Raw genomic sequence first — 72,089 nt, 5'->3', positions numbered from 1 at the left:
TGCATGTGCAGGCCCCTATTGTAAGTAATATTCTCTTATTGGCCAGTAAGTGAATATTGTGGGTCTCAAATCCCACCGAGGTTTTTCCCACACCGGGTTTCCTCGTTAAACATCTTGTGTTATGGTGTTCTTTTCATGTGGATGTTTTTGATTCTGTTATTTGTATTAATTCTTGCATACCGGTATACTGTTACTTTATGTTCTGCCTATTCAATTTTAAGAAAATATCATTACCGATTAGATACTGATTTACCCCCCCCTCTCAGTATCTATGGGAACCCTAACAATTGGTATCAGAGCCTGGTCCTCTATTTTCAGAAGCCTAACAGCTTGAGGAAGATCTTGACACCGGTAAAGATGGAAAATCTGATGAAGCAACTTGAAGGAGCTCTTACTGACTATGATGCAGAGAAGTTATAAAATATGAAATTAGAAAATGATTTAAAAGCAGCTCAGGACATTATTCAGGCACTTCAAGAAAATCTTACCATTACAAGAAACAAGAGAAGAGAACTTTGTGAAAAATTGCAAAATGAGAATGATGAAAAGGAATCACTAAATGATATGATAAGCAAATTGAAACAAGAGATCATGACAACAAAAAATGAAATGCAGGATATGACTATGAGATTTTGCAAAGAGATTGAGGACAGAAAGAAGAATGAAGAAGAACTGACTAGAAGATTAAGTGATGCAACAAATGAGAACACAAGACTTAGCTATGAAAATGACATGTTGAAGACATATCTGATGCATACTCAGAATGACTCAAATGAACTAATGAGACAAAAAGAGATCTTGGAAAGGGAATTGGAAACTGCAAATCAACACAAAGAAAAATTCAAGAAAATCTCAGAAGAACTTGGTACCTTATTGAAGAATCAAAAACCCAAAGGTGACACTTCTGGAATTGGATTTGAAGTTGGAGAAAGCTCCGGTACTGCAAATAACCAGGATCACAACAAACTGGTAAGACCTAATACTTACAAATTAAATGGAAAATGCTTTAACTGTAATAAATATGGTCATAGGGCAAATGAATGTAGATCTAGGAATTATCAGAACATCAATCCTCCCATCGGTCAATGCACCAAATGCAACAAAATTGGTCATAACTATGAAAATTGCAGAATGAATGTAAGATGTTATGTTTGTGGAAGATTTGGTCATTTATCAAATAAATGCAGAACACAAACCGACATAGGTTATGGGAAATCTATTCAAAAAAATAATGTAACTTGTTATGCATGTAACAAGATTGGTCATATTGCTAAATTTTGTAGAAGTAAAGGTACACTGGTAGATAACAAAAGTACTAGCTTGAAAGGTAAGGAAAAGGTTGAAGAGGTTAAGCAAGAATTTTCAAAACAATGGATTAGAAAAGGTGATCTAAATATTGGGGTTACTCCTCCACTGGTAGAACCAACAAATGCTTCACCGACAGGACAATATGATGCTCCACCAGTAGGACATAGCAACGCTCCACCGACAGGATGTTTTTAATCAAATTGAAGAAAATTATCTTGAGGGTTTGGCAATCAAATGACACATGTGCTATTATTCCCTCGGTTAGAGAAAAGAAGTTGAAAATCCTTCATTACTGGAAAATAAAGTTGAGCTAATACATTACCGACAAGAAATTAATGTGGTAGGTAGAAGAAAAGAATTTATAAAATAAAGTTTTTGGTTCCATTTCATTTCACCATGAATTCAAACTTTCAGAGAGTGCGAAGATTTCTGAGCTAAGGCATTCCGAGCAAAGAGGTAAAGCACTTCAGCAATCAATCCATCCAAAGGCAGAAAAAGGTATTTATCATCATGGCATCCTCCTCTACACCTGAATTCATAGCAAACCCTATAGTAGTCGAGGTTATAAAATGACCTAGGCTCGTGTTTCAGCTAGTTCCTGAGGTAGCTAAGAAGGATGACAACACAGGTGCTTTTTCCCAAATTTCAAAGGGTGTTGTTTATGGAGAAGATCCTAGAATGTATATTCATTGCAACATAGAGGAATTAGGTGATGAGGAAATTAAAAACATGTATAGGTCTGTTATATGTGACAATGCCGAAAATGTGAAACCTGAACATAAAATTGTTGAAACCCTAGGATTCACTGAAATCCTCTGCATTCTTGAATTTCCCAAGGAAGTGGTTAGGATAGTTCTAAGCAGGGTACATGGCTCATTCTTTTGGCTTGACTCAGTGCATAAAATTACAAAGGTAGCTGTGAAAGCAGTAACAGGGTTACCTTCCACCAATAGCAGACCCGACAAAACCAAGAAGGTCTCCAATGACTTGGTAACAAACTTAACTGGTGCAACATCCGACAAGAGATCATTGAGGGTTAATGATGTGACCGATACAAATGTTAGATTTGTTAGCATGATTCTAGGTTACAAAGCAACTCATGCTAATAGGCTTAACTTAGTTTCTAGTTTATGCGTAAAGAGTGCTTATGACATGGTTAAGGACAATGTAAAAATTGATATCTGCGAATGGTTAAAGGATGAGTTAATTGACAATTTAGAAAAAATCAAGAAGGATAAGAAAGAAACCCTTAGATTTGGAAATTTACTTGTATGCTTAATGCTACATATAACCAAACAGGCTCCCAGTATAGGGTACAAGGATTTTGGATTCGACATACTGGTAGGAAAACAATTGTCTGACTTATTCAACAACATGGGTGAAAACAGAGAAAAGAATATCAATGAGTATTTTCAAGCACTAAAGGTCAGAATGAATAAAAGAATCAGAATATTACAAGAAATTGTCAACAAATACAAGGATGATATATGCTTTGTGATAAAAAAGGATGAGATTTGGATGGAAGCAGTCATCCCAAGAACAATCTGGGTTACAGAGATGGGGTATGAAACAGATGACCACATAGTGGAAACTTATGCCAAAGCACTTCTGGAAGCCCCCAATGAACCAAAGGAAGAAGTATTTGGTAGTGCTGAGACCATCGAAAGTCAAATTCAATCTAAAAAAAGAGTAAAGAAAGTTGAGGCATTTGTGAGGAAAGGAACCAAGCAAGAAAAAGCCATAAAGGAAGATGTACGAAAGAAAACTGGCATAATAGAAGATGAGTTGGCAGCCCAACAACCTGAAACTCATCTATCACCGGTAGATACTTCCTCAGAAGGAGATATGCCAGCAACTTTTAAAAGAGTTGTTAAGAAAAGAGACCCCTCACCGGTAACCACTCCTTCACCTAGAAGGACAAGACAAAAGCAACAAGCTGTGAGGTCTCCAGTCAAGAATGCCACACCTAAGAAAAAGCTGACCCCCATAAAGAAGAAGAAGACAAACACTGACTTGGCCCCTTTTGACATATTACTGAATGAGATCACAGAGGAAGGTAAATTGAAAAACATAGGGAAAATCTATGACACCCTATCAGATGATGAGAAAGGACAAGTCGAGGAGAGTGTTATATTACACATGGACATGTATGATGCAAGTTTTAAATGAAATTCCTGATGAATTATATAAAAGACTTGAGGCCAGAAGGCAAGGAATAGTTGAGTTGGATAAGAAAATTAAAATAGAAAAATTACTTGTAGTATACCCAGTCAACTCACCTAAGGAAATTGATGATCTGATAGCTCAGGCCAACTGGATAGTTTTTTCCACTGCACACCGGCAAATATCACTAATAGCAGGTAGAGTTACTGAAGTTTCAAAGGAAACAGAAGATGGTTGGGATACATTCTTGGTTGAAAAAGAAAAACAAGAAGAATATAGGAATCCCAAGCCCATTTTGGTATATCAAAAGGACAAAGGGAAAGGTAAAGTTGGTGGACCACCAAGTATCAAGATTAGAGACAACTTACCCCCACCTCCTTTAAATACTCCACCGGTAAAAACAACAACTGTAGAAGATCAACCGACAGCTAAGAGCATGGACACAGAGGATAATAATCCTAATCTGAAGTCCTATTGTAGCTAGGAAATCGGAAATCATCAAAGCAAATATCAATAATAGCTCAATCACAAAAGCAGATTGCAATGATCAATCCTAACACACTCAATAAAGACATGAAAATGAAACATTCAAAACTAAAGACTATGCAAACCAAATGTAGATCTAAATGCTTCCTTCATGCGGCTCCATTATCCTTCTTTCTTATCCAAATAGCCTTTGTTTGTGGATCTCACCTTCAAGTGCACACACATGAGATGAAAGCAAGTAGACAAGATATTGGCGCAAGAGTACTCGAAGTGTGATTGATTTGACAAAGTGATTAGAAATTCGATAATCTGATTATTAGATTGATAATGTGATTCGACAAAGTGATTATTTGAAAATGCGATCAATTGGGGGTCTTTGATTGAAGAAATTCATCCAATTTATAGACAAATTGGAGAAATGACCAAATTAGCATGATTCAATTCAAATGGAAATTGTAAATCAAAAATGTCAATTATGACAAATTATGACAAATTATGACAAATTATGCACTTTCTATGCAAAATTGATTGATTGATAATTTATGACAAAATTATGACAAATTTCTATGTCAAAATTGATTGATTGTCAATTATGACAAATTGAAATGTCATTCCCATGAAATTAGGAGAAAAATAGGAGAAAATTGAATTAGAAATTAGAAAATTAGAAAATTAGAAAAGAGGAAAATTAGGAATTAAGAAATTAGGTGAATTAATTAATAATTTGTCATTTATTAATTAATTCACAAAAAGAGGAATAATTAGCCAATTAAATGATCATTTAATTGTGATGAGAAGACTTAGGATAAATAAATAATTTATTAATCCTAAAGGGAAAAATGACAAACAAGGTTAAATGATTAAATCATGAAACCCTAGAAGATGAATTAGCAATGCAAAGATGACAATTAGGTCTTGATGAAAGATAATTGATATCGATTTGATTCTGATTAACAAAGGACCAATGTGATAAATGATTTAATTGATAAATGCACCAATTGATGAGGAACAATGACAAATTGATCCAAATTGACATAATTGAGATAGACAACGGTCGATGGCAAATTAATCGCAAAATGACAAAATTGACAAGAGAACAAGAATCGATGACAAAATAGATTGCAAGATGACAAGATTGAAAATGACCACGATCGATGACAAATCAATTGCCAGATGACAAGATTGATAAGAGGAAACAACCCTAATTAGGATTGACGATGTCCAAAATGATGACAAACGAGCACGCACATTGATACGACAGGATAAGATCGATCAAAATCATGACTGGAGAGTGTTGTCGACAAGACCAAATTTGAGGGCGAGACGAATGAAGAATGCAGAAGAAAGACTCGATGCTCGCAAATGATAAAAACCAAGTGTGTGACATAGGAGAAATGTTAATGCGACACAAAAACCCTAAAATAAGGCAATGCGCAAATGTTAAAGTATGACTTCGCAAGCGTTGACCATTTTTAGGTGTCTACATTTTGCCCCTCTTTGAGACAATGCGATTTTAAGCGTTGTTTCAAAGAAAAGTAATGAAAATGCCCCAGACAACAACAATGACATATGCATGCCCCCTCAAGGAATTGGCCGGAAACATCCAGAAAAGAGGCCAATTGATCGATAAGAATGATAGAAAATGATAGGATCAAACGAACTGCCAAGACTGATGGAAGAAATGTTAGTAAGCAAAAATTAGACAGAGGATAGGTAGAGATGAAGAAAAACTTGCTTTCACAAATGCACATAAGTAGGTGAGAACCTTTATTTATTTTAGCAAAGCGGATGCAAAGCATCATGGCATTGAAGGCCAGAGCTGAAATGCAACCCTTTTTTGCAAAAGACAGACACATCGCAAACAAACAGTAATCACAACCAAAAAAGAAAAGGACCATGAACCATCCCGGTCACTCTAAATCACTCAATGACATCATCGAGAAACATAGGAACATGATCAAAGCCAAAGATAAATCAGTAAAAAGATAAGATGCACAAATTCCAACAAGTCAAACAAACATCTTGATCTTCATTGTCAAAAGTTGAAAGTGCTGATAGGGCGATCATGCTGTCTGGTTTCAGGACATGCGGTACCCCATCTAAGATAGGACACAGTTTGGTTTCGAGTATGCCACACCCTGTATAAGACTCATGATAGTGTGCCAAGGACAAATAAATTTGTGGTTGATTGATATGACAAGTGCGATCAGTTTGAATATCTGGTTTGATTGAAAAGTTCATCTGTTTAAGCGTGATTTCATTAAAGCATAGTGTATGATTGCGTGTCATTGGAGGGATGCTCAACGATCTGTCTATGCACAAAGGGATCATTTATGTTTTTCTTTTTGAGATTTTACAATTTTTGTTTGTTTGTTTTGTGTTCATCTTTTCAGGACTTTATTTGACTTTGTAGGGAGTTTTTCAGGACATTTTTCAATTTTGTTGAATTATTTTAGGACATTTTTCAATTTTTGTTTTGAATTATTTTAGGACATTTTTCAATTTTTTGAATTATTTCAGGACATTTTTCAATTTTTTAGAGATTTGTTCAGGACATTATTTGATGTTTTTATGATTTTGCCCTCAATGTCTAGCAAGGCAAGGAATATGACAGATGAATAAATAGGCTTTCTAAAATGATGGTGGATAGAGAGAAGACAAAGGCCTTTTATTATGGAGACAATACGGATGCAATTTTCAAGGGCTATGGCATGATGGGACAAGAGACTAGATATGATAATGTAAAGCAGGAACATGGCATGAGGGACATGTCAAGAGGTTTTGAAACCATGTTTAAATTTTGCATCCTTATTACAGAACAAGATCAAGGAATGAAAAAGAGTGTATGGATAGTGATAAGATATGGATAAGATAAGCAAGACCAAGAATGGATAAGGGACATGGACTGAAGGTCAGGATTGGCTAAGGGATAGTGGCAGAAAGTTGCAATAAGCTATGGAATATGGATGAAAGGTTATAATAAGCAAATGGATAAAGACCAAAAGTTATGATGGACTAAAAGCTAAAAACAAGATGAATGATGCTCATGAAGATCCTCAGCCTTGTCAAGATCAAAGGTGGAAAGGGAAACTGGACATGAGGGATGATAGGATATGAAGGGTAATGATAGGGGTTTGGAAGGACAATGAAGGGCAATAGGCTATGAAGGAGGAAACCTGCCCCCAAGTGTGGTGTGCAAGAAGTTCATAGATTATGCATGATGCCTGTTTGCCAGGTTTTCATCACGGTACTTGCCCAAGGCACCTGTTTGCCAGGTTTTCACCAGTGGACGAATTATTTTTTCTTTATTTTTTTTCTTTTTTTTTTTTGGTTTGTATTTTGACTTTTTCAATAGAAGACAGACACATGATAGAGGATTGAAGAAGGACTCAAGTGTCTTTTTGTTTGGATAGAAGCCTTGAAAAACAATGGACCATGACCTTTAAAAGCATGATCAAAGACGTTGGTAGGATAAGGACATGGAAAATGAGATGAAACTAAGGCAAGGATTTATGCAAAGGATTGGACCAAAGGGATTGAAGGATGGAAAATATGAATTGGATAATGGATAGGGTATTGGAAGAATTGTGCTTGAGTGGATGGAAATGTTGGCAAGATCGACATTGGCACACACCTTGAGGGGTGATGGACTGATGGAGGAAGAGTGGGTTTTGGATATGGAGATTTTGATGAAAGAATAGCTATGGATTTTGGGGCATAAGGGCCCAAAATGGATGAAGAAGGTGATGGAGGAACAAATTTGAGAGGGTTGGATGGAGGAATAGCAACTTTGGATGCCAAGTTGGATGTTTCTTTAGGCTTTTGTGCTTCAAGGAGACGCTTAGGGATCCACATGGTTTTTGATTTTTCATCTTTTGTGGTTCCTTGGAGTGCATTGCTTGCACAAGGGATTTAGGAACCCATATATATTTTGACTTTGCTTTATTTTTCTCAGTGGGCGTTTGTGGCCTTTTGGATATTTCTTTTTCTTTATAGATCAATTTGTTCTTTGTTTTGACATGTTGATTAAATTGGACATGTTGATCCTTGAATACATGTGGATTGCTAGACTTATGACGTTTATACTTGGCATCCAAATTGCTTGGAGGGGGAAAGGAATGCATGGATGGATATGAATGAAATGGAGTTATTTTGGATGGATGAAATTTACTCAAGGATGTGTGCCTTTGCTAACCTTGCATAGAGGATGCAGGGATATAAGGACCTAAGATGGATGGAAGGTATGATGGGGAAGGTGTATGTTTTGATTTTGATGGAGGGATACCAACGTCTTGAGGAATTTCACTGAGGCCATGACCCTTAATATTTTCTTTAACATGAAGGGATGCTTGCTTATGGAGATCTACTCCTTTGCCTTTATGAATATCTTGACTTGTAGGATACTCTTTTCTTTGGGAAGAAGACGCGAGTCCATTATGAGGTGGATATGAGATGAGAGAAATAATGAGATCTTGAAGTGGATCGGATTGCACCAAAGTGGAAGAACCAATTGTGCATGTCGAGGGTTCATGAACATCTTGCACTGACATGTTAGAATCATGAGGGGGATTAGGATTGTGAGGGGGGCTAGGATTGTGTAGTGGACATGGTTCAATGACAGGCTCTTCAAGAGATGGAATGGGAGAAATAATGGGATCATCAAAAGAAATACGATCTTGGAGTGTATATGGAGCATTAAGACAAGGAGATGGAGGAACAAAAGGATCTTGTGGAGGATTTAAAGGAATAATTTGATCTTGACAAGGAGGAAGATCATTGGAATCCTCTTTAAAGGTGTTTTTCTCTTGACTTTCAATGGGATCATCAGAAAGGATGGAAAGGATATCTTGATCTTTCTCAGGAAGTGGAATGTCAATGGGATTTGAAAGGACATTGTGTTCATGAAATGGAAGGGGATCGTTTGGGATTGGATGGACTGGGATATCTTGATCTTTCCCGGGGAATGGAGTGTCAATAGGACTTTGGATAGGATGGACAAGAATAGGGGAATCATCATGAGTGTCTGGGAAGATGAGATCCTGGTCAACAATTGGATGGGATGATAAGGTTTCAAGATCTTGATCTTGATCTGTTTCAAGACATGTTTTTGCATGCTCTAAATTATCCTCTTGACATGGGGTTGGACTTTGGATATGCATGGAGGATTCTGACAAGGGATCAATGTTTTGGCATGAAGGAAATGCACTTTGAACATTTGTGATGGATTCTAGCAAGGAATCAATGCTTGAACATGAGGAAGGACTTTGAATGGGGTCCTCTAAAATAGGTAATGGCAATAAAGTGCATGGTGGCATTGGGTCTTGTATTTCTGAAATATGACAAGCATGTGCATCATGAATTGGATTATCTTGGCAATCAATTATGGATAGCCCTTGGATAATTGCATCCTTGGGTGTATTGTTTGATGAGGACAATATGGAAGGTTCTTGTGAAACTTCTAGAGGTGTAGGGATAGATGCCACTGGAGAGTCAATTTGCTTGTGGGCGGATGAGGCATTGCTAGACATAAGTGTATTATCTTGATCTTCTTCAAAGAACTCACTTGGTAGGTTCCTTAAGATCCTTGCAATAAAGCCACCTTTCTTTCTAGGTCTTGACATAGTTGTATTTGTATTTTGAACTTGTTTTTGGTTTGATGTCATGTTTTGATATTGGACTTGGTTCAATTGTTCCGACATGTTTAAAACTTGGCTTGGTGTGTGTTGCAACCTTTGTTTTTGAATGTTTGGTTGTTGTTGTTCACATTGATATGTTGATTGAACTTGTTGATATTCCTGTTGTTCACCAAAAGTGATAACCCAAGACACCTGCAAATCTATCTATGAGATAGCCAATCTCAATCAATGAAACACTTCAGGGCTGGGACAACATAACATAGGATCCTAATGATCCTCCTGCACTTCAGGTTCTGCTAGACCTAGGGGGGACACCCTTTTGATGCATTGAATTCAACAATCACAAACATAAGACTACATCAACAATGAGCAAACAAACCATTCCACAAGCTCACCAAATTAGGTAACATGTACAGATGGGCTGGATCTTATACAAATAATAGGTGAAATAGAGCTTTGGAAGGATAGAACATTAACCCCTAAACATAAAGGGAAATAGATTTATCTTTTAAATTGTTTGATCTGAAAGACATCCCCAAACTTGTAAGATCAGTACCTTATCCAAGGGCAACAAAGTCACACATCAAACTATAAATGAAACCTTATACTGCAAATCCATCTTCATTATTAAATATTTATGCATTTAATGCCTTACATAAATGCATTACTCAGCTCACTCACAGAAAATATCAAATCCAGACACTATATTCCATTATTCATGATTTATTACAGAATTTAAATTCTTCCTTGAAGAATCCCTGCAAACAATCACAATTACCTCCTTGAGATAACAAATATCATCCTCCTTAAGGATCTGATCTGAATATAATGAAAATACAAATCCAGAGACAACTTCTGTGTGAATTTGTACATGCCTTACATACACAAGAACCTACAGCTAAGAACACCTATAGCAAAGAATCGAACTCCATTACTGAAAGGATAACCCTTCTCTGTACAATCTGGAAGAATACTCAGAATTGGAAGCCATGAAAAAATGGAGCCATTCTCCAAATTTCTGGAACCCCTACAACTGAGAAGAATGGGGAATAAAAAGATGAGGGAAGAAAAACAAATCTGCAACTGAATTGCCAAGTGTCCCTTCTCTAACTGAATTTCGTTTCCATGAAAATTGCATCCAAAATATCCCACATTTGCCAAAATTAACCTCATAGTCGGATTCCTCACTCCAAGAGCTTTCTGAAAACATATAACACTTTATACTTTGGCCCAAAATTGAGCCTTGGGCGAATTAATCCTCAACATGGACCCATCATTTAAATTTTTCGAATTTCTCTATAGTTTAAACTATATCATTTATTCATTTAAAATTTGATTTTTGCCTCCATATGTGCTCTGACGCCTTGCCACGTGGTGGGGTCTGATTGGCTGATGGGGTCTACTGGGTGCCACCTGGGATGACACCTCATCTTTTGCCACTTGTCAGCCACGTCATCGCCACTGGGCTGCTTGCTTGTATGCCACGTCATCGCCACTGGGTGCCACCTCACCGGGACCCGCCTGCTAGACCGCTGACTGTACCCACCACTTGTGTGCCACATGGATGGCTCTCGTTCACTTTCGCTATTTCGCAGGGTTTAAACTACGTGCATCTCCCTTCACGAAATAGCACGAGCCGTTGATCTCTCTCGAACTTGCTCGCTCGTTAACCCGACCTTCATCTGCAAAATTTTGCCTGTTTTCCTCGGGAAGCATGCCTGCGTGGGGTCCACTTGGTCTTCATCTAGTCAACTCCTCCATCACCTCGGGAAGTGTGCTCATGCGTGGGCCCGCCTTGGGCGCCCATGGGCACCTTGTGTCAAAAGCCTTTATGGCTTAGACATATTACTATTGTGCAGATTTGGTTATAAACATTTAAAAAAAACACTTCCCAGTCAATGTGGGATAATGCGATTAAGCCTGGGACTGCATTTTTTGAAGGTTTTCAGCTGAGTGCATCCGCCTGGAAGTTTGAAACACCTTCCAAACACCATGCAAAGGAGGAAACGGGCAAAGGTTGTGGATTTCATGCTTTACATCATTGCATAACACATCGCCAATCTTCATTTGGTTTATGGTTTCAATCTCCCCCCTTTGCATATCACATGAAATGCTGGGAATGTGACTGGCATTTTGCATTTGCCATTGAATTTGATTGTGTGTTGTTTGCTACTGCTGGAGGTTTATTTGTTGAAGTTTAAACTTTCCTTTCTTCCACCATATGTTTTAATGCCTCTTTCCAACAATCACGTGGGAATGGAGTTGCTACTTTATTTATGCTGAAGGAGAGAAGACACCATGCCAGCACTGGAGCACTTTTCTTACATCCCCCTGTAGCTCCTTCTCCATTCACATTGCATGGAAGACAACATTAATCTAGGCAAATATGCCAATGGAAATTGCATTGGTATTTGTTGTGAATAAACCATCGCTGGGAGGGGTCTCTTTGTTTGATTTGAACTTTGAATTTTATTTCAAACTGTTGTCTTCACATGCCACACACATGGAGAACAGTAAATGTTTGCAATGGTTGTTATTTATTGAAATCCAACCCAGCATTTGCCATTAACATTTCATATTGCTGAAACTTGTTTTAAACTTCTTTTGCCAGCTAACACATGAGAAAAAAGGGGAGTGTGAACTGTTTGTACTTAATTGAATGTCTCCTTGAAAGTCGCTGGTCTGCTGGTATTAATTCGATCTGCCTTAGATCACAATCAACTTTGAAATCTAAATGGTTGAATTGATCTCCTTGGGTCTCTTTTATATGTTGGTGAATCAATTTGTGTCCTTTCAAATGATGACTCTTGACATCATTCCCTCCTAGCCGACTTATAGATCAAACATCAAAGGGTGCAATTTGAATCTTTGTAATTTATTTGAATGTTTGAAGTATGAGAGCAAAAATTTGCACCTCATAGGGACAAACTTGTCCTTTCTTTTTGTTATTCCTTATTTGACTTCACATCAAATTTGCCTGACAAGCTGCTATCTTGCATTTATCAAAATCTTCTACACCTTGCAATTGAATTTGCTTTAGAACTCCATTTTAATTATCCTCCACCAGCTGAATTACATTTGCTTGGATTTCATTTGCTCTTTTAAACGCTACACCAATCGCCAAAACACATTTGGCTAAATGTTTCAAAAAACCTTCTCAAAACACATCCCATTTACTTTGTACTCACATGCCAATTGCATCACAATCCACATTTAAATATTCTAAAATTCCTCAATAAACAAAGTTGCCAATAAAATAATACGGCACAGGCATGATCCAGGTCGGGCCCCAAAGTGGGTCCGACTAAAAAAAAATTCGTTTCCAAGCAACTGGCCTCTGGAATGCTTCACGGACCTCAAACATACCTCCAGAAATGATCGGCATCGTTTTCGGATCATAAAATTGCATTTTGCATCCTTCAGGCAATTACGCCACAATTTTCACATTTAATCGCGAAGACGTAATTTTCAAACCTATCAAAACACCTTTCTGGAGCTCGCCATCTGACAGGCGTGTACTCTGATATACAAGGATGACATCTACCAAACGGTTTCTCAAGACGAGTCCCGAGCGAAGAGATATTAATTTCCGAAAATGGCCAACTGGCTTTGTCGACACTACAGACCTAATGAAGTCAATGTTCTGGCAACACATGATGCCTTTCTCAAAAATATCAAACAACCTCCGTAGGCTCTCAAATTCGGAACATAGGTACCTTTAAGTACATATTAAATCTTTGAATTCTCTGTTCAATCACCCGACTGACAGGATGAGAATGGCACGCACACAAAAATGGCTACATTAACTGATATAACACTGGAAGTGCGGATAACTGAAATTGATGGCAAAATGAGCTCTTTTGAAAACCGATCAAACGGATTGGTAGAGGCTTGAAATTTGAAACGTAGCTCACCATTTATACCAACATTATCCCAGAACAAACATTTTGACATGACGCTTACTGAGGTAACTTTTACACTTATGCGAAATAGGGCTTCAACTAGCTATCGAAACAGGGACTTGCCAAACCACACAAATTGCAAACAAATTTGGCTTTAAAAACTGAGCAAATGGATTTGTTAGGACTTGAAATTTTGTAGACTGACTCATGTTTATGCGAAGAATTGAATCCACTTTGAATTTATCCATGATAATCAACAGGGCAAAATATGTAATCGCTCAAAGTAGGCTACTCAATAAAATTTGCATTTGTGCCTAAAATGCACTTCTAGCTCACCCTTCAAACTGGGTACCTCATAAACTTATCCAAAATGAATTCTGAAAGTTGCACATCACTGAATAGGCCAAATGAAATGTGTAGGACATGAATCCCGAGCCTTACCCTCTGAAAATCAACTGCTCCCATTTTACCCTCTCGCAAACTAGGCCCTTCAAACTGACTCGTTTAGATACGCAGAGCAAATTTTTGGATTGGCCCTCTAAACTTGACTCAATTTTAATCAGTCCCAACAATTCCACCATTGGTTGAATTATTTGTTGACATTGTATAGTTGGTTGGACATATTGTTGAAATTGGACCATTGGTTGTGTTGGTTGTAAATGTTGGACCATTGGTTGTGTCTGTTGGAAATGTTTGAGCTGTTGAACAATTGGTTGTGATGGTTGAAAATCTGATTGATAGTAAACACCTTCTTGTTCTTGATGTGAAGGCACATAATGTTGTTGTCTCTTTTCTTGAAATTGTTTCATCATCTCTATTTGTGAGAGGAGAGCTGGTATGTCTGATCGTTCGATAAGAGATCTTACATCAATTGGCTCAATATTTGGATTTCGACCTGGAAATTTTTGAAACATTTTGGACATTTGTGATCTATTCTTCGCAATATTTTTCACTCTTTGTTCCAATATCTCATTTTCTTGAGCTAGCCTCTCCTCTAGTTTTTGTATTTGGAGATTTGTTTCATCATAAAAAGTTTGATCAATGTTGCTTTGTTGTTGGGTTGGATAGAATTGTGATTGCATTGTCGGTTGATATGTCGAACTTTGTTGCATCATTGGTGCTTGGAACCTTGTTTCAATAGACATGTCACTATGCAAATGCAATATTTTTGGAATTTTTCAAGGATAATGTATGATATGCAACTAAATGCAAACTAGATAGACGAGCATGCAATCTATGTTTTTGGTTGTTTTTCAAGATTTTGACAAACTTTTGAAATGCAAATCTAAAAAGAGACCCTTAGGAAATTGAAATGATGTCTAGACCTCAAAGGACAAAAGGACCAAGTGACAAAATGACAAAATGACAATGTCTCCCCTATATGCTTGGATACTAAGCTAGGTTTGACCAAATGAAAATAATGACAAAAATAGAAAAGGTTTGATAAGGTCTAGACCTCCTAACAATGACTTAGGGTTTATCAAAGATTTGGATTACTCAAGTATGACAAAACCTAGTTTTGGCACTATATGCAAATGGACAATTACTATGCAAGTGACCCTAATATGATATGATAATGACCTAAACTTAATGAAGAGACCTAGGGTATGCAATGTATGACAATGGTATTACTCTAATGCAAGAGGACACATGCAAATGGATGACCCTTATTGATATGCAAAGGAGTATGACTTAGGTGAAACCTAACCTTGGTACTTGACAATGAACTTTGCAAAATGCAACCTAGGATGAACCTAAATGTAAGTGACATGAATGTTGAGACAAGATTTTGAACAATATTTGATAACCATGTTTGAAGGTGTATTTGAATTTTGTTGGATGAAATACGCTTGTTGTGTTTAACCTTGTTTTGAATCAATTTATCTTGTTTTTGAAATGAGATGCAATTCAACTTTTGACAAGTAAAGAAGACAAGATATTTTAACATAGACTCAAGACAATCATGCTCATTCACACATTTCTTATGGTAGGCAAGGACAATATGTACTTGAGAGGTAGACTTGTTATGGGATTCAAGGAGAATACATAGATGCTTGACCCCACGGGCTCCCCTCCATGACACTCACTTCTCAGGGCAACCAAGCATCAGTCCCCATGGAAATCTCCCCATGGCGAACTTAGTATCTCTTCCAAGTATCCGAACTTGTCCTTCTCAAGCAACTAGAAGGATTTTTGACTTCTAAATACAAGGTGTTTAGTCAGGATTCTGTTAAGCGTTACTCCTTGATTTCACGCAAGCGTGATTGAGACATTAAGCCTATCAAGATACCAAACAAATGTAGTCATGCAAGCATGATTTAGACCGTGAGGTCCTACTTAGATGTTGATATGAGAAAGAGTTCAAGGGTCATCACTTCCCAAGTAACTGCAATTCCCACGTAACCTTTCCTTCAAAGCTTTCGCTCATCAGGTATTTTTTTATAGTGAGTTAGAATGCCAAGGTATTCTAGCCATACTCACTTTGGGTCATTCCCTTCTCATGATTATCACTTGCTTGCAAAAGAAAATGGTCGGGAAGGCAGGCCCTCTAAAGGTGACACACAATCAAAGACATGAGCATGGTATTGAAGATCTGGATTTCTGATCACCCTAAGAAGGATGAGAGCATACTCTCCTACTCCAATGTCAAACTCAACAATCAAATCAAGCATAGATTCATTCCATCCTATTTAGAAATCATACTAGGTGCCTAAACATTAATTGCAAACATAAAGTTTAGTTGTAGTCCAAGGCAACCTGCAAAACCCAAGTTAGAAGTTTGAAATGTTTAGTGTTTGACTATCGAACCTACACAAAAATGTGTTAGTAGTTTCATTTGTTTGTCTTTGCCATGCGTATGCTAAGGTTATACATAGAGAATTAGTACCAACAAAACCAAAAAAGCAGAAACAGAATGCAAAAGAAAACAACTTGAAAGTGAAAAACACTGTCTTTTACCTCTATTTCTGGACTTTACACAGGCGCAGAAGTCTTGACACAGGTGCAGAAGTCATGACACAGGTGCAGATTGTCTTTGACACAGGCGCAGAATGCATAACATAGGCGCAAAATGCTTGACACAGGCGCAAAAGTTCCCAGAAAGTCTTGCACTACCCTGTTTCTTGGGTTTTTGACTTGCAAATCAACTCAAAAGCACTCAAAAACACAGTTAAGGAGTTAGATGGTTAGTGTTCACGTCGGGTTCACCAATTAATGTAGCTAGGAAATCGGAAATCATCAAAGCAAATATCAATAATAGCTCAATCACAAAAGCAGATTGCAATGATCAATCCTAACACACTCAATAAAGACATGAAAATGAAACATTCAAAACTAAAGACTATGCAAACCAAATGTAGATCTAAATGCTTCCTTCATGCGGCTCCATTGTCCTTCTTTCTTCTCCAAATAGCCTTTGTTTGTGGATCTCACCTTCAAGTGCACACACATGAGATGAAAGCAAGTAGACAAGATATTGGCGCAAGAGTACTCGAAGTGTGATTGATTTGACAAAGTGATTAGAAATTCGATAATCTGATTATTAGATTGATAATGTGATTCGACAAAGTGATTATTTGAAAATGCGATCAATTGGGGGTCTTTGATTGAAGAAATTCACCCAATTTATAGACAAATTGGAGAAATGACCAAATTAGCATGATTCAATTCAAATGGAAATTGTAAATCAAAAATGTCAATTATGACAAATTATGACAAATTATGCACTTTCTATGCAAAATTGATTGATTGATAATTTATGACAAAATTATGACAAATTTCTATGTCAAAATTGATTGATTGTCAATTATGACAAATTATGACAAATTGAAATGTCATTCCCATGAAATTAGGAGAAAAATAGGAGAAAATTGAATTAGAAATTAGAAAATTAGAAAATTAGAAAAAGAGGAAAATTAGGAATTAAGAAATTAGGTGAATTAATTAATAATTTGTCATTTATTAATTAATTCACAAAAAGAGGAATAATTAGCCAATTAAATGATCATTTAATTGTGATGAGAAGACTTAGGATAAATAAATAATTTATTAATCCTAAAGGGAAAAATGACAAACAAGGTTAAATGATTAAATCATGAAACCCTAGAAGATGAATTAGCAATGCAAAGATGACAATTAGGTCTTGATGAAAGATAATTGATATCGATTTGATTTTGATTAACAAAGGACCAATGTGATAAATGATTTAATTGATAAATGCACCAATTGATGAGGAACAATGACAAATTGATCCAAATTGACATAATTGAGACAGACAACCGTCGATGGCAAATTAATCACAAAATGACAAAATTGACAAGAGAACAAGAATCAATGACAAAATAGATTGCAAGATGACAAGATTGAAAATGACCATGATCGATGACAAATCAATCGCCAGATGACAAGATTGATAAGAGGACACAACCCTAATTAGGATTGACGATGTCCAAAATGATGACAAACAAGCACGCACATTGATACGACAGGATAAGATCGATCAAAATCATGACTAGAGAGTGTTGTCGACAAGACCAAATTTGAGAGCGAGATGAATGAAGAATGCAGAAGAAAGACTCGATGCTCGCAAATGATAAAAACCAAGTGCGTGACACAGAAGAAATGTTAATGTGACACAAAAACCCTAAAATTAGGCAATGCGCAAATGTTAAAGTATGACTTCGCAAGTGTTGACCATTTTTAGGTGTCTACACCTATATACTGTGAATATTGATACTCAGAAAATCAACATAGTGGTAGATAAGGATACAACAAATAAATCAGAAAACAAAGAGCAACTGGCAATAGAAAACAAAGAGCAACTTGCAGCAGATTCAGAGAAAAAGATGGAATCTGGAACACAAATAGAGCAACCAATAGAGTTAAAGGCTCCAGAATAGATGCCACCGGTAAGAAATGATGCAGGAAAACCAGAGCTTAAAGAGATGGAGACAGAAATAGACCTACCAGAGGTCAATACTAGCATGGTCACTTCCACCGGCACTCAGTTTGTTGGGTCACCATCAAATGTAACAGAGGTATTTCTCGAATCTATCAAGAAAATAACTGATTATAGCTCACAAACCTATAAAGCGATAGATGATTCAATTCCAGTTTTGAACTAAATAGCTCCCAATTGTAATATAGCCAACAAAGATTCTTTAGGCCAGTTGGATACACTTTGTAAATATATTTCTGGAAATTTTGAGCAAACAAAGGTAGAAACTATAAAAGAAAATGTAGAAAAAGAGAAACATAAATTCTTTGAGGAAGGAATAAATAAGTGTAATTGGGAATTTGACACACTTCTACTGAAAGTGTGCAATTTATTGAAAGAGTACAAAACTCTGTACAAAGACACCTATAAGATAAACTTTTTGACCATGGATGTAGACAAAAAGATGAGCAAGGTGCAGGAAGAGATCAATAAACTTGCTGATAATTTTGTTAACTCACCCAATACATTATCAGTTTTTGAGGAAAAGATAGCAAATTTTGAGGAAGAATTGCTCAAATTAGAAAGAGAGAAAGAGAAAATAATAAACAAGGCAAAATTCTTAAGATCTAAACTAAGTCCAAGATTGGAATATTTAGCATCTCTGTAGAAGGAAATCTCAGAGGCACTAACATAGGGTAGCAAAACACCAACAGAGCACTTGCAACATCTCACTGGTACAGTATATAGAACAGAGATAGCAATAAAGGAGAGCAAGAAGTTTATGGATGACATAAACTTAATTTTGGGAGATATTCTTCAGATAATAACTACCCAACTACAAGGTTGAGGTTATGAATTGGTACAACTACAAAATCTACTAACCTTTGTCATTGATGCCAAAGGGGGAGTAGTAGATGAGAAAATTCAAAGCACAGGGATCACATGCTCAGGGGGAGCTCTCACATTTTTGGATATCTTTTTCAAATTTCTCATGAGTGTTGCCATCAATGCCAAAGGGGGAGATTGATGGCATATGGACACTCCAATGAGACATTGTGTGTGATTGAAGGTTTTGTCATTGATGGAAACCTTACAATCCTATGGCACCAGCAAGACATTATACCGACAAAACATTACTCAGGCAACCTTGCAATCCTATGACATCGACAAGACATTATACCGGCAAAGCATTACTCAGGCAACCTTGCAATCCTATGGCACCGGCAAAACATTACTCAAGCAACCTTGTAATCTTATGGCACCGACAAGACATTATATCGGCAAAGCATTACTCAGGCAACCTTGCAATCCTATGGCACCGACAAAGACATTATACTAGCAAAGCATTACTCAAGCAAGACAGTGCACCGGCATCAACAAGATCAATCTACACTAGCACCGGCACAGAAGATATACACCGACACAGAAGGAAATATGTATACCGGCACAAAGGCCGACAGGATTTTTGATATGTAATATTTTGTTTATTATTGTAAGCTGACTTGGCAAATTGTAAAATGACTCTTGTATATGAAAGAGATCATTGTAGTCATTTGTAGGATATGGATGTGAAGCATAAATAAATTATAAGGCAGATCTAATGTGCGAATTGTAGGTCAAGGGTATATGTAAAGAACAAAGCAAGAACCGATACTGAATCTGGCATTGAAGATGCTATTGTAAAGCAGTATAGAATATTGGATTTGTGTAAATCCTCATTGTAAGTCAGTGTGACTTCTTATTGAGCAGTGAGCTCTAGGCAGTTGGCCTTCCTGCATGTGCAGGCCCCTATTGTAAGTAATATTCTCTTATTGGCCAGTAAGTGAATATTGTGGGTCTCAAATCCCACTGAGGTTTTTCGCACACCAGGTTTCCTCGTTAAACATCTTGTGTTATGGTGTTCTTTTCATGTGGATGTTTTTGATTCTGTTATTTGCATTAATTCTTGCATACCAGTATACTGTTACTTTATGTTCTGCATATTCAGTTTTAAGAAAATATCATTACCGGTTAGATACTGATTCACCCCCCCTTCTCAGTATCTATGGGAACCCTAACAAGGTTGATGTCTTGAAGTGTTGGTGATTTTGAGAAGTGTGAGAAAATGAACCAGTGTGTGTGAGAAGATCCGCCAGAGAGATGCAAACTTAGAACTTAATTGGATCTGATCAAGCAAGCAATAGAGTTGTATACACATATCATTCACTGTTGCTCTCTAACAATTACAACAGCTAAAATCCCTTAACCGGGTAGGTCCTAGCAAGCCTGACATTGTAAAATCCCCTAACAAGGTAACTCAATATTTGAGTTCTAAATCCTCTTGCTAAGTTGATCCTAATAGATCAAAGCTTCTAACAAGGCTGAGGTAAATCTCTTGACCGGGTGACTCCTAATAGGGCATCATTGTAAGCCTCTAACTAGGCTTGGATCCTAATAGGGTGCATTCTGAAAGAGTGCAAAATATTTGTGATTACCAATTCCCACTATGGTTTTTCCCTATTTGGGTTTCTACGTGAAAAACCTGGTGTTCATGTATGGTATGCTTTTCTTGTGATGTTCATGTTTTATTTTTGATAACCGGTAAAGACAATTTATGTTTTTTTATAAGAGATCTTAAAGTGGTTATGGGTATTGATGATTATATGATTGATGAAGAATTCTGATCAATTAATAAGTTGGTAACTATGTTTGTTGATCTGATATTGAATTGATGGTTGATCTGATTAACAAGTTTGCATAAGAGGAAATGATTATCTAGATCTGATAAGGAAATCTGTTATGAAGATTTGGTTTAAGTGTTGAATGTTTTTGTTAGGTCCGAGAGACAATTGAGAGGGGGGGGGGGTTGAATCGGTTGTCTATAAATTTTAATCCAAATATAACTTAATCAAACTTAATGCTTAATGGTAGTAAACCAAACTTTAATGCTGGTAGACAGTTTAGCAGTTAATTATAGTACTAGTAAAGTTTAATGCATGCAACAGAAAGACAAATAAAATCCACAACACATTACACAAATATTCAAACGTGGAAACCCTATAAGGGAAAAAACTACAGTGGGAAACCTTACCCACAATCAGAGGATACTACTGCAGATAATATGTGTGTACAATATGGAGTCTACACATGCAGAAAGGCCAACTGCCTAGAGCTCACTGCTCAATCACAAGATGGGAGTCACATTGACTACAATTGGATGGTTAAATCCAATGATAATGTACTGCTCAAAATGGCATCTTCATATGTTGGATTCAATACCGATTAAGCTCTAATTATCCTCTCAATACCTTCCTTGAATCTTCAAATGATGTCTGCATGTATAGCTCTGCTTATTTTCGCACTTCCTTACATTCCCATATCAATCTCAAAATGAGATCTTACATATATATCGAAACCTAAGACCAAATGTGTAGGTCGGCTTACAAAGAATATTACAATAAAATCAATTACAAATAAATCAATATGTGATGCATCATATCGGCCCAATGCATTTACAATAATAATAAATCATCTCCATAATGTGCCATGCTAATCTGGAATAGATGTTCTTGCTGGTGCATATCCTAGACCTATTTGCGGGTAATAGCAAATATGCAAACTTGATTAGATCAATAACCAAATCTCCAAAACCAAGTGAGAAAATAATATCTTTGACATAACCAAGTAATCTCCAAGAAATTCCAAGTGCCGATGAACAATATATCCTGCAAGTGAACTAGATACCGCTGACTGTGCATAAGTCACTGAACATGCCGGTGTACATAACCAAAGATCTCCAAGTGTTGATAAGTGTTAACAAGTGTTGACATCAATGACAAAACCAATCCAACACATCCAAAATACCAACAGTTTTCAGATCTAAGATAAGTCTATTTTGGTGTTGAAAGTTTTTTCAATTTTTGTTAATATTGATTCACCACCTCTTAGTATTAACCGGATCCTCTAGGTTATCAATTGGTATCAGAGAATTGGTCCTCTGTATGTAGATATCCTAACAACTTGAGGGAAAGATTCTGTGAAAGATGATGAAGAAGGAGGGTCCCAAGTTTACCAAGGACAACTACCGGATATGGAGTGATCAGATGAAGATCTACATTAAAGGAATGGGTTCACAGTACTGGAATCATATGGTAACCAAGTATGTTTCTCCTACTACTAGTCCCTTGACACCGATTGAGCTCAAAGAACAATAGGAAAACATTTAGGCTCTTGAAGCAATTGTAAGTACTCTGTCAAACTCTAAATTTATTGATGTTCATGGATTAGAAACTGCAAATGAAGTATGGGAGAAATTAAATTTAATCTATGGAAGAGAGTCTGAGAGGAAAATTTGATGATATGAAAATGGTTGACGGTGAGAACATAACTCAATATGGAAAATAGATTAAGGAAGTTGTAGGTGGAATAAAGAGTGCCAGAGGTAAGATTAAAGATGATAATTTTGTTAGAAAAATGCTTAGAACTATTTTACCATAATATTCTATTAGAGTGTCTACTATTCAAGAATTGAGATCCATTTCAAAAGATAAAGTTGTCATTGATTCTTTAATTGGAAAGTTAATTGCATTTGAACTTAACAGTTTTGATAATAGTGTTTCCAAACCTTTTGAATCTGCCTTTAAGGCTTCAATAATTGGTACATCAACAAGGAAAGGAAAATATGTTTGTCTTAATCATGACTGTAGGTCTAGTCATGGTGGTAGCAAAGGTGATGGTGATGGTGAAGGTCACCTGATGGAACTTGAGGCATTAATAGCTAGAAGATTACCCAGAGGAACATGTAAATATAAAGGTAAATTACCCTTGAAGTGTTTCTCTTGTAGTAAGATTGGACACATAGCTGCTAACTCCCCTAACATTGATAAGAAAGATAAGTGTATGAGATTAAAAGGAAAAAACAAGGAGCATTGTTATGTTGCAATAGATGAAGGTGTCACCGATAATGAATCAAAAGAAGATGACAATGAGGAGATAGTATTTTTTGCTATGAAGGAGGATCTAACTGATGAGAAGGCTTTGGTGTCTCATATGGATAACAATGATGAATGGATAATAAATAGTGGTTGCTCACACCACATGACCGGTGACAAAAGTAAGTTCCTATCCCTTGAAGAGATTGATGGAGGTGTTGTAAGATTTGGTAATAACTCTCCATGCATGGTTAAAGGTAAAGGATCAATTTCATTAAATGGGAAGAGTAATGTAGATGATGTCTTTTAGTTTGAAGGACTAAAACATAACCTCTTGAATGTTGGACAACTTAATGATAAGGGACATCTACTTGAATTCAAAAGTCGAGTGTGTAGGATTCTTGGAAATAATGGAGAATTGATTGCTACTGGGAAGCATACTAGAGGTAATTTATTTCATCTGAATACTAATGTAAATGATTGTTTGGTGGCAGATATTGAAGACAACTGGTTGTGGCACAAGAGATTTTGTCATGTCAATTTTGACAATTTGATTAAAGTTAGTAAGTCAAGTATTGTTAGAGGTTTGCCCCATCTTGTGAAACCGGACAATGTGTTATGCAAGGATTGTTAGATGGGTAAGATGACCTCTGCAGCCTTCAAGAGTAAGTTTTTTTCTTTAGAGAATATTCTTGATTTGGTTCATACTGATCTTTGTGGTCATATGAGGACTAAGAGATATTTTGGTGATAAGTATTTTATGATCTTTACTGATGATTATTCCAAAATGATGTGGGCAACTTTTTTGAGAGAAAAGTTTGAGGATTTTAGTAAGTTTAAAGCATTTAAAGCTCTTGTTGAGAAAGATACCAGGAAGAATCTAAAATGTTTGAGATCTGACTGGGGAGGTGAATTTACTTATGATGAGTTTGTGAAGTTCTATGATGAAAAAGGAATTAAGAGGCAGATGTCAACTCCTATAACTCCACAACAAAATGGGATAGCAAAGAGAATGAATAGAATAGTTGTTGAAGCTACTAGAACCATGTTGATTCAAGCTGAAGTACCAAAGATGTTTTGGAGAGAACCAGTCAGCACTGCTACCTAAACTTTGAACTGGGTACTTGTCAAAAAAGGTAATAACAAAACACCTTATGAATTATGGCATGAGAAGACACCTAGTGTAAGCTATTTCAAAATTTTGGGAGTAAATGTTATATTAAGAGAGATGATTACATTGAAAATTTGATGCTAAGTGTGATGAAGGCATTTTTTTTGGTTACTCTTCAAAGAGTAAGGCATTTAAATGTTATAACAAGAGAACTAAGAAGATCATTCAGAGTTATAATGTGAAGATAGATGATCTCCTTGAGAAATATGGTGAGTCTAGTAGATCTGATCCTGAGAAAGATGAAGAAAGACATGTTCATAGAACCGGAAGTGCAAAAGACTGATGAGCAAAATGTTGCAGAAATAGGTGCTCAATCGGTAAATGCAGAGAGCAATGAAGAAATGAAGAACATGAAGCAAAAAGCACAACACTAGAACCAATTATTCTAAGGTATGTCAGGTTAAATTACTCAGGAGAACAAATAATTGGAGATAAAAATGTTGGAGTACAAACAAAGAGGAAACTCAGAGAAAATTCTTGTCTGATTTCTACTATTGAGCCGAAAACAATAAGAGAGACATTAAAGGATGATCACTGGATTAGTGAAACGAATGAGGAGTTAGATTAAATAGAGAAGAACAAGACATGGACACTTGTTCCCAGACTAGAAGACAAGAATGTGATTGGAACCAAATGGGTTTTAAGAAACAAGTTAAATGAAGAAGGAAAGGTTGTGAGAAATAAAGCAAGATTGGTTTGTAAAGGCTATGTACAAGAAGAAGGAGAAGGTTATGGTGAAACCTTTGCACCTGTGGTGAGATTGGAAAGAGTAAGAATGCTACTTGCTTATGTTGCATTTAAAGGATTTAAAGTCTATAAGATGGATGTTAAATCAGCTTTTCTCAATGACATCCTTGAAGAAGTATACATAGAACAACCAGATGGATTTTCTTTGTTTGAAGACAAAGATATGGTTTGAAAACTACATAAGGCACTATATGGATTGAAGCAAGAACCAAGAGTATGGTTTGAAAGGTTGCATGGACACCTAATCAAGATAGGATTCCAACGTACCAATGAGGACAATAACATATATCTAAAGACTGGTGGAGAGAAAGTATTGATAGCTGAAGTATTTGTGGATGACATTATCTTTGGTGGTAATGATGACTTAAGTATGGATTTTGTTGAGGAGACAAAAAAGAAATTTGAGATGTCTCTTATTGGAGAGATTAAATTTTTTATTGGGTTGCAGGTCCAGCAGTTGGATGGTGGAATTTTTATTTGTCAAAGTAAGTATGTCAAAGAGGCGTTGAAAACATTTGGCATGGAAGATTGTAAATTGGTTGGTACTCCGATGGTGATAGGATACAAGTTGTCTAAGAAAGATGACTCACCATCTGTGGATGAGAAAAAATATAGGTCTATGATTGGTAAATTGTATTATGTCGTTCATAGTAGACAAGATATTGCACATGCTATTGGATTCCTGCATGGACAAGTAAGAAGCAAACTTGTGTTTCTCAGTCAACAATAAAGGTAGAGTATGTTGCAACATCAATGAATTGCACATAGACAATCTGGATGAGACATGTGCTTGAAGGATTCAAATTTGATATGTCTGAACTGGTAACTATTTACTGTGATAATACTAACGCAATCAATATTTCAAAAAATCCTGTGTTACATGCAAGAACAAAGCACATAGAATTAAAATATCATTTTCTAAGGGAAAGAGTACAGGAAAAACAAGTCTACATGGAGTATGTGACAAGAAAAGAGTAGCTAGCAGATATTTTCATAAAACTGTTGCCGAAGACAACCTTTGAGTATCTCAGAGGTAAATTAGGGGTCAGACCCCTACTAAAACAAAACTAGAATGTAGGATGCATTAATTCAGTGGGCTTCTGGACCATTTTTCACTTTGGATTGATGAGATGTAGGCTATTCCATAGGGAGAGCAACTTAGATGTGTTTGCAGACATGTTGAAGACAACAACTGCAACATACTTTATGATTTGTGATGCTTATGCACCTTTGAAATTATTTTCAAAGGGGGAGAAGAAATATGATTAAGAGAAGACATATGATCAGTTGGAGTAGATATAGTGTAACTGACAAATGAGTTGCAACAGAGAAGAGAAGAGTTGCATAGAAGGTCCACAATAGAGCAAAACAATATGAGTTGAGTATGTTGATATTTAGTGTTTCCATCAATGCCAAAGGGGGATATTGTTGCCATGTTTGGTATAACTGATGAAGATGAGATGATGGTGGATGACTGTACTAGTGGAGGAAGATGACATGATCAGTTATTTATATTGTCATTGATGGCAACCAGGTTCAATTTATGGTTAATGATGTTTACAGTTTGTTTTTGATAATTGACTTGTTGGCTAAGTGATTTTGTCTAACAGAGTAAGAGTTTGATAGTTTGACAGAGTTTACCAACAATATTGCGAATTAGGACTTTAACCAGTAAAGCAGATAAGTTTTGATGGAATCAGGTGATTGGCGATGTTTGGTGACTTGTGGTTTGATACATAAGATTTTATGATGGATTTAAGTATGCAACTAGAACCACATCCTATGATGGTTATTGGAAGGCATGTTTTGAATTTCTGATGTAAGTTTTGCCAGGGTTTAAGAAGGGTTTAAGGACCGGCAAAGAATTGTCTTAACCGGTAATGATTTTTGGTTTGGCGGTGTGTTGGGACTCATTAAATTTGAGTCAACTTTTGAGGCCCAATTCAAATTTTTTCTTTGCATTTCCAAATGAGTCAGTTTGAATGGCCTAGTTAGAGAGAAGGCAAAGTGGAGCCAGTTGATTTTCAGCGGGTTAGGCTCGGGATTCATATCCTACACCTTTCATTTGGCCTATTCAATGATGTGTAACTTTCAGAATTTAGTTTGGATAAATTTGTGAGGTACCCATTTTGAGGGGTGAGCTGAAAGTACATTTTAGGCACAAATGCATATTTTATTGAGTAGCCTACTTTGGGTATTTTCATCTTTTACCCTGTTGATTTTAATGAAGAAATTCAAAATGGATTCAATTCTATGCATAAATTTGAATGAGCTTGCAAATTTTCAAGTCCTAATGAATCCATTTGCTCAGTTTTTAGAGCCAAATCTGTTTGCAGTTTGTGTGGTTTGACTAGTCCCTATTTTGACAGCTAGTCGGAGCCATGTTTTGCATAAGTATAAAATTTACCTCACTGAGTGTTATGCCAAAATGTTTGTTCTATGATAATGTTGGTATAAATGACAAGCTATGTTTCAAATTTCAAGCCTTTGCCAATCCGTTTGATCGGTTTTCAAAAGGGTTCATTGAGCTATCTTTTTTCAGTTATCCGTTCTTTCAGTGTTATATCAGTTAATGTAGCCATTTTCATGAGTGCACCATTTTCACCCAGTCAGGATTTTGGTCAAAATAAGAATCCAAATATTTAGTATGTACTTCAAGGTACCTATGTTTCAAATTTGAGGGCCTACGGAGGTCGTTTGATATTTTTGAGAAAGGTATCATGTGTTGCCAGAACATTGACTTCATCAGGTCCATAGTGTCGACAAAGCCAGTTGGTCATTTTTGCCGATTAATATCTCTTCGCTTGGGACTCATCTTGAGAAACCATTTGGTAGATTTCATCCTTGTATATCAGAGTACATGCTTGTCAGATGGCGAGTTCTAGAAAGGTGTTTTGACCACTTTGAAAATTACGTCTTCGCGATTAAATGCGAAAATGTCGTGTAATTGCCTGAAGGTTGCAAAATTCAGTTTTATGATCCAAAAATGATGTCGATCATTTCTAGAGGTGTGTTTAAGGTTCCTGAAGCATTTCAGAGGTTAGTTGCATGAAAATGATTTTTTTTTTTAGTCAAACCCACTTTGGGCCCGACCTGGCTCATGCCCGCGCATTATTTTTTGTGGCAGAATGTTCTAAATTTCACGACATTTTAACTCCCTGGAGATAATAAAGAAAAGTGATTGATGCTATGGCTTACTCAAAGTTGAATACGCCACATTGGTATATTAGAGATTCCAATCTTTTCCAGACTTAAGGAATGGTGCTTGTAGCTTTTCAGAGCGGTACATAATGAAGGATGCGAGGGACTATTTGGATATGCTCAGATGATAGGGAGGTCTTATAAGATTTTAAGAATCTTCAACAAATGAAATCTAAGCAAATGTAATTAAGCTAGTAAAGAGCATGAAATGTTTTAAGCAATTGCAATTTGGCAGGTGTATTGCCAAAGACTCCCATTCAGCATAGCATACCATTTTATAAACTTCGAAGCAATTGCCATTTTGTTTTCCCTATTGTGTGTGTGGCATTGGAAAGTACCCAAATGTGTTGAAACCCCAATGCAGTATGAAACGGTATTCAAAACTAAAACTCCCTCTCTGCACTATGGTGGTAAGAGGTAGCATTAATGTCTGCTAACAAATGCAAAAATGCAGCAACGAATTCCTCCTCACGTGGTCTCCCCAATTCTCCTTGTTATGCGTGGTTTTTGAGCAGCAGTTTTAAAGTTTAAAGAATTTGCAAGCACCATTCATCCTCCCCTACATTGGAAATGGAGAATGCTATTGAAAGAGCATTCAAAAAACTTCAGAAAATGTAATGTGGATGATGGAAATGGCATATAGAACATCTAGCAACTCCAATCGTGGGCCATGAAAACCTCTAGGCCATTTCAAAACTAGCGTACCCCTCTCCCACGTGGAAACCTGTGATGAGTGAGCTGATGGTAAGAAGGAATTGAGGGCATTGAAGCAAGTTTCTGCAAATGATATTTGGCAAGGCAAGATGCCACAGACTTCCCCTTTGCATGGATGGCCATAAAGGCAGCATTAAAGCCTCAATGTAGAGGCATTGCCAAGTCAAAATGTTGTTCTCCTCCTGCGTGGCATGTGAGAGGATAGAGTTTTCAAATAAAATGAAATTAGCAAGCACAAACACTAGCAAAGAGGGAGAAGAGGAATAAGTTTTAAAATAAATGCAACCTACAGATGCAAACAACAATCACACCCTCCCTCCATGTGAGACTTTAACAAATACAAATGGCAGTTTAAAATAGAAGTCTTCCCTTCCTCTGCGTGGAGTGGTTTAGATTGCAGAATCTTCAAACAAGTTTTGACAGGTGCTGGGTGTTGAATCCCTTGCGTGGAGTATGGAGGATGGCAAAGCAAATACAAATGCAACAGTCAAGTATTCCCCTCCTTCGTTGTGGTGCATGGCATAGTGAAAAGCCATAGGGAAACAATCAAACAAATCTAAATGGCAAATAAATCCAAGTTCCCTCTATGGCATAGTGAAGGAGGCAACAAAATTAAGTTTCAGTATATGCATTTGGCGCCATTAAAGTCTTGGAAAACCTTAGGAAAATGCAATACTAGGTTTGAAGCTTTAGTCCCACATTGGTGGTGGGAGAGAAACTTTTGGTATTTATATCTAAGACCTTACCCATCTAATATGTCAAAGCCTTAAGGGCTTTTGACGGACGGTTCCCGTTGGGTGCCCAAGCGGACCCCACGCACATGGGAATAGATCCCAAGGTGACTGAGGAGCTAACAAATGGTGACATGTGGACCCCACGCAGGCACAAATCCCGAGGCAAGCGGGCAAATTTTGTAGAGAAGGGCTGGCTTAACCAGTGAGTAGGTTGCAAAGGATCCAACGAAGCGCATTGATTCGCATGCCAAAGATGCTCGCTAGTTAAACCCTATGAAACAATGAAAAGAGGTAAAGATCATGCAGGTTCCAGCTGATCCGACGGTGTGTGCGACTTCGCAAAGGTGAGATGCACGTGAGATAAGGGCTGCGAAATGGTAAAAGGCCTAGGGCAAAAATGCAGTGAGTTAAAGATCGAGCAAGTCTGATGAAGATCAACGACTCGTGTGACTACATGACCCAAAGATGCACAAAAATCACCCATTGCGGAATGGCGAAAGCCAGGTGGCACATAGGTGGAAGGTCCAGTCAGTGGTCCAGCAGGCAAGCCCCAATGAGGTGGTAGTCTAGTGGCATGTAGGTGGAGCTTAGGTGGTGATGACATGGTGCTGAGGTGGCCGACAAGCAAGCGGACATGTGGTAGAGTGATGAGGTGTCATCTGAGGTGGCACCCAGTGGACCCTGCAAACCAATCAGAGATCACCATGTGGTAGGGTGTCAGGTCAAAAGGAGACCAAAAATCATAGTTAAATGCAGATTAAATAAATAGTTCAGACTATATTAAAAAATTGAAAAATTTAAATGATGTGCACATAACATGATTAATTTGCCCAGAGGTCCATTTTTGGTCAAAATGGCAAGTATCATATATCATTGGAAAGCTCTCAAGATGAGGAATGGAGTTATCAAGAATGTTTCAACAAAGATCAGATCTTTTGAGAGAATTTTCCATGGGAAAGAAGAAGAAAGTGATTTCAATTGGAAAAGAGACATTTGGCAATTTTGGTTGCAGACCTAATTTTTCCCTCCTCTTCATATTTCCAATTTTTTCTCATTTGTAAGGGTTTCAGAATTCTCTAAGAGTGGCTCTAGTTTTCATGGATTCCAATTTTTAGTTCTCTTCAAGATTGTACAGGGCAGGGCTTTTCTTTCAGTGATAGAGTATCTTCTTGCTGTAAATGTGTTTGTTGCAGGTCATGTATGTGTAAGGCATATACATAGTTTATTGGATTGTCTCTAAGCATTGTTTGTCTTCAATAAATCTAATCTTCAAGGGAGTTTGGGTTTGTCCTCTCAAGTGGGAGTGTAAGGGTTGTTTTCAGGTACTCTTCAAGGAAGAGTTTAAATTCTATGAGCAATCATTTAGGATTTAGGATAATGTTTAGATATGTATGATCCTCTTTCTGAATTTAGAATGTATTAATGTCAAGCATTAAAACGGGGATATCTTTCTTAATAAATTGGATTTACAATAGAGGTGTTCATTTTTCAGTTTGATGTATGACTCTATTACCCTTAGATAAGGTACTGATCTTACAGATTTTGGGGTTTTCTCAAGGATTTAAAATCAAAAAATTAGAATATCTACCTTTAATTTTATGTTTGTAATGTTAGTTTGTTCTATCTATCTCAGGATTCAAACATTATTGAGTTGCAAGTGTGGATCTAGCCCATCTACAGTAACCTCTTAGTTTTTGAAACTTTTGAGATCCATCTGCTTTTGTTGATGTAGTCTTGTGTCTAATGGGTTTGATTAAATGCATCACAGGTACACCCACCTAGGTTTTGTAGAGCCTGAAGAGTAGAAGGATTTAGGTCCTTGTTATGTTGTCCAAGCCTTGAAGTGTTTCATTGATTGAGATTAGCTAACTCATAGATAGATTTGCAAGTGTTCTTGGGTTAACCAGATTTGGTGAACAACACGGTGATCTACATCAAGTTCGCGTGTTGATGATAAAGCGACACAAACCGCGTGATGAGTTTGAAAGATATTTTGGTGCATTTGGAGAATGATTTTTTTGGAAATATGCAAAGTTCTTAGAGAAATGTGCTAAGGGTTTGACTTTGTACCAGATCGACTTGCTGTGACGATTTATGATCATTCAATGACCGATATTGATTTGTAATTGATTGTAATGATCCTTATAATGATCTGTAATGAGTTGTAAAAATCTATGATGATCTATGTAGTAAGTCTTAGGGTTTTGATGCCGACCTAGTTGTAAATGTTTTTTATGTTAGCAAGGTTGATGTCTTGAAGTGTCAGTGATTTTGAGAAGTGTGAGAAGCCAAACCAGTGTGTGTGAGAAGATCTACCAGAGAGATGCAAACTTAGAACTTAATTGGATCTGATCAAGCAAGTAGTAGAGTGCTATACACAAATCATTCAATATTGTACTCTAACAATTACAACAACTAAAATCCCTTAACCGGGTAGGCCCTAACATGCCTCACATTGTAAAATCCCCTAATAGAGTGACTCAATATCTGAGTTTAAAATCCTCTTGCAAGGTTGATCCTAATAGATCAAAGCTTCTAACAAGGTTGAGGTAAATCCCTTAACTAGGCGACTCCTAATAGGGCATCATTGTAAATTCCCACACTGGATTTTCCCTATTTGGGTTTCCATGTGAAAAACATGGTGTTCATGTGTGGTATGTTTTCCTTGTGATGTTCATGTTTTATTTCTAATAAACGGTAAAGATAGTTTATGTTCATTTATCAGAGATCTTAAAATGGTTATCGGTATTGATGATTATATGATTGATGAAGCATTCCGATCAGTTAATAATTTGGTAACTGTGTTTGGTGATCTGATATTGAATTGATGGCTGATCTAATTAATAAGTTTGCATAAGAGGAAATGATTATGTAGATCTAATAAGGAAATTTGTTATGAAGATTTGGTTTAAGTGTTGAATGTTTTTAGATCTGAAATAAGTCTTTTTTGGTGTTGAAAGTTTCAGTTTTGTTAATACTAATTCACCCCCCTCTCAGTATTAACCGGATCCTCTAGGTTTATCAACATGGCACTGCCAATGAATTAATGACCCATAGTCACTTTTAAACCCAAAAAGGCAATGATCAAATAGAACAACTAAGGGCTCGATAAACAAAGGCTTATAAAATGAAGGAGCACCCTAAGCCCTAAGCCCTAAGCCATAAAAGGTACATCAGAGACCCAATTTAGCCAGAGATAAAAAAAATTTACCAGTTGAACAAAAAAATTTCAAGACAAATTTTAAGGTCCTATCAAGATCCTTTCAAAATGTTACAAAATTGCCTTTATAGTTGGCATAACTTAGATGATTACATTTGATAAAACCCTAATCCCACCCGGTTAGGTTAAAAAAATATCAGAGAGGGGAGAAGATCAGATCGATAGATTTTTAGGTATGCTGCAACTAGCCTTAGAGTGTCCTTTGCCTCTAGAGAAATAAAATCCCTATGCAGATGCACTGGATGGCATCTTTGTGGGTACCTGCAAAGACAAAAGTCTTTGAACTACATTAAAGAAGGGGTTGCATTTGGAATCGGTAACAGACATCATGTATGGAGTAATGGTGAGCAAATAAGGTGGTTGGACAAAAATTACGTCCAAAATCAGGCACCGACCAAGCAAGATGAAGACCTCGACCATCAGGTCGACAACCACCCCTAATAGAGAATTCAAACTCCAATGACCACTAAGAAAATTGAAATTCAACCATTGATCAAGAGATCTTACACGCAGATGGACGTGCGAGATCTTTCTATGTAAGCACACTCAAAAGCCCAATCGAAGATTAAAACATCACTGTTGGATCGGGCTTTATGAAGCTCCAATGATCATGGATTGCTAACATGGCTCCCTTGTTCCATACCTCTTCATCATGTTTGACCACCAATTGGCCTTTCATTCTTATCTCGCAATGTCTCTATGGGTCTATCTTTACCTTGCGGGATAAGGGTAAGCCTGTTGTGTTTGTTGATTCTTATCCCGCGACCTCTCTCCACTCTTTGTTCTACCTCGCAGTATAAGCCATGTAGTGTTTTTTCCTCTCTTTCTTATCCTGCAACCTTTCTTTTCATGCGACTTCACCTCATGGGATAAGAATCCTTCGATTTGGTCTTCTTTGTTTGCTTATCCCATGACATCACATTGTGTTATGTTTTACCCTGCCAGATAAGGGTCTTTGAATTTTACCTTTGTTTCCTTATCTCACGGGGCCTTTTTAATGATCTTTTCTTGGTGTGGGATAAGGAAGGGAACCACATGTTGTCTATTTCCTTATCCCACGAGCGCTCTTTGTGTCCCCTTGTCTTCCACAGGATAAGGGAAAAACCCTTTGCTTTACCTCGCTAACTGGGGCCCACCACACCTTAGTTATCCTTATCCCATGGCACTTATGCATTGTTCTTTTCAGCTCGTGGGATAATGGGGAAATCCCTTTATCTTTGTGGTTTCTTATCTCACACAACCCTATCCTGCAAGACCACCTAGACTCCATGTTGTTCTTTGATGTCGATTGGGACTCGCCTTGGTGCCAAATAACATGCTACAAACTGAGGCAGTCAATAACACGACTTGGTTCAATAACATGACCCGTTATTGACACATCATATAACCCTCGTGTTATATGATGGAAAAACTATGAAGAAGTAATTAAGTTTACTGAGATCAATAACATGACATGTTATCGGTATTGACTAACATGTAATGTTAGCCACACTGAAATCCTAGATCTAAGCTCTGCTAAGGTTGGCACAAAAATTGCCAACATTTATGGTGACTCGGAGGCGGTGACAAGCCTGCTTGGCACATTGATCAGTAGCCATATAAAGTCCATTGGGCGCAGAGTCAAGGCCTAAAACAAAAAATAAATCTCTACCCCTACAACCTAGATTACAAAATTTCTGCCATATGGAAAAGCAGAGTGTGTGTCGCATGCTGAAATTCATTAAATGTAAATGAAATAGGAATGAAAGGGAAATCACGAATCCCTATCCTAATTGGAATTCAAACAAACAAACAATGAAATAATGCTAAACAAGAAACAAGAATATAAGATATATCAATCAATTCCCCCTATTCCAAGACTGTATATAGCTTCCATTGTTCTTCTCCTCTTTGTGGTATGGTGGGTATTAGATATCGCACTGGCAACCTACAATTGACACAAATATTCAAAGTTTGTGATTGTTGAAAATGGAGATTCAATGCTCAATTTATAGATTTTTGGAGAAGAATTGAATGAAAGGTGGAACATATTGATCAAGAGGTGGAACTCAAGTGAGCTCACATGCTGATTGATAGTTGAACTGTTGAATTGGAGGTGAAACATAATAGTTTGAATAGATTAAATAGGTCAACTGATTGAGAAAAAGATGACTGAGGGATGAAAAAGGGTGATTGGAGGAAATAATGAGGAGGAGATAGTTAATTGATTGAAAGATGATTGAAAGCTTTATTTAGAAAAGGCTAACTAAAAGATAGAAATAGGAATTGAAGAGATAATTGATTTAATTAATTAATAGATTGAATTAATTAATTTAGCATGTGCTTGAACTTTGACTTGGGTTTTCAATTTGATTTTTGCATGAGATTTAATTCAAATATTGAATTTATTTTAAATTCAATTTATTATTTGAATATATTTAAAACTTGACTTTGATTTTCAATTTGATTTTTGAAATCATGCACATGTATTTGAAATTAGAAATTAAATTAAATTAGAAGAGTTTAAAAATTAAATGAAATTAGATTAAATTAGAAGAATAAATTAGTTAATTAAATAATTCAAGAAACTATTTAATTATTTAGAAATAGATTTTAATTAAATAAGATTATTTGAATTAAAGGAATTAAATCACAATTAAATAAATAATAAATATTTAATTAATATTTAGAAAAGGGTTAATGATTAATTGAATAAAGATAGAAATTGAGAATTAATTTTTAAATTATAAAGATTATTTAAATTGGGGAATTAATCAAAATTAATTAAATAATAAAGATTTAATTAACATTAGAAAATGGTTAAATGATTAAATGATGATAGAATTGAAATAGAAATAATTAGTAAGATGATGAGGAAATATGAAATTAGAAGAATAAGATTAATTAACTTAATTACATAATTAAAGAATTATTTAATCAATTAAAGGAATAATTAGTACATGATCAATGAGACATTTTTAGGTGTCTATATTTTCCCCTCTTTGAGACAAAGTTGACATGACGTTGTTTCAAAGAAAATGAAAAAATTATGCCCCAGTATGCCTTGGTACCATTGTATAGTGTAAATATGCCCCCTCGGAAAAGGTGGTAGAAAAATTCAGAAATTGAGACCATATTTTCGATATCGGTGGAATGAGCAATCATGTGAAGTTTCGTGCAATTTTGAGATCTTTTGAGTAGCCTACGAGTTGTTTGAAGTTGACATGGACCACGAGCGTCGGAGTGGGAAAAAAACCCTAATCTTGAGCTATAAATAGAGAATTTAGCTTTTCATTTGCTCATTTGCATTGTGGTGAGTTCTTGGAGACCCTTGTGAGTTTTTTGCTTTCCTGTGAGTATTTGATCATCATGGTTGGCTATAGGGCATGAGTGCACTTGTTTGATCGAGTACGTTCTTATCAAAGACCTCTGGGGACTGACGACATGGTATGTTTTTAAATTTTTGCCTATTTTTGCAATTTTTTCAAAAACATTTCAGTGGTTTAATTTTTAGTCATCATGCATATGCTTGTCAATTTTCACGCATTAGTACAAGCATCACACAAACACTTTAAATGTACCGCAAAAGCTTAAGTGTCACGCATAGATGCTTAGTGTTACACATTCGCTTATCTGTTCATGCATAAGTTATACATGTTATGCATTCGTTGCAATTGTTACACAAACATTAATTGTATTGCAATAGTGTTAAATGTTACGCATAAGTATTTAACTTTACGCATTCATTGTTAATTGAAGTTTTTGTCATGCATTTGATATTTTTTTGTGATCGCATTATCCAATATCTGAGATTTTTAATATTTTCTCAGTGCAAGAGAATATTGGAGTGTTATACTACCGACATAGTAGACCCAGTGGACTTGATCTTCAAGCCGATTTAATTGATGAGGTGATTGCACATATCTGACATCTTGGATTATATCATGTTTTACATTTGCTAGAGGTTACGACCAACATGGTCTTGATTACAAATTTAGTAGAGCGGTGGCATTCCGAGACATGTTCCTTCCATCTTCCTACTGGTGAGGCATTCATTACCTCAGAGGATGTTTGGCATATACTGCATATTCCCATTCATGGTGCGAGAGTTGTATATGATCATGATGATGGCGTTGCTGGATTGTGTGCCATTTTTGAGTGTGAGGAGAAGGATTTACAGATCAGTGGTCATTATGATATCCCTTGGGCTCACTTGGACTATGATGATCTTACTATAGTATTATGAAGTATCGTAGGTGGTTTGTTGATTCCTGATAGACGAGGTCATGAATTTCCAGTTGGATAGGGTAGAGTGCTCCATGATATGATTGTTCATCATCGAGTATGTACTTGGGGTCCTTGTCTATTAGCCATGATTTATTATCAGATGCATGACATTGTATACCTAGTATATCGATCAATTAGTTGTGGTATGACATTGCTCTAGACCTGGGCGTGGGAGTATATTTCTATCTCGAGGCCAGTTATTCATGTTGACTTGCAGCCTAATGAGCCCTATGCATACATATACACCCCTAGTATTAGACATAGGGGTTCGGGTAACACCTTGTACTGGTGACATCAGCTTGATATCTTGCAGCATTTCATTTGGAGACCATATTTAGATTGCCCCATTTGGGCAGATGATGCACAACACTTGCCTTTCTGTAGACATTAGAGATATCTTATTGGGAGGACCATTGAGACTCAAAGGATTATTGAGATGTCTCTTCCAGGATGGGTACTCAGATAGTTTGGGGAGGTACAGGTGACACCTGTTGTTATAGCATACTTTGTTCATGTTTCTTGTGAGGTTTTTGATTGGGGTGTATGCATACAGCCACATGTGGTGGGTACCAAGTTTGATGCTCTTCAGGAATTATAGTGGGGTTGGAGTGTAGTGCAATAGATCCAAGGACTACTCCTTAGTATGATGCATGGTGGGCCAGACATAGGCCTATTCCACTGACTGATCCGACTATTCCAATCACAACGCAAAAGATACGCCATCCTAGATAGTGACTGAGGATCGACATGGGGGAGAGGAGGGGAGATGACAAAGGAGAGGAGGGCGGAGGGGGAGAGGAGGGTGGAGGAGATGAGGACGTAGACATTGGTGGAGACACCAAGTCTATGAGTAGAGGGGATTACAATTATTCTTCAGAGTCATCGAGCAATGAGGATGAGGATGATGATGATATGCTAGAGCTAGAGGACGTGCCTTCTATAGAGGGGGAAGGAGGACAAGGTGGTGATGGAGATGAGGATTATCCATAGATTCTCAGAGAGTGGATTCGAAGTCTTGATGATGAGGTCGCTAGATGAGATGTTGAGCGAGAGGCATACCGCAGAGACTACGGTGCACTAGAGACTGATAGGGATCATCTCCAAAGAGAGAGATGAGGTGGCCAGGAGAGCTTAGGTCACCATGGATGCATACGATCAGTTATTTGGGCTAGTGATAGAGGCATGTAGCCAGGCAAATAGATATTTTGTTTCTTCACAGGAGGCTATTTATTATCAATAGGCTTATATGAGAGCTATTCCTAAGGGTCAAAGGGAGACTAGTTTTAGTACCTTTATGGGGAGAAGATCGATTTGATCTACCTCTCAATGAACTAGCAGTGGAGGAGTCATGGGTCCACCTCGACATACTGGGGTAGGATCTAGTAGGTAGGATCCACCTGTTGACGAAGGTAGTGTTGGTTGAGACATTGAGATCATGTTATCTAAGCCTTTGGCCTTGTTTGTGACTATTATATTCAGACACATTACCATTTTTGAGTTATATATATATGATATGCAGTTTTTTGGCGGCGATCTATTATGCTTTGTTTTCCATGTATGTTGTATGATGCTATGAGTTGTGTGATACATATCTATATGATTTGTAAAGGCTTTTTATGAATCTAAGGGTTTCTACATGATTTATGAAGGTAATGATGAATGTGTTGGGACCTATAAAATTCTGAGGGTTTGAGATGCCCATTTAAAATAGGACATCTGCATCATCCCCTGCGTGAGGTAAAAGGAAAACACTTAAAACCTACAGGAAAATTCTTCTAGCAAGTGTATCGCCAAATCCCTTGCATCACACATGGGAAGCAAAGAAACTCAAAGCAAATGCAATCAGCTTGTGCAAAAGAAATTTTGACTGGGGCGCCAAAGAGGTTTTTAAAAGGCTAGAGAAACTTCCATGTAAATGATGCCGGGCATAAACATTTATCCCAGATTGATAGTGCAAGGGAAGTTTAAATATTTAAAAGCATGGTCGCATATATCCTTAGTGTCAAATTTTATGGGCTTTTGGCAAGTGGCCAAATAAGGAAGTGGTGGCCCCCCCACATGCGCACGTGTCTCAAAGCGACCAAATTTTGTAGTAAAAGGGCAAATTAGTAGACGAGCAAGTTGCAGATGATCGGACGACTATCGCTATACCACTATGCGAAAGTGCTTGACTGTTAATCACCATGACTTGGCAATTGATGAGGTGGCAGACAAGTGGTAGACACGTGGTGACATCATGGCATAAGAGAGAGCCACTCAGAGAGGCTAAAGATCGAGCAGATCGCTTAGATACAATGAGAGATCTGAGGAAGATCAATGATGGAGTGAAATTCTGGGGCTATCCATGACTGTCACTGTACTGCAGTTGTGAAGTGCTTGGAATGAATACCCTCATGATAGGTGGCGCCGAGGTGGACTCTGAGAAAATCATAAGGTACCATGTGGTGACATGCAACAGAATAGGTGGCATGCCACTCAAGGTGCCTTATCAAGCAAACCTTGGCCATGATGAATCTCTAAATGGTTTCACCGAAGGCTTGATTCCATCGACATAGAGCATGTCGAAGAAATCAAAGCTAGTCTTGCCAATAAAAAGGGCATCAATGAAACTATAGGTTTGATGACACTTGTAAATGGCTCACTGAGAGAGCTTTTTTGCTGAAAGATTGATGTCGAACAAAGCAAAGGAGGTGGTGGGTCCGGTGGCACCGAGGTGGTGGATGAGGCCATGCTTAGGTGGATCAAGTGGTGAACCATAGCCTGACACTTGGCAGGTCCAACAGATAGGTGATGCCCTGGTAGATCTCAGAAGGAATCAAGGGGTGCCACATGGTGACACACGGCAGAAGGGAGTAGATTAGCCAAGGTAAAGAGTCAGGAAGATTAGGGATGATCGGATGGTGATGCGAAAGATCTAACAACGGTCTCTATACCGTGATGGAAAGAAGCTTGATAGTCATCCCACATGACATAGTGACCAGTGAGGTGGTAGTTGAGGTTGCAGTCTAGGTGGAGATTAGGTAGATCTGCGGGTGAAATGGAAGCTAACACATGGCAGGGGTCTACAGACAAGCAAAATAGATAAGGGGCCCGCTCTGAAGGTTAGAATGGTTAAGGATCGAGTAGGTTTCTTCAAATCCGATGATTGTCGCTATACTACAATGTAGAGTTGTGTGATGTTTATCCATCGTGACTTGGCAACTAGGTGGTGGGACCCATTGGGAGGAAGTGGCTTAGGTGAATCAATGAGCATGTGGGTCCGAGGCAAATCAGAGACAAGGAAGTGGTGGGTCTGGCCGTGCTTAGGTGGCAGGATAGGTGGAGTCCAAAGGGACTCACGAGCCAATCTGGAGGTGACATGTGGCTAAGATCTATGCGGGAAATTACAAGTTTAAATGTAATTCAGACTATAGTGGAAAAAGAGAAATTAACGACTGGTTGGTTGGAAGGGCCTGAGAGATTAATTCGCCTGGCTGGTTATTTTTTGCCCAAATATAGATGTATCGTATATCGTTGGAAAGCTCTTGATCCGAGGAATCCATTTATGTAGTCAGGTGTAACCCATGGCAAATATTTTTGGGGAATTTACCTCGAGATATCAGAATTTATTTTTCAATTAGAAAGATAAGATTTTCTGCAGGCCAAGTGTGTGGGCGGCTAATGCAAAAGATTTGGCAGTTTCCATTGTTAGAGATGAAATCTGATTTTATTCTCTTCCTATTTATTTTGAGTTTCTTCTCATTATAAGGGTTCTAGATTTTTGTGAGCAAGGCTCCTTAATCTTGGTTTCCAATTCTAAGCTTTTCCAAGTTTGTAATATAATGTTTTCTTCCAAGTAATGGAATATATTTTCTTGTTGTAGTTGTTTCTTGTTTCAGATTTATATGTATGTAAGGCATGCATAAATTTGCACAAAGTTGGCCCTGGATGTCTATTTCTTTGTTACAAATTAAATCCTCAAGGAGGCTAGAGTTTGTCATCTCAAGGAGATTGTTGTGATTGTGTGCAGGCATTCTTCAAGGAAGAATTTAAACTCTCTAATCAATCATAGATGATAGGATATATTTTTCAAGATTTGATGATTTTGTGAGTGAGCTGAGTAATGCATTTTTGTAAGGCATTAATGCAGGGACATTTAATAATGAAGGTGGATTTGCAATGGAGGTTTTCATTTATAGTTTGATGTATGACTCCATGCCCTTGGATAAGGCACCGGTCTTGTAGATTCCGGGGATTCTTAGAGAGTTTTAATAATGAAGTATCTATTTACTTTCATGTTTGTAGTTTTAGTTTGTTCCACCTATCTCATGGTTCAACTTAGTTGAGATGTCAATGTAGATCTAGCCCATCTGCAGTAACCTCCTAGTTGTTTAATGTTAGGACTTGGAGGCAACTGAGAGGGGGAGGGGGGTGAATCAGTTGCCTATTAATTTCAACCCAAATATAACTTAATCAAACTTGATGCATAATACCGCTAAACTAAACTTAATGTTGGTTGATAGTTTAACAGTTAATAACAATACCAGTGAAAATTAATGCATGAAATAGAAAGAGAAATAACATCGACAACACATAACACATATATTTGTATGTGGAAACCTTGTAAGGGAAAAAATCACGGTGGGAAACCTTACCCACAATTAGATGATACTATTGCAGATAGTATGTGTGTACAAATGGGGTCTGCACATGTTGAAAGGCCAACTGCCTAGAGCTCACTACTCAATCATAAGATTGGAGTCACACTGACTACAATTGGATGGTTAAATCCAATGATAATATATTGCTCAAAATAACATCTTCATATGTTGGATTTAGTACCGGTTAAGCTTTGATTATCTCCTTCATACCTTCCTTGAATCTTCAAATGATGTCTGCGTGAGTAGCTTTGCTTATATTTGCATATAGCAAATATCATAACTTTACCATACCATATTAAATTAAACTCACAAATCAGATCTTACATATATACCAAAACCTATGACCAAATGTGTAGGTCGGCTCACTAAGATTATTACAATTAAATCAATTACAAATGAACCAATATGCGATGCATCATGTTGACTCAATGCATTTACAATAATAACCAATCAATAAACCATCTCCATAATGTGTTGTGCTGATCTGGAATAGATAATGCATGCCAGTCCATAACCTAGACCAATTTACCGGTAACAACAAATATGCCAACTTGATTAGACCAATAACTAAATCTCCAAAACCAGGTGTCCAAACCATGTCTTAGATATAATGAAGTAATCTCCAGATGATAATAGATGATCCTTAGTGTTGGTGAATAATATAACTTGTCGGTGAACCAGATACCGGTGACTATGCATAAGTCACTGAACTTGCTGGTGAACATAACCAAAGATCTCCAAATGATAAGTTTTGATAAGTGTTGACAAGTGCTGACATCAATGACAAAACCAATGCAACACATCCATAATACCAACAATCTCCCCCTTTGGCATTTTATGGCAACACAAGATGGAAAAACATCTAAGTGCCAAAGTCAAAATGTCAAAAACCAAAAACCAACAATCTTTTGAAGAGATCAATTACCAGAAATCAAAATACAGATGCAAAGAGTAACAATCTCTCCCCAAAGGATAATGTGTTTTTCCATAGATATCTCTCCCCCTTTGACATCAAATGCAAAAGAAATACAAAAACCAGATACAACCAGTTCATATAACTAATTACAAATACCAACTACTCCCCCTGAGAAGTAGCTCTCCTTCATCAAAGCTGGAAAAAGGTTTTTCTGTTAATTTTTGTCGGTTTGATGCCAATCTCCAACTTTCTAAGCCTCTACCAGTGAGGGTATTACCCCAAGCTTCTCTCTAAGATATTCAAAAGTTTCCTTAGGCAAAGGCTTAGTAAAGATATCTACAATCTACTCTTCAGTATTCACATAAACCAATTTCACTTCTTTTGCTTCAACATTCTCTTTTGAAAAATTGAATTTGATAGAAACATGTTTAGTTTTACAGTGAAATACCAAATTCTTAGATATATTAATTGCTGCCATATTATCACAATAAATAATTATAGGTTCTTTGCATTTGACCTTTATGTCCTTCAACATTTACTTAATCCATAATACCTGAGTACAATTAGTCGCTACTGCAACATGTTCTGATTCAGCTATTGATAATGATGTACAACTCTATTTCCTGCTCAACCATGAAATCAATCTGCTACCAAGAAAGATTGCTCCGCCGATGGTGCTCTTTTTTTCATCTACATCTCCTGCCCAATTAGCATTGGTGTATGCACATAAATTAAAAATTTCATCTTTAGGATACCATAAACAAAGATTTGTTGTGCCTTGTAAATACTGGAAAATCCTTTTCACTGCTGATTCATGATTCTCTTTAGGATTACTTTGAAATCTTGAAACAATACATACTACATTCATAATATCAGGTCTTGTTTGTGCCAAATAAGTAAACAACAAATTATAGATTTATATTTTGTCAGATTAACAGGTGTTGAATCATGCTTCAATGATAGTTTATCAGTTGTAGTCATAGGAGTACTTACCTGTTTAGAGTTTTCCATACCAAATTTCTTTAGTAGTTCCTTCAAGTACTTTGATTGACATATGGATATACCTTTATCAGTCTATGAAATCTGCAATCCTAAAAAGAATTTTATCTCCCTAATCATAGACATTTCAAATTTTTCTTGCATCTTATTAGAAAAGTCTTTACACAATCCATCTTCTCCTCCAAAAATGATATCATCAACAAAAACTTCAATAACCAAGATGTCATCATTAGTCACTTTGAAATATAAGTTGATGTCACCATCACCTTTAGTGTAACCAAGCTTCAAAAGATATTTTTCCAATCTAGTATACCAAGCTCTAGGAGCTTGCTTCAATCCATATAAAGCTTTCCTTAACCTGCAAACCATATATTTGTCTTTTGTCAAAGAAAATCCATTAGGGTGTTCAATGTAAACTTCCTCTTCGAGATCACCATTCAGAAATGCACATTTAACATCCATTTGATATACTTTATAGTTCTTGTGTGCTGCAAATGCTAGAAATAGTCTAACTGCCTCAATTCTAGCTACTGGTGCAAAGGTTTCATTATAATCAATTCCTTCTTTCTATGAATATCCCTTACACACTAATCTTGCTTTGTTTCTGATTACCTTACCATCTTCATTAAGTTTATTTCTGAATACCCATTTAGTTCCAATTACATTTTTGTTTTTAGGTCGGGGAACCAATGTCCATGTGTTATTCTTTTCAATTTATTCCAATTCATCTTCCATAGCCTTAATCCAATGTTTATCTTCATATGCCTCATGAATTGATGTTGGTTCAATTTGAGAAATTAAGCATACCTCTTCATTTGCCAATCTTCCTCTAGTCATAACTCCTTGATACTTATTCTCAATTATCTGACTTTCAGAGTGATTCAGTCTAACATACCTAGGTGTATTCACTTGCCGATGTTCTTTAGTCAATGTGGAATTCTTTGATGATGTCAGTGTGACTGGATCAACATTCTATACCAATGTATTCTGTATAGGTTCATTTGTGATTATCTCAATTGCCGGTTCAGAGTCCATAGAACTTTAATCTCTTCTAAACTATTCATCAATCTTCACATTTGCACTCTCAATGTTTTTCTGCAATCTTTTATTAAAACATCTATATGCCTTGCTCTTAGATGACTAACCAAGAAATATTCCTTCATCACTTCTAGGATAAAATTTACCAACATACTCATCTCTCCTAATGTAACATTTTCTTCCAAATATTCAAAAATATTTAAGAGTAGGAGTATTACCAAACCATAGTTCATGAGGGGTCTTACCAGTTTCACCTTTGATGTGAACTCTAATAAATGTGTAAACCACTGTATTCAGTGCTTCTCTCTAATACACATGAGGTAGGTTTGCCTCTGATATCATGCTTCTAGTTACATCTAGAATAGTTATGTTCTTCCTTTCTACAACTCCATTCTGTTGGGGTGTCTAGGTGCTGATAGTTGTCTTCTGATTCCATTCACTTCATAGAATGTATTAAATTCCTTAGATGTGAATTCACCTCCTTGATCTGATCTTAAACATTTGATTTTCTTACCGGTTTCATTCTCTACCATTTCCTTGAATAGTTTGAATTTCCCAAAAGCTTCTGATTTCTCCCTGAGAAAAGTAACCCAATACATTCTATAATAGTCATCAATGATTAGCATAAAATTTTTATCTCCTTATAGACTTCTATTTCTTGCCAAACCACATAAATCAGTATGAATTTAATTAGGAACATTATTGGATTTCTTTGGAATACTATTAAAAGTCATTCTAACTTGCTTTCCAAATTGACATTCCTTACATACCGAATTGTGAGGTTTTACAATCTTAGCTAAATCCCTTGTTGCCTTAGTTGTACTGATCTTAACGATGCAATCAAAATTCACATGACAAAGTCTCTTATGCCATAACCGACTTTCATCAATATGTGCAATCAAGCATGTCTTCTCATTGTTATTCAAATGAAAGATATTACCTCTAGTCTGATTACTGGTTGCAATTTCCAAACCAGTTCTGTTCAAGATTTTGCATTTACCATTCTTGAATTGTAGCTGAAATCCTTTTTCAACTAATTGACCAAAACTCACAAGATTATGCTTCAAACCTTCAACATAATAAACATTGTCAGTATTGTGCTTACCATCAAAAGATATAGTGCATTTTCCTCTAATCAAACAAGTTTTATCATCCCCAAATATTACTAGACCTCTATTGTATTCCTGAAAAGTTAAGAATTTACTTTTATCACCAGTCATATGATGTGAACATCTGGAATCAATGATCCATTCATTCTTTTCTTCAATTTTAGGTGCCAGGGCCTACTCTACTGGTTGTACAATAGTTTCCAGTTGATTTTCTATTATAGCAACAAAAGCCCATCCATTGTCTTCCAGTTCTTTATCAAAATCATCAGTAACTCCTTCATCATCATAGTAACATGATTTGTCTCTATTCTCCTTAAATTTGTATCTTTGATATTCAGGGTTAGGCTTATATGTTCTTTTAGCTTCTTCTCTTAATCTTGCATATCTATCAGAACACCTAGATGCCATATGACCAATTTTATTGTAGTTAAAACATTTAAATAGTGCTTTACCTTCATACTTACTTCCAATTGGACCTTTAGATATTCTTCTTGCAAATAGTGCTTCAAGTTCTTCCAGTTCTTCATTTTCCTTTCTGATGTCTTCAAGTTCTCTTGCATAAAGTTCTTTCCAATCAGATTTCTCAGATGATAATGATGATGCTATAGATGATGATGATTCTTTGAAGACTATGTTGTCTTCAAAATCTGATTCACTTCAACATCCTTATAATGATATGATAACTCTGTGCAGAAGAGATATTAAAGAGAAGGAAACTTCTAGGACAACATATGACAAGGTTTGATTTAACCTTCTACACTTCAGACCTACTGAAAGTCCAGGTGGGTATACCTTTGTGAACTAAATTCACACTTTTAAAAAATAAATCCACAACAAACTAGTCTAGAAAACGAGTGGATCTAATCACCTTAAAACTATCTGAAACAAAGGAATGGGAATTGTACTCATATTTAGTATTTGACCTACAAAATATGTAATAGACAACCTTGATCTATACTAGTGCCTTATTCAAGGTCATAGAGTCATCTAAGTTCAAACAATACTCTCACAATCAAATATCTATACATATCCCATTAGTTTGGCTTCTGTAGATCCCTATATATGCCTAACACACATAAGAATTTATTCATACCAAATTAAACTATGCTCATCAAGATTCAAAATATCTCACAAGGAATTTACTCGTAGAAGTGATTCCTGCATATTTAATTCCCTTCCTGAAGAGAAAAGCTAAGAAACATATCTACTGAAAGTTGCCTTACAACCCCTATTCAAACGAAATAACCCTGGATTATTTAGAATGAAATAGTAAACACTTGCAAACACATTTGAAGACAACACAAAGTTTTAACTCAAAACCAATGGTCTGTATATTGATATTTTCTTCAAAAAAGTATTACGAGAAACCTTCGAATATTCTCCATTAAAACTTGGAAAAGCTCAGATAAATTTCTACAGTGTTTTCTTACAATTCTTTGCGATCATTTTTCTACTAGTCCTGGTATCCATTTATAACAACATGGATGCACATAGCTTCAGACTTTCCTAGGAGAATTTGTTACAATCATTTCTTCTCAAGAAGAAGTTACAAAATCTTTTACAAATACGGTTACAAGTCCTTTTCAACCTCCGCAACTTCTTCTACTTATTGTCCAGTTGCAACCTCTTCTATCGGTTCTACATCCTTTATGGCATATTTTCTTGTCCACTCATTGTATAGATCATCAGCTTGCCATGCAAAGTTAATCACTTTTGCTTTTGCCTTGGCTAACCTTTTCCAGGAATTCCTCATTTTGTTAACCTCTGAATTGAGAAAACCATAATGAGATTTGATTCTTTGTATCTCCTCAATTGTTACAACAAAGAAGGAAGCATCTTCTAAGCTAGTAATTCCTTTTATTCTAGCTGACAATTTGGCTTCTAATTCCTTAAGCCATACTTTTTTGTCCTTCAATTGTTTAGGGCTAACAAAACCTCCTGGGAGCAATTCAAAAACCTGATCAGTGCACTCCTTCTTGTACAAATTGATCTTCCTATCAGCATTATCAATTCCTTCTGCTAATTTTACTAGATCCTTTGTGGTGTCACAAGTGGATTTGATGATAGGATCAGCCCCCGCTTCATCATAGGATACACAAATAAGCTCCAAATCCTGCCCTCTGGGCTTCCACTTGTCAAAAATAGGCATTAAAATGGCCTTATCTCCATTAAGCTCATTCCACATATCTAGAATCTTGCTCATGTTATTATACAATAATGAGGCCCCTATGGTGTCAGCAAAACTTAAAATTGTAGCCCTTACTCTTTCCTCATATTTCTTTGCATATAGGACTTGAGCCTGTTTTAAATCCTCCAACTCCTGAGGAGTAATCTCGACCAATTGAGAGCCAGAAGGTGCTGGAGATGGTGGGAGCTCAATGATGGGGCTGGTAGGTGGAGGTCTTGTAGGAGAAGAGGAGATCATCAATGTTGAAGACTCACCTTGATGGTACTATCCTGCCAACTGGCTTTGTAGCTTGGCAATGATGCTATCTTTACCCCTTACCTCTTCCTTGGCACTATTATAGGCTTTTAAAACTATCTTTAGCTTAACTTGGAGATCTACCTTTTACTTGGCCTCCCTTTCTGCCACTGCAACACTAAACTTTGCAGTTTCTAGCACAGTGCTAGCACCTTCCACTACCCCAGTGCTCTACACTCTTTTTACTATCATTCCACCAAGGTAACTTGACCCTGGGGTGTCCTTATTTCTCTTATTCTCATCTATTTTAAGAGACCACATGACCAGTGTAGCATTGTCTTTGCTGAAAGTGACCCCCTCCATAGGTTTGGTCTCTATTCTTACTGCCTCTAGTACCAAGGCATCTGCTATATCCCAATTGGGGAGAATGAGTACCCCAGCCTATGCCACCATGTCTCTTCCCTGCTCAGGAGTGATGGTCTTAAACTCATCAATCATTTCTTACTTTATTTCCTCCTCCACAAGAGCTGGATCTTTGTGGGGCTGCTCACCTTTTCTCTTTTCACACCTTGCATTATACTTGTCAATGTTTTGCTTCCACACAAACTGCATGAATGCTCCTGAAGTAACAAAGTTATTGTCAGCCAAGAAATCTTCACTGACCTACTTAATCTCAGGATCCCACTCCTGGCCCTTAAACTCATTAGTAGTGATGTTCATTTTAGTAGTAGGGGACTCTTCTGGCATTCCCTCTTCCACTTCATCATATGTATATGCTATCTCTCCAAGGCTACCTAACTGTAATAGTTGCTCAGCTACTGCCTGTTCATCTCCTATATGGATAGGGGATTGAGAGGGAGAGTACAAGGGTTCATCAGATTGTATTTCTTTTCCCACTCTCTATTTCTTTGGGCTATCTTGAATGTCAATGACATCCTGTATCTTCCTCTTCCCCTTTGAAGTAGAGGGCTCCCCTATTGTAGGCATCAACACACTATAATTGGACTTCTTATGCAACATGTAGTTACTAAGAGGGATTGCTCTGGTTGATGCAGACCTACTTAGAACCAGTCTTGCTTTCTCAGGGTTGTTTTTAATTACAACCTCCCTCTTTTCTTTCAATGTCTGCATCACATCCTCAAAACAAGGAATTAGAAACTTTATCTTCTCCTCAAAAGGGTGGAAGCTAGACAATGGGTCATAGCTAGTATCAAATTGATGTACAAAATCTAAGGCCTTTTTATAAGCCACCCACTTTTCCTTCCTCAACTCTTGCTCATCTAGATCAAACTCATTCCTAATGAGGTCTTCAGGAAACTGGAACTGGTGGGGTTTACCTCTGCATATTGCCCTTTTTCTAAACATTCCATTGAAGAAGTCTTCAGGGTCAGCACACTGGGAGACTACAGTTGACAAATGATATGGTTGAAGGAAATCTCCAAAACACTTCCAACCTCCTTTAACTATCACAAATTGGTGTGCTATGGTAACTGTAGGGAAAATGGTCCCTTTACCTCTACGTGTTAACTCTGCCTCTTGCACACCACTAATCTGCTTGAGGATCTCTACAATTCCCACTTTAAGAGGGACCTGATAGGGTAACAAAAATGGAGTGCCTGTGAAACCATATACTCTGAAAACTGTGAAGACAAGGTATAAGTAAATATCACCCCAATTGTGAACAATTTTTATATTTTCTGCAAACTCTTTTGGCCTAATAAATTCCAAAAGAACCTTGGGGACTCTTGGATTCTCCGAACAGAGGAGAATCCTAATCTTAGATGCAAAATACTTATCAAGCTTTAAGAAGCTTGCATCTTCTCTGTCCCATGACAACATTGTACTCCATAACTGCATTGGCATCTTTTCTCCATCTTTCTCTTTTACAAGATCCATTCCACTTGCGAAATAATCACCACCCTTGAATAAAAATAAATGCATGAGGGAATACCATCGAAAAGGCCTATCTACCTTCCCATTCTTTATTCCTATTAATCCTTCATGGATAGCATCAATGATAAAGGAAGCATAATCAAAAGTCACTGCAAGAGAAGGATTCAAGATTTGAGCAATCATTAACATGTAATGAGTGGGCATATTTGCCTGAGCATCCTCTCCTAAAATTTGGCAGAGTGACCAGTAAAATCCCTTAGCCCTAAGGGTGAACAAGTTTAATGAGAAGGGCTCTTCAATGTTGGGTCCTACAACTGTCAACCCACCTATCTTCACAAAGAATTCTTTAAGAGGACCATTTCTTAGGTGGTTCCTCTGCACACTGTATACTTGAGATAGTGATTTGAAATTAATAGGTTCTAGAAAATTGGTAAACTCACTAAGCCCAAAAGCATTTTTGAACTCCTCATTATTTATTTCAATGAGGATTTTTCCATTTATATCCCTAATACTTCTTGTGACTGGATCATAATTGAGTGCAAGTTGAGTTAGGAGATCCACATCCATGAATACTTCTGGAACTACCAATTTTCCCACAACTAACTCCCAGATACTGTTCTATGGGGCTGAGGAGTTTCTCATGCCAAATCCAACCTTGAATAACCCTAACCCAAACAACCCAACCTGTGAGTCTCTCAGCCAGTTACCTTTATCGTACAATCCCTCCCCTATTTTTAGGCGAGGAGCTCTTGGCACAAGTTCTTTTATCTTTGCAGCCACATTAGTTGACAATGTCAACTGTTCAAGGAAATCATCACAAATAGCCCTTTCCTGGTAATTAACTTTTCTTGAGAATTACCCCCAATTGTTCTATGACAAATCAAGACCTTAATTAAAACACATTTCTAAGTGATTGCCAAACAAGAGTATAAGAGAACCTGTTTTTGCTTGAAGGAATCCGCTCTACAACTGAATAAATTTGTTCTGTATTTGAAGAAAATAGCTCTGCAACTACTTCTCTGCAACAATTCTTTAGAGTGATACCTTGATTCAATTGATACAAGATCATATATGGTACTTAGGCTCTTAACTACGACATTGATACTGCATGCTTCGGCTGTCCCTTCAGAATTGAATTCATGAAAAAATTCAAAATTTTCGCTCCAACGGGTCACAACACACCTGCACATTTTTTCCTTCCGCTCTTTTGCCATTTTGCAAAGCATAACCTTCAAGCAATTTCGTCAAATGAAATCATGCCAACCATCCAATTAAATGGAACTTAATCAGTCTTTACACTATCTTAACATCTCTGCCCTTGCATCGGGCCCCACCTCTTTTTGCCACTTCATAGGCTTTAACCCACGAGCACTTTTCTTTCACGGAGCTATGCCAAGCGTTAGATGGGACTCTAACCACTTGGCCTTTAACTCTTACTGGGACTGTCAGCCTTTTTCACTAACCGCGCCTTATCTTGATGGCTAATGGTTTTTCGCTATTTCGCATAACTTAACTTGCTTTCAACTTTGGGCCATGAAACAACATGAAGCGTTGGATCAATCCTAAGATGACCATCCTTTAAGCGAGACCTTTATGCTTGCATCACTTACCCACTCTCCGATTGGTTCCCAAATACCACATGGCACTCAGCCATTAGCCTTGGAAAACTCTTTGAGTTTAGTTCAGAGTCAGCCACGTGTTCTATTTCCCTTATAAGTGCTGGTTACACCTTGGCGAGCCCTCAATCTCTTTCAAAACCATGTGTCAATCGACACGTCACCATCTAGCATCACACCGAGAAGAATCTTCTTTTCTCTTTCACTATTTTGCGAAGCATATCCCTCAGTTGGTTCACAGTCACAAAACAACGTGAGCCCTTGGATCAAATCAGAGTTGATCCCCTTTTACCTTCATGCTTTATCTATTCTTCGGGGCCCAAAAACCTTTTGTTGTTTCGCTGGTTTTAAAACATAAGCATTTTACCTTCGTGAATACATGCGGACCGTTAGATTATATTTGACTTGCTCGATGCGTAACAACTTAACTGAATCCAGTAGACGTGGGCCCTCTGATTAAACATTATCCACCTAGCATCTAGTCATTTTTGAACTGACATGTCAACCTTTTATTCACTAAGAGGAAACATCAGATTCCACCTCATCCTTGCCATCTAGATTTGCTAAGTCACTTTCATGCGCTGTGACATAAGTCATCCTTTTGGACCCACCTTTTAAGCCTTAGATCTGACTTGCTGACTATTTTGACTTTCAGCCACGTGTCTTTATCTGATTTGCCATCTCAACCAACTGGACTGCCTGCTTGGAGCGCCATGTCATTTCACTACTTTGTGAAAGCTAACTGTCGAGCACCTTCCTCCTATGAAGCTGCGCTAACTGTCGGATCAGATTAGACTTGTGCATCTGTTATGCTCCTATTAAAACCCCTTTCTTGGGCCAGAAACCTTTTCCCTGCTTCGCAGAACATAACATGTGAGCATCTACCAGCCATGAAACAACGCTAACCATTGATCTCTCTTGAACTTGATCACCTTTTAGCCGTTTGAAAAGTCTTCGCTGCAGGGTCCCACCAAACCTTTTCGCCATTTCACGAAAGGTAACTTACTTGCTGGTTTTGGTTGCGAATCAATGCCAGCCATTAGATCTTGAGAAAGATGGAGTCTCGTTAAACCTGACCAAATGCGCACCATTGAACATGCTTTTCCTTTCACCATTTCGCAAGACTTAAAACACTCACAACTTCACCTAACGAAATGGTGAAAGCCGTAGATCCATCTGAGAGCTACATGACATTTACAGGGCCTGACAACATTAGAAGGAAAAAGACATAAGGCATAAATTTTTATGATTAATCAACAACCGCCTAGGTAAATGATAAGGGGGAACACTTCATATGACCCCAAGACCCATTACTTAAGTGAATTAAAGTAATGCAGGAATAGAAACTAGAGGGTTTTAGTCAAACATTAGAGCAATTTAAAACCAAAAACCCTAAACCCTTAAAGACTTAACACAGATTTAAAGAAGTTAATAGTGTGCTTAACTCAAAATTTAAAAAACTTAGCCAATTATGGGAAAAGAAAACCCATTTCTCAAACAGTGATAACAGACTAAAATCTATCTTAATTGTAGCAATAGGACCAAATTACTCAAGCTCAAAAGATGAAAGTTTTCCAACCAAAGTATCTCTAGATACAGATGTATTAGGCATTGTTCTCAATTCATTAATAGCAATTACTTTCATTTTGTATGCTGGTGGCAATGCTCTTAAAACTTTAGAAATAATCTCATCTTCACTTAAGGATCCTCCACAACATTGTATACCCAAAAAAAAATTATTAACTCTTTCCATAAAAGAAAAAAATCTTTCATCTTCTTCCATTTTTCAGATTTTCATACCTGACTTGAAAGCATTCCAGTTTTGCAATTTTGGCAGTGGTATCACCTTCATTTAATGCCTCCAATTTATCCCAAATAGCTTTAGCAGTAGATCGGTCTGATAATCCCATGATTTTCTGATCTGACAATGCGCTTAAAGCTGCTTCTCTTGCTTTGCAATCATTCTCCTGATCTTTAGCCAAGTTAGGTGGATTAGGTTGACTCTATGTAGGACCAACATAGCCATTCTTTGTAACATCCCATATGTCTCTTCCAATGTAATGTAGATGTGTCTCCATTCTGATCTTCCATATACCATAGTTAGCTCCATCAAGTTTTGGATTGTCCTTCCTGAAATAGTTATTTGCCATAGAATCTCCTCAAGCTGTTAAACTTCTGCAAAAAGAGGACATAGCTCTGACACCAATTGTTAGGACTTGGAGGCAACTGAGAGGGGTGGGGGGTGAATCAGTTGTCTATTAATTTCAACCCAAATATAACTTAATCAAACTTGATATATAATACTGGTAAACCAAACTTAATGTTGGTTGATAGTTTAACAGTTAATAACAATGCCAGTGAAACTTAATGCATGGAACATAAAGAGAAATAACATCCACAACACATAACACATATATTTGTATGTGGAAACCCTATAAGGGGAAAAAACATGGTGGGAAACCTTACCCACAATCAGATGATACTACTGCATATAGTATGTGTGTACAAATGGGGTTTGCAGATGCAGAAAGGCCAACTACCTAGAGCTCATTGCTCAATCACAAGATGGGAGTCACACTGACTACAATTGGATGGTTAAATCCAATGATAATGTACTACTCAAAATAGCATCTTCATATGCTAGATTCAGTACTGGTTAAGCTCTGATTATCTCCTACATACCTTCCTTGAATCTTCAAATGATGTTTATGTGAGTAGCTTTGCTTATATTCACATATACCGAATATCACAACCTTACCATACCATATTACATAGTCTCACAAATGAGATCTTACATATATACCAAAACCTAAGACCAAATGTGTAGGTCAGCTCACTAAGAATATTACAATTAAATCAATTACAAATGAATCAATATGAGATGCATCATGTCGGCTCTATGCATTTACAATAATAAACAATCAATAAACCATCTCCATAATGTGTCATGCTGATCTAGAATAGATAAGGCATGCTGGTCCATAACCTAGACCAATTTGCCAGTAACAACAAATATGCGAACTCGATTAGACTAATAACCAAATCTCCAAAACGAAGTGTCCAAACCATGTCTTCGACATAAAAAAGTAATCTCCAGATGATAAGAGATCATCCTCACTGTCGGTGAACAATATAACCTGCTGGTGAACCAGATACCGGTGAGTGTGCATAAGTCACTGAACTTGCTAGTGAACATAACCAAAGATATCGAAATGATAAGTGCTAATAAGTGTTGGCAAGTGTTGACATCAATGACAAAACCAATGCAACACATCCATAATACCAACATTTAAGCCTTGTGAGATCTATCTACTTTTATTGATGTTGGCATATGTGTGTAATGGTCTGAATCAATGCATCAAAGGTACACCCACCTAGGTTTTGCAGAGCCTGAAGAGTAGAATGATTCATATCCTTCTTATGTTGTCCAAGTCCTGAAATGTTTCATACATTGAAATTGGCTATTTCATAGATAGATTGCAGGTGAACTTGGTTTGCTTATTTTTTAGAACAACATAATGAATGGTTTAATGGTTTCTATATGATTTACATGAATGATGCTTATGAATGCAATGGTTATTAAATGCAATTTAAACTAGATGAATGCAATTTTAAAACTATATGGATGCATTTTTAACTATATGGATGCACTTAAAACTATATGGATGCAATTTATTTTTTGTATGATAATACCAAAATATTATTTTAACTCAGATGTACCTTGAAGAAATGTTAGTAAGATGCAAGAAAGAGGAAGATGATGAAAGAATAATGTTAGATGATAGAAAATGATTTAGAAAAAGATGAGAAATCAACAAACTATCAAAAAACAAATGAGATGAGAATGAGAATGACTGATTCACGAACTTGTGCCATTATTTATTGCACAACATATATTCATCACTAAGCCTTATTATTGAACAATGAAGCTTAGAATATCAGGGTATAAGGAAACAAGATGTGAAGATAATCTTATTGAAGAAACAAAAACGTAGTAGACAAGGTGTGAACCCTTCCATTATGGGAAATACACTAGGGGTCGAGGTATGTGTGACATTCACTAGCTAAATGCGCCTATCGCAGACACCCACTAGAGAAATTTACCTAGAAATTCATCATTTCACACCACAAACAACAAACAAAGAAAAAGATGATGCCCATCATGGCTCCTTTAGTCACTTGTGGACATCCTTGTGTAGCATAGGAACATGATCTATTGCCAAATGATAAAAGATAAAGACTGACCCAGATAAAATTCAACAGCTATACTAACCATGTGCCTTCGTTCTCAGTTGCTTGATGTGATGGTTGGTAATGTCTAATCTTAGAAAGTTGCAGATCCCATTTAAGGCTGACATGTCTGATTTCGAGTGTATCCTCTTATGTTTAAGACAAGATAATGATCGCTTGATATGGATATGATACAATTGATAAGACAATTTGATCAGTTGATTGCAAATGTTTGACTGGGTAGTTGTATCCTTTGTTAACTTTGTGCGAAGTGTTTGTTGGATATCTGCTAGGGTATTTGTTTCTTGCAAGACATTTTATTGCAAGTTTTTTGATTGGTTTTTTATTCTTTTTGGATTGATTTTGTGGATCGATATTTGAATGTTTTTGGTTGATTTTTTCAGGACATTATATGGATGTTTTTGGTATGTTTTTTTGTTTTGGATTTATTTTTTCAGGATTGTATTTGAATGTTTTTTGGATTTTATGTTTTTCACTATTTTTGATTTTTCACGTTTTTCAATGTTTTTTGGATTTTGTGTTTTTCACTGTTTTTGGATTTTTTCAGGATCGTATATGCTTTTTAGGATATTTCCATATATGCCCCCAATGTGCAAACATGTATGACATGATGATCTACAGAATGCATGTGGAGACAATGAATTTTTTACATGACCTATGTTAATGCAATATGTATGATGAAGATGCATTTTCTATTCGAACAAGGATGATTGTGTTTGTTTAGCATGTTGTAATACACCAATTGAATTGGAGGTACAAAACATTTCATAGATAAGCAGTCAATCGATCCTTAACATCCCTTGGAACATCCAAATTAACACACTTAGTGACTAGGATTTACAAATGGAGACGCGAAAAACTTCCCCATTGGTTCTTGAAACTTTGATCTTCTTTTGCCCATGTGTGTGCAAATGAGTTAATTCCCGCTCTTGTGTTCACTAAAGATCCTTAGCATCCTATATGACTAGCTAAATGGATTATCCTAACTTCAAAATAATCCTGAATAGAGCCTCACTACCAGCAAGGTTTTAGAGCTCCGACGAGGTTATAGACTGTAATTTCTCAAATATTGCTTCATTTCTAGCAAGCGTTCATAGCCTTGATGGAGTTACTCGCATGTTCCCATAGTCAATATTTTTTTCACACTTTGCATGCGTGATATTTCAGTTATATATCATTGCTCTTTTGTCTTGAGATGAATATTTGACATAGCATTTTTTCTTTTTTTTCATATTTTCTTTCCTTGACTTGTAAGTAATGAAACCTACTTGGGTGTGGCGATTACAATGGTGCTGAATTAGAATTTTAGATTTTTTGACTAGTCATATGATCAACTGGGTGTCTTAAATGAATTAGAGATTTTGTTAATGTGTTTGAGATATAGCAATTGATAGATTTTGGGTTAACAAGTCTCAAATAGTGAAATCACTATCCAACCATAAGAAAATCATCATCACAAGGTAATGTTAAAAATGTATGACCTTAGGACCTCAAAGACTTCATGTCCAAATATCTAAGAAAGGAGATGACCCTTGTTTCTCTTGAATGCAAAAAAATGATAAACTTGGACATTTGCCTTGTTTTATTGATGCTCATATATGCAAATGCATAAATTTTGCGAATGCAATGCACTTGAAAAAGAAACTATATGTGATGTAGTGATTTGAATAAAATGAGATGCAATACAGAAAGTAAAACCTAAACTAACCTAGCCCTTACATATAATATCATTTAAGGTTCTTGTTGTTCATGGATCTCCCTCCATGGTAGTCAAATTGTAAGCTCCATTTCTTATAACCCTTGTTATGATAAAAGGACCAAGCTAGTTAGGTTCAAACTTCCTTGGCTTTTCTCATTCTACTAGGTTCTTTTGATTCTCCTTGAGAACTAGATCTCCCATTTCAAAATTTCTTGGGTGTACTCGTTTATTGTAAATCCTTCTTAATCTGTTTTGGTAACCTTACAAATTATTTAAAGTAGTTTGTCTCTTTTCATCGAGTGTTTCAAGCTCTTGTAATCTTGCAACCGATAGTCTTCCTCTGATATGGTATTTTTTAAGGAGACTCTTAAAGATAGTAGTTCTATTTCAATAGGTAGTATCTCTTCTATACCATAGACCAAGGGATATGGTGTTTCCCCCGTAGGGGTGCATACTCCTATTTTGTAAGCCCAAAGAGCGATATTTACCTGGAGATGCCAGTTTCGTCCTGTATCATAGACAACTTTCTTTAGGATCTTAAATATTGTCTTGTTTGTTGCCTCTGCTTGTCCATTGCTTTGTGCATGATATGGTGTTGCAAATCTCTATTGAATTTAAATTTTTTCACACAATTATCTCATTTCTTGATTTTTGAATGGATGTCCATTGTTTGTCACTATGCACATTGGAATCCTGTACTGACAGATAATGTAATTAAGCATGAACTTTTCTATTTGCTTACTAGTGGTGTATGTAAGGGGGATTGCCTCTACCCATTTATTAAAATACTCAGTAGCCGTTAAGATGAATTTCTGCCCATTGGAAGAAGTAGGATTGACTTTACCAACTAGATCTAACCCCCATTGTGAAAATGGCCATGGTGATGTAATAGGTTGAAGATCCTGTGCCAGTGCATGAATGAGGTCTCCATGCATTTGACATTGTTTATATTTTTGTACATATTTATTGGCATACTTTTCCATAGTTGGCCAATATTTATCCCATTCTTAACAATTTCTTTGATAGTGACGGGCCACTTTGATGCACCCCAAAAATTCTATCGTGTACCTCCTTTAGGGCAATTTGTGCTTCTCTTTAATCAAGACATCGAAGAAGGGTTCCATCAAAGCCCTTTCTATACAATGTGTCAGCAATAATAGTGTGTCAGGATGCCTGAAGAATAAGAGTTTTCTTTTGATTTCTAGACAAATCAGGAGACATATACTGAGTATGTAAGTATGTGTATATCTCATTATACCACAGGGATTCTAGACCCACTATTTCACATACATATTCTAATGAGGGAATCTCATATACCGGTATCATCAATTGTTCTACAATAAACTCAAACTGAGTTTCATTATTAGGCATATTTAGTAGAGACCCTACTATAGCCATGGCATTGGCTTCCTTGTTTTGTATCCTTGGAATCTATTCAAAAGTGATGTTACTGAAATGTTCTTTGTAATCTTCTACTATTTGTTTATAAGGCAACAATTTATCATCTTTTGTGTTATAGTCATCATTGACTTGATTTACAATTAGTTGTGAGTCACAATAGACTTGTAATTATTTTATCCTCCGCTATACAACGGTATGAAGTCCTGTGATGAGAGCTTCACATTCATCTATATTGTTCGTACATGGCAAATTTATTCTGAATGACTTAAGGATAGAATCACCTTGAGGGGTGATGGAAATAATCCCAGCTCCAACTCCATGATTTGTATAGGACCCATGAAAGTATAATTTCCACATGGTATATGTTGCCAATGTAAACACAGTTTCATCAGGAAAGTCTATAAGTAGTGGGTGACTGTCTTGCAAGGGAGCCTCTGTGGTGCAGGGCACCTAGCAATCCAAGAATGTAAGCTTTGATTTTATTTTAGTTTTGTGTGTAATGTGTGATGTAATAATGGACCAACCATTGAGGACTCTATAGAGACATGGTTGAGTTGTCCAAATTTTGGTTTGAGTCAATTGTGCTCAGGATACTATTAACCTGAGAAGTAAGATGCTTAGGTAGTTCACAAGAAAAAAAATCTAGATGAATATATTCATAAAATAGGAGTCAATTGAGTTGTGTTTAGGTATTGTAAGGTGTGTGGGGACCTTCAAGAGTCTTAGAATGCAATAGAATGCAAAATTGCATCCTAGAGCAAAAGTTGTCAAAAGTTGTTGAGCAACATTTTGCAATTTCTTGCAAAAGTTGCATTTTTTGCTATGGGTGTTAGGTAGTTGGTTGAAACAACTAAAATAGTGGATATAAGCCAAATTTCACTTTATTGTATGGGTTGGAGGATTGGAAATGCAAGAGAAATTTTTTGGTTTGTGAAGCAATCTTATTTCCACCGGTTTTGGATAGTTTTGTCTTGTTTTCATTGCTTGTATGGTCTAGTATGAACTAGATGGTGTAGAATCATTTCTATATTGTATGTTCATTGTATTTTCTTTCAATAAGGTTGATTTGCAGGTTTTATTGTTCTAGGTTGAAAAGATTTCTCTCATTCTTTGCAACTAGGAGCAAAACCCTTGCAAGTAGGGTTTAAGAGCAAGAAATGGCTCTAGCCTAGGCATTCTTTGACAACACTTGTTGAAATCATTAAGAATGATAGGTTATGGTATGTACATAGTTTTGGAATAGGGTGTGTGATGTTGCAGGTCTAGGAGGAGGAGAAACAATGAAGACCTAGGCTCACTGCTAAGAGTAGGTGAGTTAGGACAGTAAACAAAGTGTGATTTGTGAGCACTTGGATATTGATGCAAGCCCAAGTGGCATATGTATGGAAAGCCCTCAAAGTTTCCTTGAAGGTTCCCAAGTTGTTTAGAGTAGGAGTTTTGACTGGTGAAAGGTTCTAGACCAATTTTGTCAATCCATCGATTAATCCTAAAACCCCACAAATTAGGATAACCCAGATGCACGTTTCTAGTATTGCCTATAACTTCAAAAAGGGTATCTAAATCCATGATTTATTCCTAGGCTTGTTCGGGACTTTTACAAATTAAACCCCAAAAACTGCTTAAGGAGGGCTTATACAATTAGGCCTATTTAGGTGTCGGTAGAGACCTAGAAGGCTTGAGCAACCATGGTGATATAGTTGGTGAGTCTTAAACTACAAAACACAATGAAGACACCTTATTAATGCATTAGGAAACCATAAGAAGAGTTGGTGTGTTAAGATCCTAGCAAGAGTGGTTGGAGCCCAGGAGTGGTGAGTGTGAGTAACTAAGGTGGCAAGCTCAAGTGGAGGAGTTGATTGTCTAGAAACCATTGGCTATACTTGGGAGGCAAGTCAAGAAGGTTCAGTCCTTGGAGGTCTCATTGTCATTACCCTTACCAAGTTCCATAGGAAGGACTTGAGTAGTAGTAGGGTTGAGTAGGACAAGTCACTCAAGAAGGTGAAACAAACAAGGCTCCAAGACTCTTTGCATCAGAGTGGTATTAGAGCCATTCTTTGAAAGATTTGGTGTATATCAGATTGTGAAGAATCAGAAGCAAGTTCAATGCCTCCAAAGGAAATGACTCTAGAAGCCATCTAGCAGATGGTGGCAAAAATGATAAAAGGATTGAAGGATGCAGAAGGAACTAGAGGAACTAGAGAGGTAAAGAAGGAGAAGGGAAAGGTTAAGACATAATGGGGTAATGATTCCGATGAGGAAGTGGAAGATGGAGAGGAACCAACATCAGTTTCTATGCCTCAAGACTAAAATTTATTCCTAGATGCAATCAAATCCATTTCTAAGGACAATTTGGATGGATTACCCACATATGGAGGAAACCTCAATGGAGAAGAGTTTCTAGATTGGATAGAAGCTCTCAAAAATAATTTTGATTACAAAAAGGTAGCATAAGAGAAAAGAGTTAATGTGGCCAAATCAAGAATGAGAGGATCAACATTGGTTTGGTGGAATATGATGCAAGAAGAAAGGATACAAGAGGGCAAAAAGAAGATAACTTCATGGGAGCATATGGAGATCAAACTTAAGGTACAATTCCTTCCAGGAGATTATGAAGTTCAAATTCAAAGAGACTGCAATATCTGAAATAAAGGGAGTTAGATGTCAATGCATACACTAAAGAGTTCCATAAGCTTAGTTTGAGGGCTAGGAAGCATGAGAATGAGGTGGAGAAGTTGCTAGGTATATGAATGGCCTTAGACAGAATATACAATATGAAATAAGTATCCTCACACTAGACACTATCCATAAGTGTTTTTAGTTGGCCCAAAAGGCAGAAGAGAAGATCAAAATGAGGAGTGAGAAAAATTAGAAATATAGCGGAGGAAAGAATTACAGAGGTAGAGGGAACTTTGATACAGGGCAACAATCACCAAGAAGTGAAGATTAGCAAGGCCAAGAAGGCAGTGGAGACTCTTAGAGAGCCGCATTTAGAAGATCATATAGAGGAAGGAACAATTTTAGGGGCATGTTTGGAAACTCAGGTAGAGGAAATACAGTTTTCACTAGTAGGTGTTATCATTGCAATCAAGTTGGGCATACCATTAGTAAGTGCTCGGGAAAAGCCTCAAGCTCCACAAGTTCATACATGGGGGAAATAAGAACTCAATTGTTGCAAGAGGAGGACACTCAGAGTGTAACTTATTCAATCAACAAAGTAGGCCTAGTGGCAGAGGGAGAAAATTTGATGATGAGGAGAAAAATGCTCAAGATACCCCAAGCTCAAGAGCCACCAGAAAGGAAAATATTGTTTAGGACCACTTGTAGGTCACATGGAAAGATTTGTAAAGTGATTGTAGAATTGGGTTCCACTAAGAATATTGTCTCAATTGAAATGGGGTGGACAAAATCAAACTAAAAACATTACCTCACCTCACACCCTACAAAATGTCATGGCTCAACTGGGGTCAACATGTATTGGTTGATGAACAAGAATGGGTGGATTTTAAAATTGGTGAGTACAAGGATAGGTTATTATTTGACATATTGCCTATGGATGCTTATCATTTGTTGTTGGGCCGTCCATGGCAGTATGATGTGAAAGCTTCTTATGATGGGGAGAAGAACAACTATCTTATCACCAAGAATGGGAAAAATTATCAAATGGATCCACTAGCTGAACCAAAGGAAGAAAAAAAAATAGGCTCAAGTGTGATGCTGATGAGTGGAAATTTTTTTCTCAAAGTGTTGAAACAAGAAGGACATCAAGGCCATGCTATAGTATTGAAACTTAGTGAAGAAGCTAAGGCAAATCCAATGAGTGAAGTGCCTCAAGAGGTGCAAGAACTACTCAAACATTATGTAGAAGTTATAGGGGATGACTTACCTTATTCTTTGCCTCCGATGAGAGATGTAAATCATCAAACAGACTTAATATCACGGGCCAATCTAGCAAACAAAGCTACCTACAAAATGACACCTAGTCAAAATGAAGGGATCGAAAAACAAGTGCAAGAACTCTTAGACAAAGGGTTTATTAAGAAGAGTTTGATTCCATGTGTTGTTCCTACTATGTTAGTTCCTAAGAAGGGAGGAAAATGGAGAATGTGCATGGACTCCAGAGCAATCAACAAGATTACTATAAGGTATCGGTTTCCCATGCCAAGGATTGAAGACCTATTAGACAATCTAGGATGTGCAAGCTACTTCACCAAGGTGGACTTAAAGTCTGTTTACCATCAAATCAGAATTAGACCTAGAGATGAAGGGAACACAACCTTTAGAACCAATGCAGGCCTATATGAGTGGTTGGTAATGCCATTTGGCCTCACCAATGCACCTAGTACCTTCCAAAGGCTCATGAATAAGTCTTAGTTGAGTTTATTGGTAGATTTGTAATTGTATATCTTCATGACATTCTGATCTACAACAGGTTCAAGGAGGAACACGTCAAGAATTTGGAGATGGTTTTGAAGAAGTTGAAGGAGGCTCAACTCAATATTAACCTTGAAAAATGTGAGTTTTTGAAAACAGAGCTGGTATACCTTGGTTTTGTTATTTCTCATGGATGTGTAAAAATGGATCCAAGTAAGGTAGAAGCAATAATTAATTGGCCTATTGTCATGCCCAAAATTTTGGGCAAGAACGAGATAATTTTTTTTTTTAAATCACAACTTAATAACATTAAATGTTGCTAATACAAGACGCACTATCAAGTTTTGTCTTAACTATGTTTAAGTAAACTTTAACCCCTAACTCAAGTAAGAAAAAATAATATTTAATTTAAATGTGGAATACTAAAATGATTATTTATTATCTCATCAATCTTTAATCAATAAATTAATTGAACGAAAAATCTCTAAATTAATTGACAAAGATAATATTGCTCACCAATAACCATTAATTACTTTCAGGAACTAATTAAATTAGTCCTAGGGTTTGGTTTATAAATGTCTATATTTTATTTTAACAATAATTAAAATGTGCTTAAACTAAATCGACTGAAGGGTCAATTAAATTCATATTGAAATTTGTCCTATAAAGTTTAATCTCAATTACCTATATCTAGGTGGACTAAAAATATTTCCCATAATCAAATAACTAACAACAGAATTAAATTTCCTAAATGATTAACTCCAATATAATTTAAAATTTAAGGCTTCATATTTAATTGTTTATTTAACATATATAAATTATGAATGTTAAATAAACCAATTAAATTAAATTCAAATTTATACATCTATAGCTTAAAAATACATATATATATATATATACATATATATATATATATGTATGTATATATATATATATATATGTATGTATATATTTATAAATATACATATGAATATATATATATATATATATATATGTATATGTATATATATGAATATATATACATATACATATAGATATATGTATATATATATATATATATATCTGTATATATGTATATACATATATATCTATATGCATATATATATGTATATACATATATCTATATGTATATATATATATATTTTTGCATATATATATATACATATATCTATTAAATACCTATATATTTATATGTGAGGACAATACCCTTTTTTTTTAAAACATACATTATTAACAAATATCCATTTAACCTAACTAAAATGTTATTAAAATGATCCCTCTCAAACTCTATTTCTCTTCCATTCTATTATCTTGCTCTAACCCTATTTTCGGGTTAGGGCTTAACTATGATTTTATCGTTATATTTTTTTTTGAAGTGTGTGTGTGTGTGTGTTTGATTGTGTAGGTTCTAGAGGCAGCTTCCATGGCGGATACGACGGAGGAGAGGAGGAGCAGAGGCGGGTTAGTGGAGCGTCGGGCGGGGACCTTCCCGGGTGCGACTGGGTTTCCCCACAGTGGCAGCCGGGCGCCGCCCACTGTGAGGAAACACAGTGGCGGGGCTGGGCCCCTCCACTGCAGTTGCCCACAGTGGCGGCCTCCGTGCCACCCACTGTGGGAAGCCACAGTGGTGGCCCGCGCCACCACCGGCCCACTGTGCTTACACACAATGGATTCGGCCCTTTTCCCCCCAAAACCCTAGGTTTTAAAAAAATGCTTTTCCTCTATTTTTTTTTGTTTATTATTTTTTTATATAAAAATATAATTATATATATATATCTATATATATATATTTATATATACATAATTATATTATATATAGAAATATATTTTAATATAAATATAAATATATATATATATATATACATATTTTGGATACGCATTAGATTTAGGGCTAAATTTTCTTTTAAGCAAATATATATTATTTTTTTCTTTTAAAAAAAAACATAGAACAGATTATTAATAATCCTCATATTTAAATCAGGGTCTTTTTTTTTTTTCCTTTGTTTTAAATTCCAAGTTGCTATAATCTGAGATGAATTATTTAACCTTAGATTTATTTTAAACAATGACAGAATTCAATATTTAAACATCTAAATAAAAAAAGATATTAATTAAATTAGATAGGCTATTTAACTTTGGATTTATATATTCTGCAAATAAGTAAATGATTGACAAAGTTCAATAAATATAATCAGCAACTATATAAATGACAGAGTTTAATAAGATATATTCAGCAACTACATTAACCTAGATTATTTTAATTAAACTTAGAGATATGCATGAGGAAATAAACTGAACATTAAATTTCAAAGTGACATTCATGCAATCATTAAACTTTTAAGAACAATACAAGCTTAAATCCCAATAGAATTATTTCATTTATGCAATAATAAATTAACAGAAATAATGCATTTATTTAAGACATTTTTAGAATTACATTATAGTCATTATTACATTCCCAAACTAGTCCCTCATTTCTATTAAATGAGGACTTCAATTAAAATAGATACATTTTCTTTTCAAAGTAATTACAACAAATAGTTTCCCTTTCACATTGCTACAACTTCAGATATAAAATATTCCATTTCCAACTCTTTTCTGCAACCTGTTATTCACCAAAAGTGATAACCCAAGTATACCTACAAATCTATCTATGAGATAGCCAATCTCAATCAATGAAACACCTCATGGCTTGGACAACATGACAAGGATATGAATCCTTCTACTCTTTAGGCTCAGCAAAACCTAGGCGGGTATACCTTTGATGCATTTAATCAGACCTATTACACACAAGACTGCATCAATCAAAAGCAGATGGATCTCAAAAGGTTCAAAAACTAGGAGGTTACTGCAGATGGGCTAGATCTGCACTTGCAACTCAAAATTTTTGAATCATGAGACAGAGGGACACTTCCACATAACATAAAACATAAAAGATATTCTGATTTTGGATTTTTGAATGATGTTCTGACAACCCTTCAATGTTACAAAAGACCAGTGCCTTATCTAGGCCAAAGAGTCATGCATAAAACTAGAAGAGAAATCTCAGATGCAATTTCTTTTCAACATTATATTTCCATGTATCAATGCCTTACATTAATACAATCTTCTGCTCTGTCACAAAACCATACTTTTATATATATATATATATATATATGCATTCAAAATCATTAATGTTGGGTTTTAGGATTTAAATCCTTCCTTGAAGAATACCCAAAAGACAAACATTACACTCTTAGAGGAATCTAAAAGAGACAACTCAAATTATCCTTGATAATATGAAATTATATGAATCTGAGTACTTTTGGAGACAATTTCATGGAAACTCACACATGCCTTGCATATGTATGAACTTGCAAACTGAAACTAAACCTACAGTAAAGACAACATTGAAAACATAGAAGAACACACTATCATTTGCATTTGAAAAAGATTCCATCACTGAAACCTGCAATTTCGGATTTCTCCCTTGGAGAAAATCTCTCTAAAACTGGAACCCCTACAAAATGAGAAGAATTGGGAATAAAAAGAGGAGGGAAGAAAATCAAATCTGCAACTAAAATTGCCAAATATCTCCTCTCTAACTGAATTTCACTCTTATGGAAACTGCTCTCAAAATATCCCACATTTGTCAAAATTAACTCCATAATCGGACTCCTCATTCTGAAAGCTTTTCAAAAACATATAACACTTTATATTTTGCCCACAAAATGAGCCCTGTGCAAATTAATTCCCCATTTGTGCACATCATTTAAATTTTTCATTTATTTGATATAGTTTGCACTATGTAATTAACTGATTTTAATTTTGATTTTTGCTCTGATTGTGCCCTGACGCTTTTCCACGTGGTGGGACCTAATTGGTCGATGGGGTCCACTAGGCACCACCTCAGATGAAACCTCGTCACTCTGCCACGTGTTCACTACATCACCGCCACTTGTCTCTCCACCTATCGCCATCTATGCACCACATCACTGCCACTGGACGGGACCTACTTGCTGGACACCTAACTGTGCCTGCCACATCATCACCACCTAGCTCTCACCATTTTGTACTTTGCCTTTCACCATTTCACAGCCTCTATCTTGCATGCATCTTTCCTTCACAAAGCAGCGCGAGCCGTTGATCTCCATCTAACATGCATGTTCTTAAACCCACTGCATTTTCAGAAATCCTTTTCGCCATTTCACAGGGTTTAACTGGCGAGCAATTTGGCCTGTGAATCAACGTGCTTCGTCGAATCATCTCGGACTTGCTCACTAGTTAAGCCAGCCCTTCTCTGCAAAATTTCCCCATTTGCCTCGAGAAGCGTGCCTATGTAAGGTCCACCTAGTTGCCGCTCAATCACCTCCTCCATCACCTGGAGATCCATGCCCACGCGTGGGCCCACCTTGGGCACCCATAGGCACCATCCGTCAAAAGCCTAGAGGCTTTGACATATTAGATGTGTGTGGATTTGCTTATAAACATTAAAAAATACCACTTCCCAGTGAATGTGGGATATTGTGTTTTGCCTGGCATTGTGTATGCTGGAGCTTTTTCTGAGACTTTAATGGCGATTTTCCTGCATTTGATTGAAAGTGTTGATCTTGTCCGGCCCTTATAGTGAATGCTACTGCAAGGATATCCTTCTGAGAAACACCCTGGGAAATCAAAGAAGCAAAATCCGATGACAAAGAACCAATGTTCTTCCCGATCCACCATTTTAATGTGGATTCTCTTTTTCCGCAGTGTTAAATTCAGGGGGAGGACTGACTGGTAGAGAAGACAACACTTGCCACAAGACATTCTTAGAGCTTTGTTGTTGCTTCATATTACCTTAGGTTTCAACGCCTTCTCCAATGACATGTAAAGGGTCCACACAAGGAAGGAGAATGACAATTTTCATTTGCCATTTGCATTCGCTGAAGATTTTCTATATGGCCCCTTCTTCATCATTCACCAGGGAGTGTTGCAGATTGCCATGTTTCAGATGCCTTATGTTTTAAACACTTTGAAAACTTCCATATTCCTTCTCCACCACCCAAGCAAGGGGGAAACTTTTGTTTGCATCTGGAGTTTTGCATTCCTTTTCACATGCCACGCAGAGGATTAAAACCATTTGCAAAGGATTAAAACCAACGTAGTCACTTCCATGCAGTAAACTTCCATGCAGAGTGCATTGACCATGTTGTGTAGGATGCATTACACCTATTTTTTTTTAAAAAAAAAAATCAGAAGTCTCTTTCAAAACCCACGCCACACACCAATGGAGGGAGATGGGAAGGTACGTAAGGGAGGAGGCTACTAGAAATTTGTTCGCACTTGTTGTCTCTGCAGTCTCTTCTTCAACCACACAGTCTGGCAAATTTGCATTTGCTTGAAAGTCTCTTTTAACACGCTCCACACTGCCCTCCTAACTCACTCCACGCGGAGCAATGAAGGGTTATAATGTATAGCATGACACTGAAAATGGCCAGCCATGAAGGTTGAGCTTTGCAGCATTATGACCATTACACCTTTGTCGGGGCAGACACTTGACCCATTTTCAAGTTGTGTGCACTCACAGAACAATACATATCAGATTTAGAGAAAAAAAAGCTTGAGTGATGGTGCCACATCATTCCTTCAAACTAATTCAGCAATCCCAACTTTATTGCTTCCAAAATCAAACATAGTGATGCATTGGCTGTAGATCATTCACCAATTTTAAGAATGTAGTGCTCTGGTGTGAGGCCAAATTCGTCCCCAATTGTAAAGGAAATAGTTAGCATGCTCGACATTTTGTCACAATAGTTTCCTCCCTCCTGGTTTTACTTTATATTTAAAACATATAGACATATAGTTCAAGATATCAATTTAAATCTTGATTCAAAAACCTTGGGAAACTATAAGTCAGGTCGGGCCCCAAAGTGGGTCTGACTAAAATTTTTTTTGTTTCCATTCAACTGACCTTTGAAATGACTCAAGGACCTCAAACATACCTTTGGAAATAATCGACATCAATTTCGGATCATCAGACTGAATTTTGCAACCTTCAGGCAATTACGCCGCACTTTCTCATTTAATTGCGAAGACGTAATTTTCAAACCTGTCAAAACACCTTTTTGGATCTCGCCATCTGACAGGCGTGTACTCTAATATACAAGGATGACTTCTACCAAACGGTTTCTCAAGACGAGTCCTGAGCGAAGAGATATTAATCAGCGAAAAATGACAAACTGGCTTTGTCGGCACTGTGGACCTGACGAAGTCAATGTTCTAGCAACACATGACGCCTCTCTCAAAAATATCAAATGACCTCCGTAGGCCCTCAAATTTGAAACATAGGTACCTTAAAGTACATATTGAAACTTGAAATTCTCAGTTTGATCAATAGACTGACAGGATGCAAATGGTGCACTCATGAAAATGGCTACATTAACTGATATAACACTAAAAGTATAGAAGACTGAAAATGATAGCTAAATGAACCTTTTTGCAAACTGACTAAATAGATTAGTAGGAGCCTGAAACTGGAAACATAACTCTTCATTTATATCAGCATTAACCCAGAACAAACATTATAATGTGACGCTTACTGAGGCAACTTTTACACTTATGTGAAACAGGGCTCCGACTAGTTGTTGAAACAGGGACTAGTCAAACCATACAAACTGCAAACGGATTTGACTTAAAAAAGTGAGCAAACGGATTCATCAAGACTTGAAATTTTGCAGACTGACTCACATTTATGCATACAATTGAATCCATTTTGAATTTCTCCATGACGATCAACAAGGCAAAAGATGTAATCGCTCAAAGTAGGCTACTCAATAAAAATTGCATTTGTGCCTAAAATGCACTTTCAGCTCACCCCTCAAACTAGGTACCTGGTAAACTTATCCAAACTGAATTTCAAAAGTTCCACATCACTGAATAGGCCAAATGAAAGGTGTAGGACATTAATCCCGAGCCTTACCCTCTGAAAATCAATCGGCTCCATTTACCCCCTCACAAATTAGGCATTCAAACTGACTCATTTAGGTACTTTTCTGACATGCAGAGCAAAATTTTGAAATGGTCCTCTAAACTTGACTCAATTATAATTAGTCCCAATAATGGCTCTGACTGGGGATGGTTGATTGCAAGATCAACACAAGAACATAGAATCTTTGGTTAAGCAGACCACTAAAAAATGGATCATTCTTCTCTTCTCATCTCATTTCAAAAAATAGGGTTTCCTTATTCTACCCAAACAGCAGGGCACTTTATTGAAAACCACACAACTGAAGCAAAGCAACTATACAAAATTTACAAACATGCTTAAAATTGAATAAATTGCTTGATCAATCTTAGCATTTACCTCTGTCAAAAATTTGATTCTCATCACTTGATACCATGATCCAAACAAAGGCACTTTTCAATAACAGGTGAGCATAATCCTTATAATCAACATCTATTGTCTCATTACTATAACAGCTGGTGTGCATACCTCTTGTCTAATTTTGAACTTTGTGATCACACACTATTTGAACAAAAATAAAACCATGAGATAACTCACCATAAAGGCGTTCCCACAAGCTGCCATACACTTCACTATCCCACTCAACTCTATCATTTGTAAGGACATCATCATGTTGAACTTGAAAAATAAAACACTCATTTTCAACATTGCAATTCCTATCAGCACATATCTTATTATCATTTAAATTTATAGAATGAGGGGCATTACTAATCAACTGATGCAAACAAGAAACATACATGTTACAATCTGGACGTGACACTTCACTATGCTGATCACACCCCATACTATCCTTGTTTATCAAACTCAAAACGTCTACATTCTCAACATCCCATTCATGGAAAAGAATGCATACCTCTGGCTGAAGCAAATCCTCAGCTAACTCTTTTTCTTTTAGGCTTACATCCACCTAAAACACTTTCATTTGTGGTTTTAAATGATCATCATATAACCCATGCCTCTTACCTTCATCATGAAATAATTTTTTACAACCCATGCTATTGCTGTTTGGAATTTCATCAGTATTATGGACTAGTTCATCATTTACAACATTTGGCTGATCAGTTATTTCTTCATACAAAGGGTTAGAAACAAAATGAAGAATCCCCTTATGAACATTATGGCACTAAAGTGTCTCGTCTATATCTATATCAACATTGAATAAAACGTTAGTAAAATTGCTAAAGACACCATCCATCTGATCATCATAATCATCTTCATCAAGCAAAGAAGAAATTGACACTTGGCTGGAACAATCCTCAGTGTTCCATGTTCCACATTCATGAGATTTTACCCTATGACCATCATTTTGAAAATCAAGATAGTCATACTTATCTTGCCACCACTGATCTTCTTCA

This window comes from Cryptomeria japonica, chromosome 1, assembly GCF_030272615.1.
Source record: "Cryptomeria japonica chromosome 1, Sugi_1.0, whole genome shotgun sequence".
Classification (NCBI taxonomy): domain Eukaryota; kingdom Viridiplantae; phylum Streptophyta; class Pinopsida; order Cupressales; family Cupressaceae; genus Cryptomeria; species Cryptomeria japonica.
The sequence above is the reverse complement of the archived record's forward strand: the minus strand, read 5'-3'. Positions refer to the sequence as shown.